The sequence below is a fragment of the Brachionichthys hirsutus genome, chromosome 10 (assembly GCF_040956055.1).
Source record: "Brachionichthys hirsutus isolate HB-005 chromosome 10, CSIRO-AGI_Bhir_v1, whole genome shotgun sequence".
NCBI classification, from domain to species: domain Eukaryota; kingdom Metazoa; phylum Chordata; class Actinopteri; order Lophiiformes; family Brachionichthyidae; genus Brachionichthys; species Brachionichthys hirsutus.
The window spans coordinates 3,200,699-3,272,787 of record NC_090906.1 but is presented as its reverse complement, the minus strand read 5'-3'; the positions used below and the strand labels follow the sequence as shown (position 1 = coordinate 3,272,787).

Genomic DNA, 72,089 nt, shown 5'->3' with positions numbered 1-72,089 from the left:
ATACAGACACAACAGTATTAAAGGCTCTTTCGCTCAGTGCTACGCTCAGGAATTTGCAAATTCCTAATGTCCGAGATTTTTACCAAACAATCTGAAAGAAAAACTCTGTTTATCTAACACATTTTGGTTGGAAGGCTCTTTTTGTGTTTAGTTTATCAAACTGATCGCATGCATTCAGAGAAGCATTAAATGGTCAGGACCTTTGTCTGAATTCTTTTAAATCAGAATAAGCATCTTCAGATCCTTGTGCTCTGCCTTAGAGGCCTGAATGCAACTCTCTCTCTCTCTCTCTCTCTCGCTCCGACAGATACTCCTGTCTCTCTCCTTGTATTGTGGAAATAAGCAAATAGCATATAGTGTTTTACCATATTTATTATAAAAAATAGCACATATTGTTTGAATGCTAATCTATTTTTATGTCATATTTGCTACGTAAATCACATTGCAACCATTAAATGCAAAATATACTGTGAATTTTCTTTCTTTTTTTTCTCTCTCCCAGCTAAACAATTGTTGTTTTGCCATTATCACAATCTTAACGTCACTGTCACTGTCGGGTACACAGATTTTAGTTCTGACCAACACCTGTAATCCCAATAAACCTCTCAATTATGCATGAATACTTACCAGCATAACCAACCAGATATGGAATACAATGAGATACAGTAAAAAGAAAGTTGACAGAAGCCCAGTCCAGGGACTCATTGTCACTGTCCATGTCAAAGTATTTAATGTACTGATGACTCGTGATGCTGAGTTCCTTCATATTGTGTTCGTTTGACCTGCTGACTGTCAACTGAACGTCTTCCTTTATTCAGTCCCTTCGACACAGCTTGTGCAAAGCCAGCCTCTAGTGGCCATCAGAGAAACTGCAGGCTGCTCCTCTTGTCTTACTATAGCCGTCATTGTTTAATTAACACACTGAATGTTTAAATATATCAGCACATTTCCTGCTTGCCTTGATGTTTCTCTTGGTTTCTCTTTCTGATGCACTTTAGTTTAGGTCCAAACTGGCTCCATTCTAAGTCACCGACTCGTGTTAGTACTCGAGATCGGTTTTGGTCTTGAGACTGGTCTTATTAGCGGTCTCGGTCTAGAAGGCATTTTTAACTAGGTCTCGGACAGGGTGGACTTGGGACACTCTGCACCTTTCAAATTCTGCGGTGCCCTGCTCACAGAAAAAGAGAGGAAGCAGATAGACAGGTAAAGTAACGTTAAAGGACACATAATATACCCCTTTTCCACAAGTTAATGCAGTTCCTGAACACTTATATGAAATATCTGTGCCAGTCTTTGGTCAAAATAGCAAACAGATCCTGCAGGACAGTGTCTGTCATTTCTGTCTCAAACCGCGCTCTGCCAGAAACGCTCTAAAGCTGGAAGCGAAAGTACGTTCATACTACCATGGTAGCGTTTTTAGCACACAATAAAACATTTTTTGGCAATTTTCGCCAGAATATTACCACAAAAACTTTCTTTAGCCACTCTGATCGTCTTCAACTTGTGCAGCTGGACGTGCGGCGCGTAAAAGGGAGGACATGGCGCGATGACGGCAATAATCTCAGGATGGAATATAAATGCTTTGAATCATCCATCCATCTTCAAACCGCTTATCCAGGGTCCGGTCACGGGAGCAGCAGCATAAGCAAGGAAGCCCAGACTTCCTCCCCGGCCACTTCTTCCAGCTCTTCTGGAGCTTCTGTTCTGTTTCGTTGTGATTTTTCTTTGATATGGTCTTGGTCTCGACCTTCAAAGGTCTTGGGCTCGTCTTGGTCTCGATGCTCTCTGGTCTCGGTAATGTCTTGGTCTCAGTTGGTGCCGTCTCTACAACACTAGCACTGACACCAAACGACGTTGGATGCAAGTAGGGTTATGATACCGTGGCAAACCTTGCCGAAGCAGAGGCGCTTTCACTTGTCTTTTTACATAACACTGATTATGACCCTGCGATTAGACGACCATGCAGCAGTTTAGTTTGGCCTGGGCATTAACATCTCATTCACCTTCTGTCCCATCCCATGGCGTGCTTCCCTTCAAATACTTTCAAATGCATTTTACAGCAAAAGCCAGTCTAGACTGACACTTGATTCTACTGAAACCCGACGGAGAGGAAAGACTTTCAATGGGCAGAAACCTCAACCCGTTAAAATGAATAAAGCGTCTCTGCCATGAATCATACTTCTATTCTGTCCTTCCTTTCCTTTCAAGTGCAGCCGAAAAGTTGGAGACGTTGATGGATGATAAACTCCCTATATGCATAATGCAGGTTAAACAGTTTAACGCTATCACTGTATCTACAGCAATTATATGTAATGAGGGTTCCTTATATTAAATGTCGCACTGATCCAAAAATAAAGACAGAGCGATTGAGGGAGTTCTCTGGTTGTTAGCACAACGTAATGAAACACTGAATAAGTGACATTGTCAACATGTGGGCTGAGATATTTCGTGAGGCTGTTGCTACCTCTATTTTTAGAGATGTAGGAGTACTTGTGTGTGTGTGTGTGTGTGTGTGTGTGTGTAAGTAAAAAAGGACAAATAAAAAAGCAGCTATTGACAGGAATCAGAGGGTAAAGGTAGATTTTTCACACATTTAACTAATGATTTGGGAATTCAACACACTCCTAGTTAATGTGTGTGGAATCCGTCATGGAAGTTTTGGTGTGTGCATTGTGTAAAACACCACAAATAACATGTTGACAAGATGCAATGACACAGGCTTGACCTTGCTTCAATTGAACTGTGATTGCAACGTTTCCTAAGGTGTTTTATTATAGTATAAATTGGAACAGCGGTTACCAAAGTGAGGGGTAAATATAAGCCCCTTTTACACACACACACACTTGTTCAAAGTAGGTATGCTGTGTTTTGATCACTGTTCTGCATAGCGGTTTAATGGTGGTAGTGACAACCCAGAATCAATACTTGCATAAATATGTATAAGTTATGCAAATTGTCACACGATTAGAGGTGTTGCTGGTGTTTATGTCACATTTATTTATTTTTTATGGAAAGTCAGCATACTGTTAAAAATCGCACACTGAGTTGGCAATTTTGCAGGTGTACTTTTATTCAATGTAAATAAACGTGGCATTGAGAGAAGGGTCTTTCCTATGTTGCTACTCTGTCGTGTACTCTGTTTGTTAATGCTAGTACTGTTACAGGTAACCAGAGAGAGAAGATGAAGCGTGAACAGAGAAGAGAAGAGAGTCACGGTAGGTCGGACCTAAAGACGCAGTGGATTCTGTCAAAGAGAATGAGTTTAGTTCCTTGATTAACAAACACTGCTGCTTTGGGTGTGGGCAGGTTTGGAAAATCCCAGCCTTTTTTTCCCCCCAAGGTCTTAAGGAATGAGAATGAAAATCAACTTCTTTCCCCACCTCACCTGCACCTTCGAGCAGCGTGACATCTTAACCGCCAGTGAAAAGATCAAGGATGCACTTGTCCTTGCTCAGAGTCTTGCAGCAGCCAGAAATGGGAAGGCTATATTTGCTTTTGCTCCCATAGCACTCATTCTGTGATAGCTACACATTAGAGGGAACAAGAGATGTGCGATGGAACTACGGAATGTGTCTTATTTGCAGTAAGAGGAAAATAAGTTTCTTCATTTATGTCTGCCTCTTTGCTGCAGCTCTACTCAACTTATTGTTTGTTCTTAAAGAATTATATTAAAACTACAGCGACAGCTTTCCATTTTAACATACCATCGTGATTTGCCTCGTGCATTTGGAAATACCACCATACTCTGCTCAGATTCAAAACAGAGACGGCTGACTGCAATGCCCTCAATAAACACATCCATACAGTATTATAGAAGTAATAAACCACACAGCAAAAAAGAAACACTGTGAACCATAATATTGAAAAGAAATTGCGACATGTAAAATTGAACGCATTTGTTTCAAATATGCTGCAGTGTTTTTAAGGTTCTAACTGTATCTGTACATGAGCAGTGCCCATTATTTTAGCTGATGTACATTCCATTTTTTTTGTTTTCTACAAATATTCATCTTTAAACCTCGTAATTGTAAAAAAAAAAAAAGCATCAATTACCAATCGTGCACTCTGATTGGATGTGATCACAACCGTTAGAGCTGGTAGTGTATGCGTGTATAGAAGTCTGTTCTCTCTTTGATAAATAATATACAGTATATATATATATATATATATATATAATATCTGAAAATCCCCATCATCCGGCCAGGACTGAAGATGTTGAATGAGACTGAGCATCTTTAGTATTTCCCTACAAGTCCAGTTGACTATTCATCAGAGAGATCTCGCAGGACCTGGATGACAGTATTGTTAATAAAATTGTCAGAGCACTACCTGAACCTTTAAATTCGTGTATTCTGTAGATAGAAGTCTCAGGTTAACATGATCGCTTTTGCCTCCTGGCAGAATGAGCAACTAATATTTAATGACGTGCCAAGCAATACAACATCTCAGACACACACCGCCTTTGGATGAGGGCCACCCTTCTCCAATGCATTATAGATTTTGATATGGTCATACAACAATTGCTAATACAAATAAGTGTGTTTGTTCTCTCTCTAATTTGAATTTGTGAGAAAGCTAGCACTGACCTGCTGCCAACTGGCAATAAAAAAAAATAAAACAATCATAAATGCTTTTACTCCTGCCAGTTGTATAGAGGAATTTAAAGCTGTTAAATAAAGAAAAACTCCTCCTAGTTGCTGCAAATAATCTCCTGATTGCAAACACACACACACAAACGATGTTTTTGTTTTTATTTTTGCTGTACCATGACAAAGATGCAAGGAATAATTTCTGCTGTGGTGGTGTAAAAATGCTGCAGAGGAAATGCTAAAAGTATCACAACGCATGGAACAAAGGCATCAAGACACTTTCATTATTCAAACACCTCTACAGTAGCACCTGCTCTCACACACACAGACACATCTTCACCAACACACACACGCACACAAGTGTAAAGTGGCTCTCTGTGCAAGGTGATAGCAGCCATGCTTCACCCATCTCATTCAACATTGAATGCTTAGCGAGGATTGAAAGCGCTGTAATGTGGACTGAGCAATGTTGCGTGTGCTTGGGTGTGATTTTGCATCCAAAAAAAATGTGCAAAATGAGAATAAAAATAAATAAATGTGTGTGAAACAGTCCTTATGAGTTTAATAAATGTGAATCCAAACAGTGCTTTCAGGCTAGTCGTTTATGCTGTGTTAGCTTGACTCAAATGCCTTTCAACGTCTACCAAGCCTAAGTACAGCTTCTATTGCCGGGTGGCTTTGATTGATGATCGGCATCAGACCATACTATACTCATACTAAGTAGAGTATGCAGTTAAAAACAATGACTGAAAAATGTATGCTTGCAAACGTCTGCAAGGAATTGACCCTTTCAGAAATCACATTGCTGGAGAAGTACTTGCCCATTTTTATCTTGGCGTATAGCTAAAGCTCTCACCCTGTGCTCTTAGAAAGGGCAGCATTGGTCCGATGTGTCGTTCAATGACAGCTTGTCAGAATGGGCACGTTCGCTGCTTGGACACATTCGGCGACGACTGAGTTGCTGTGGTCTGTTTCTCTTTAAAAAATACAGATCACTGAAGTTTTCCCAGCACAGCCTTTGCCCCAGTTCCTCTTTATTTTCCTTCAAAACAGGTTGTGAGTGGGCAGTGTGTTCACACCTGAATATTACAAACTTGATGATCTGCTGTGTGGTATTTAGTTGTGTGGTTGTAGACTACAGTTAACTGAGCACTTCTTGTCTCACCCTCCTCCTACAGTGACTGCTAAATCCACACACACACACACACACACACACACAAAAAAAACAGGACAAAAAGCTCCCCGTAGAACCAATAGTCCTGCAATATGATGAATCTTGTGGAAAAGAACCTCCTCATTGTCTTCATCAACAGGAATATAGAAAAACTACCAACCTGATTCCTACAGTACTTGTCAGGTGGCAGTAGCGTGGGCCAACGATAAAGAAGTTTCATCTTGAAGAAGAGCTGAATAAGTGGCCTTAAATGCACAATAGATCTTGTGACACTCACAGCCACAATTCTAGAGGGAGCTCAAACAACAACCTGGTTACACCCCCCTATAAGACTAACATGGGTAAATCATATTTTTACAATACTGACACCCAAGGGTGGAACTGCTTGACTCCTGCCCTCAAGACATGCACCTCTTTGGCCTCATTCAAAACAGCCCTGAAAATTCACCTTTCAGGGGGGCAGAAAGGGAGATAGTCATCACGACTCTCTCCGGATCAACCCCCCCCCCCCCCCCCCCACCACCTTGCCCCCAGTCCCCCCCCTTTTTCTCCACCTACATTGTACATAGTATGTGTCTTTTTAATTTATTGTTCAATGGAGTAATTTATTTTTAGTTTTATTGGTATTGTTACATGACGATGATCTACTTACGAAGGACTTTCAATGGAGACAGGGTGTTTGACTGGGTGTTTGACTGTACTTGTACTGTAATACATTATATTGTTTGACTGTACTTGTACTGTAATACATTATATTGTTTGACTGTGCTTGTACTAACATTCTATCTAAGAAATATATTCACCATTCATCATTATCATATGTCCACCTTTCAGACGTTTTTTAGCTTGTGGCTTGACCTCATGATCCACACATTGCTTTTTGGCCAGAGGATGTCATCCCACTACTTGAAGAGTGGTGCAGAGAAAATGAAACAATAAGACAAAGACGAGGCATGGGGGAAGACCAAGGACACGCTGGGGAGACCGTGTCTCTCGGCTGGCCTTAGGATTCTCCCGGAAGAGCTGGAGGGGGTGTCTGGGGCGAGAGAGGTCTGGGATTTTTGATGTCTTTCCATAAGGCTGTGGAAAGACGTTAGGCTGATGAACTAATATGTCCTCTGTTGGTTTTGGATGGCTGAGTGACTTTCCTCTTCATGAGGTAAGTTTTCTCTTTTAGCTTTTACAGTTATGTCCATATTCCTTCAAAAAAAAAAATTGTTCCTAAGAAATCCTACCTATAACTCAAACCTGCGTCCTTTCTGTTACCGACGAGTCTGTCTATGTGAAATTGCCAGGACGTCATGCTTTTGAAGGGTAACAGCTATGCTTCCGCTGACTACGGGAAGAGGAATGTTTAATCTTATTTGGGTTGAGTGCCAGGCCTAAAAGGATATATGCTGATGTGAAATATGTCAGCTCAACATTGGCCTGAAGGCTCTCCTTGGAGCAGTTATTTACGAGAGCAAAGTCAGCATATTGGACGAGACTGTAAATTGGTTGACGTGGAAAGTGGCTGCACAAGTCGTGATGGGTATTGTATATGAAGCAATCGCGGACAAGCAAGCTGCCCATTCCAGAGAGGCTAAAAATGCAGGGATGGGGCTTCATGAGGCACATCTTTGTCATCATCATTGGTATTGCTGGTTCACAATAAATCCTCTGCATGGCTTCTCTCATTGTTTGTCAGGCGCTCCCAAATCACGGCCTGTTCAGCTTCCATTAGTGCTTCCCCCTCCAGTCTGACTTATCTTCTTAGCACACTCACCGTGATCAGATGCTTCCCTTTTTTGTTCTTGTTTCACAACCTTCATTCTTCCATCCATAAACCCACAGGACCGTCATCCATCCATTAACTCAGTCTCTAAAGACATTCCTCGGTCCATCTGGCCAAACCGTTATCTTCCTGCTGCAGCATCTATTACATCATCCCCTTACCTTACCCTGACCTCACCTGTTCCGTTATGTGTCACTCATTCTTCTGCCTTCTATCTTTCTAAATTACTCTGGCTCTATTTGTTTCAGGTGCTCTTTTCACAATTCTTTAGTCCCTGCTTACACCCTTTAATGTAATTTCACAAGATGGTGATTTTATGACTTCACCGTTATAAAAATAACAATTTCCCTGTGTCTGTTCCCCAGTTTGTTTTTGGCTTCTTCAAGTACAATCCCCTAACTCTACTTTTGACCCTTACTCCTTTTCCTCAGATTTCTTTGCGTCAGTGCAGAAGAGATTTAGCCTTCTCCCATCTGTTCCAAGCCGATTGACCTTTATCCTTTATTTACGCTCTTCTCTTCTGCTCCTTTTGGTCTAATCCCCCCCCTCAGTCTTTATCATTCCACATCATTCTCTGTCATCATCCATCTTTTTCACGCCACTAAGATGTCCTCTTTTTTATTTTGTTAAATTCCCGGCTTTCCCCCTTCTCTGCTTTCCATTTCACTTTGATCTGACATGCCCCCTAGTGTGCACTACACAGTCTCACTTGGAAAAGTTAGATTCTGCTGAAGCATTTCAATGTAATATTGATAATGTAAGAAAGTTAAATGTGGAAGTTGAAAAGAAAAGAAAAGAGAACGGGCGTCTTCTTCTGTTTGCTCTCTATTGTAATTTTGACATGTAAATCGAAAAAAACATGATTGTCTCCCCTAAACTCCATCCATCCATCCATCCATCCACTCGACCATCCGAGTGATCTGTTATTTCATCACGTTTTTCCGTGCTTTCTTTCCGTTTTCACTTTTCACATTTATTATCTCTATTACGCCCCCTTCTTCCCTCTCCTGGTTACTTTCTCTCTCCCAAAGCATCCCCCACGGAAGGAACACTCCAGTGAGCAGTGAGCTTTTCCCCAGAAATACTTACGGAGAGAGAGAGAGAGAGAGAGAGAGAGAGAGAGAGACTCTTGGCAGATGACTTTATGTAAGAAAGTCAGAGTGGCTGCCATGGCAGGAAATTGCCCAGAAAAATATACATTTCACATATCAACTGAAAACACTCCAACCGGTTGTGTAACTGGAACTATGGTATATTTTATTTGACTGCGTAAACCAATCATTAGAGGGCAGTGATATAACATATTTTGTATCGCTGTCCTTTTAAACTGGCACATTTTACACCAGAGATGCTTTCTAAATGCAGGATTGGTAATTCCACAACAGATGGTTGCAAGCCCAAAGTACTCAACAGGCACTTGCAGCGGTAAGCAATGGAACAGCTGTGGTTGAATTATATTTATGTTGCTGGAAATGCCTGGGTTTTAGCAATGGTATAACTCTGTGTGAACTGTGGGACCACCTGCAACTTTTTATTAATACATATTATTTCACAGATAAACTCTGTTTTTTCATTATTTAACATTGCAACATTTTATTTTGCATTACTGTATTTACATGCAGGTTTAAGGATAGATATGTCTTTTTGGGCGGTATTTCTGTACATATTCCTGATGCCTTGCTTGAATTATGACTCCACCGCACTCGTCATCAGAGATTTTGCTCCCTTTCATCAGTCTCGCCTGTATTCATCATTTCTCTGAGAACTTGCCTAAATATGTGTAACATAAACCCGCAGCTTTTGCAGAATGCTGCGTTCTTGTGCATCTGTATCTCGGAGCATAACTGGGCTTGCATTCTGACTGATATCCAGGAGGGTTTACCATACATATGTTGATGCAGCAGATGAAGATTCAATGAGGGGTGTTGGATGTTTCTTACATATGACTAGTATCTTAGCATAACGCAATGGTTGAAGCCCACAACTGACAGATGTAAAGGACAGAAACAAAACTTGAATTGCCTTAGTTACAGTTTGGCTGACTGTGTGTGTGTTTGTGTGTAGGATGCTGTCAATGCAAAAGGAGTGGCACGGTTTATATAGAAAATCACAGATAATATTCAAAATTAGGGCAGGCTGGGATGACAATTCATAAAATTAATTCATAGCCAATGTCCACATTCATTCCTGTCATTAACAATCACATACTGTATTTGCTATAATGTTGTATTTATTTTATTTCTGTTTTCTGTTATATCAGTGATGCATTTTCGACCAAAGAAAACATCAAAATTGTCCTCATTTAAAAAGCCAAGGATCTTATTAAAAAGCTCTTCAATTTCACAACTAATCATTTCCTCATAGCTAAAGTTCTTCATCATGAAGCAGGAAGAGAGACTCTTGGCAGAGGACTTTGTGTAATTTCAGTTCATTGCCTTTGCGCCTCTGGACCCCCCAACAGTCATAAGAAAATTAGAGTGGATGGACAGACATCATTCTACCAGGTCGAAGGGAAGTGGAAGGCTGCCACTCTAAAGTTCTACTGGGACTTGAGCTGCCATGTGTTGTTTTCTGCTGTATTTACGCATTTCTTTTATTGCCTGGCTGCTAGGAATTCTCAGGGTGAATTTCAGTTATGTGGCGCAGTGCTTAGCGCTGTTGCCTTACACTAACAAGGTCACAGGTTCAAAGCCAACTTGGCATCTTTCTTTGAAGAGTTTGCATGCTCTCCCCGTGTCTGCATGGGTTCTTTCCGGGTTCTCCGCCACCTAAAACATGCAGGTGAATTGGTTACAGTAAATTGTCCGTAGGTGTGTGCGTGAATGAATGTGTGCCAATGTGTGGAACTGCAATGAAATGGCGACTTGTCGAGGGTGTACCCCGCCTCTCGCACCTGGACTTCTGCGATAGGCTCCAGTGGATCCAGCGACCCAGATTTCGGCTTCAGCGGCTCAGAAAATGGATGAATGAGTCCCGTAGCTGATACCCATTTGTCTGAGCTAACTTGCCGCCAAAGATGCTAATCCTTACCTCAATCTAATTGGTTGGAATGTCCTTCCTTGGATCCCAGTGAAGCTGCATAACACTGGATGAGTGAAAGCAAAGATGTAGCATGACTGCAGCAGATGGTGCGAGGTGTTGGACAACCATCTCAAAGTTAGCCGAGGGACAGATGGACCAGCTGGTCGCTTCTGCTGGGTTACCATGGAAATTTAAATGTGACCTTATTCATATACCCTGTTTCTACCCTGCAGCATCAGGAGTGGATCCACTCCTGATGCTGCTGTTTTTGTGATGTGTTCTGTATACTTGTATGTTTTTTATAACTTACCGGTAGTCATTACTGTTACATGTTGCACGACTTCACCGAGAAAAATTCCTAGTCTCTGAACCCTCATTGACAATTGCAATAAACAACTTCTGATTCTGATTCTGATTCTGATCATGGACATGTAAATATCCATTGGTTAGATATCCACCAAACACAGGGGTTCGTGTCCGGCTGCCCACATGTACACATCTGTCTCCAGCACCCACTGCTTAGAGTCGCTGCTGCCTCCTCTCAGCTAACTTTCTTTCCAGACCCAGAGCTGTTCCGTGTTCTTCTTTAGTATAGCCTCAGCGGTTTAATTTAGTCTATAAGACAATCCTTGGGCATAACCCTATCGCTCATCTCTTCTTCACCTTGCACATAATAACTATTGTACTAGGTCAAGTGAACACACATTACTTCTTCCCTTTCTCCTGTTAATGTTAGCTGACCTATCCATCGTACTCCAGCCATGTATTCTGTTCTCATGTATTTCAAACTTGTTCCACATTGATCTGCGTATTTATTTTTTTATTTTTATGAATATTATGCTCAGGTGGTTGAGCGAGTCGTCCTATGATCGAGAGGTCGGCGGTTCGATTTCCCGACTCTGGCATATGTGCGCACTGTCGTTGTGTCCTTGAGCAAGATACTTCACCCACATTGCCTGTGTGAATGTAGTGAGCGAGTGAATGTTGGTGGTGGTCAGGAGGGCCGATGGTGCAAATTGGCAGCCTCACTCCTGTCAGTTTGCTCCAGGGCAGCTGTATCTGCCCCAGGGCATCTGTGGCTACAGTACTAGCTTCACCACCACCAAGTATGGAGGGAATGAATAATACACAATGTAAAGTGTCAAGAAAAGTGCTATATAAATCCAATGTATTATTATTATTAGTATTATCTGCTAATATGTATAATATATAATATATCCTATGCATTTTTGTACTTTATTCTATGGGACTTCTTAGTCTGGTCATGTTTGTAAATGAGATTGGTTTTCAAGTATTTTACCTGGAAAAATATAGGTAATATATATATATATATATATACAGGCTCTCACGTGTCAAGTTTAAGATGTGTTGTAGAAGAGGGAAGTGCTTAATTGTGACAATAATCTCAAATGATTAAGCAATTGCATATTTTTATATGCAAGCTTCAAGTTGCATTTCCTGGCATTTTAAGCAGAAAAAGGAGTGGCGGTGTTTCAGAATAGTGTAATATTATACATATGTAAAGCCTAAAGCAAACAAGGTGGCTCCTTTTTCTGTCAGGGTTTGTGTAAACAGGATGGAAAGGTTGTCCACTTACCCAAAGCTTCATAGAAACTAAATACAAACTGCAGCAAATGTATTATTAAAGTCCATCCTTTAACTCTGACCAATTTAAACCGCCGTTTACCTTTATATAACATGTCATTTTGTAATTGTGTCATGCAGACTATGCCCATTCTACAATTTTAAACAAATAGAGGAACCTGATATTTAGTGAAATATTTAGTGAAATGAGTGAAATGAAACATGAAAGGTTTGGGAACAGAAAAGTAAAAGCCTTAATGATGGCACGCATTCTCATTCAAAGGTTGTTTGTGAACACTGCAAGACTCGAAATAAAACATTTGAATTGGTAATGACTAACTGGGAAAAAGGACTAAGGAAACAACGGTTCAAAGAACAAACATGCAGTCATGACTAATTTAAAGTGCAAGCTTGATGCAGAAGTTGGATGTGACCTTTCACCTGGCAGTGTGGGAGATCCAGGCGTTGGTGCCCTTCCATCCTCTCTGCAAGCTTCAGTTGACCTCTTGCAACAAGAAAGAGTTTGTTGCTATGGTATCAAGAGGCTTTCTAATGATGCACGGCAGAGGTGTTAAAGAGCTCACTTTAGTGCTGCTGTTGTGCGCTTTATCTCCACACCCAGAACGGAAGCAGTGTATTTAAACTGATAAACGTGATCAGAATTATGATTTCTTTAAAAGTGGCGGGGCTTTTGTCCCATTTTGAATGGATGTGGCTATTATATTGTCGTTTAGCAAAGCATAGATGCTGATAAGGTCAATGAATTTAGATAAATACTTTATGTCAAAATGACTTTTCAGTAAGATTGTTTGATGATCAGTAAGGATTAGTTCTCTAATGCATTTAGGAATCCTAATCCCATATTTAATGGCTGCACCTCGTGCTGTCAGACACAAACACAGACACATAGTTTCATGTTGTTCCATCTCAGGCGTTAACTGAAACAAGGACACACTGGCATCATTTAAATAACATGCATCCTAATTATGCAGAATATTGAATCCTTTTAATCTTGCTGAAGCTCTGTTAATATTGGAGTATAAATGAGGTTGAAATTTTAAGGAAATAGCTTGATCTGATCAATGTAAAATATATATGTCATGTGTTCAAAGAAGTTCAATTTGCACTGACTTTTTTCAACTCTCCTGCCCTTGTGTGGCGCTTTCATTCCGGGAGCATGTGGAACGATGCGTGTGTCAAAGGAGGTTGCTCATCACTGATTCCGTGGTTATTTTTAAACGTCCCCCGTGTGCGGTCTAATCAGAACAGGATGTTACTCATCAAATTAGCCATGGAATATATTTTCATGAGATTAGACTGTGCTTCACATGTAACTTGACATGATGTTGCCTGTATAATATATACGGGTAGTTTCCTGACTGTAGACCAGGGTATATTCTACTAACTGCTTGGACTAAGACAGGGCTAAGCTTATTACTTATTAACTACTTCATAAAGGGAATGATGAATTTATTTGATGTTCATGCTGTTACGACTTTCTGTCAGTGTCACGTTTTCTGTGCTATGTTCCTTGTGATGTCTCAGACATCCTAGATCAGACTCAACAAGATCATGAGAAGATCTGCTCTTTTTAAAGAGACAAGAAGAAAATAAAGTGTAGCGTTTATTTATTCTGAGTTACTCATCTCCACGTTAACCAGCGTTTATAAGACAAACATTTTTATTTGATCCTTAATCACTGTAATATTTTTTTTCTATAGCTTTTAAGACTTCAAGAATTGTTACTGGTAACTTCAGGTTAGAAAATCAATACATTTCCATATGTATCTTTCATACTGCATCAATTATCTACACTGAAGTCAGTTTGGTGTCATTTTTACTCAAAATACTTGGATTGTTTTATAGACTATATACTTTTTAAAAATGAATCTTTAGTTTTTATGAAAGTTGCAGGAACAAACCCTCGTGCTCTAAAACATCTAGATGAGTATCCTATAATGCCTGTCATGACAATTCAGTCTTGCTTCCAATGTTTAAAGCGCCGTAACGTGGTGACACAGGCGGATAAAACGACTGTAGACAAAACGATTGGAGAAATCTGATGGTGTGAGGTTTGCCTGGAGAGCGCTACGGAGGAAAACAAACAATAACTGAGCCACATAGCCCGTGTAGACCCAAGCAAATATTTATTTTTTTGTGTATATCTATGAATTATTTTCCTGTGTTTTGTGTGTTCGTGTGTGTGTGGGGGGGGGGGGGGGGGGGGGGTCACAGTTCAGCAGCTGTTCTTTATCTGCCTTCCTTTATCACCGTGTATCATTATGCTGTTCCGTCAAGAGTTGACAGAGATGACAGAGACCAATGACAGAAAGGCTTTGCTGGATGAATCAGAATCATGTTCTGATCCACGGTGTTGCTGCCACATGAGTGTGTATGTGTGTACGCACACACGCACACAAACTGATTTACCCTGTGTGCGCAAAAACCATATGGTGAGTCAGTGTGTAGGAGTTCAGCACCAGTGTGTCCGTGGGAGGAGAAATAGAGAATTTGTGGTGAAAGAGAGGACAGAGGATTCAGGCTGCAGACCAATAGGTGGCACTCTACCCTTTTATGATATGTGGTGAGGGTTACCCAGACTGAAAGAGGCCCGGAAACTCAAACATTTGAAATGGAAAAGAGCAGAGAGCTGGGAGATAAAACTTTTTTTTTTTAAATCTAGGTAAACTCTACTGCCTCTCTGCTCTTTAATGCAGATGTGTGAAAGGAGAGGAAGAGAATATATGAAAAAAGGTGGGTGGATTCCACTCTGTAAATGAATGGAGCGTTAGCACTACAGGGTTTAAAATGGGACCATCCTTTGAGATTGAATACATGTACGTGGAGGTAAATATAATACGTACAATAAAGGAAAAGGTCAGGTACCAGATTAATTTATCTAGATGGATCTCCATGAACAATGTGCCACACGCTGTGGTTCTGTGCAAGCGTGCGTGCAAGTGTTTCTTGGCAACAGCACTTTGCACAAGTGCAAAATTAGAACCAGTCACACTCCTTGATAAAAGTTGGAATGAAACTGGTAAGATTACCCAGAAATGTAAATTCATAAATCAGTTCTGATAACAGTTGTTCATCAAAGTGAAAACGTTGGCATTCACAACAAAGACTCGAGCTCCCACAATGAACATATAATAAAAGACAAAGCAAAGGAAAAAGAGCAATACACTATATATATATATCTACATAATCTGGCTTTATTGAACATATCAATTTACAATCATGTGGTAAAAGTAGGTTGTAGGGTTCATGTCTTCTGCTGTGATGAAGGCAGGAAACATGGCGACACTTAGAATGAGCAAAACTCAGGGAAAGCAAATTGTTCAAGGAGAAAATAAATAGTTAAAATACAAAACTATGGCCTGTCACTCAGACAAATGCAAATTAACGCAGTGCAGCAGATCAAACAAGCAGGGTCATACATTTGGAATACAAATAGCAAACCTACAGAATCATATTCACAAAATATACAGAGGAAATGTCTTCATTCAGTGGCTTCTAAATTGTGCTCATTATTTCTATGCAAATGACAAAAAAGAATAGCACTGACCAAATGAAACATCAATAAAGCTCATGCCTTGTAGAATGAAATACGATAACGAAAGGACTATTTCTGTTTGCAATCACCATAGCAAAATAATTCTATATTCCACAGAGTTCATAACCTTTTACATTCAGTAACCCTAACGGGCACATACAGGGTCAGAGGTCATGCAAGTGCAGGTCTCATGATGGCGCATTGGAGCTGAACAGCTATAAACATGGGGTAGAAGGGCAAATTGACTGGGTCAAAACCAATATACAAGTGCACACACACACACACATCCTCCCGTCACAACTAAAGTTTAAAATCCATAAAAAAAACTCAGCTGCCAATGGTGGAGGAAACCGGGTGGTGCTCCGAGTCTCTGTTGGTGTTGAGCCCATAGTTTAGAAGCTGGCTGGTCTGCTGCTTTTTCCACAATAGATTATGACATAGAGGACAATATGAACTGAACTGATCTGATACGCGTCTGAATCCAAGTCAGAGCGGAGGATGGAATATACAGAAGAAGGAACTTACCTTTAGCACTTTATGATTGATGACATAGGGCTGCAGTTCGGCTAATTTCAGTATAATTAGTCTCATCATAATTTCATGCAAGAGACCAGAGCTTGCATCAAAGTCCTACCATAGTGGCCATGCAGACGTAGTGCAGAGAGCAATGACTGATAATCCTTTGCATTGGATATCGTCAAAGGTTTTGTAGAACTGTTGAATACTGGCGATGTGGTTGCTGTTTGCAAGTCCATGAATGCTTTGCGATTTTTCAAGACAGGAAATGAAAATATGTCTTTCTTAGAGGTCCAACAGGCATTTAGATTGCATTTCTTTTGTTGCATTGCATATTTTCATGAAAACTGTCTTTGTGATGATAAAGATTTAATCATGTGATACATGTTATTTTTATGTTGAACTGAGCTCTACCACAGAGGTCTGTTCACAAGTTTTCTTAAAAGAAACATGACAATGAAGGATGGGCTTTTATACAGTAGTTATACCGCTTTTTTTTCCTTTTCTTTTTTTAAGAAAATGTTTGTGTGATAATCTGTCAATGTTGCATGCTATTCCCAGACTACTGTAATATTTTGGAGCGCAGAGTCAGTGTTTATAAGAGACACCTTAATAGAGAACATTCTCACAGTTGACGGATGTTATAAGGAAGCATATGACACCACCTATATATAGATACTGCATGGCATTAACATGTTACTCTATGCTGAGTTGGAAATTATTTATAATTGTATGCACATGCATTCAAGTGGATTAGTAATTAATATGTTTTTACATTTCATAAAATTGATGACAACAGGTTTCAAAATCTTTTTTTCCAACAATATTCCAGAGTCTTGTGTTTCTGTTAATTTTTCCTAGCACTGGCAACATATGGCTCACAGCTTTAGGCTATATCAAGTTATTTATGACAGTCATTAAATCATGCACTGATGTTTTCTGTTTCCTTGTGTAGGAAATCTAGGTCATATATTCCTAATAGGGATGTCCCGATCAGGATTTTTTTCTTTTTTTGCCCCCGAGTCCGAGCCATTGGATTTTGAAATGATACAGAGTCCCGATCCGATACTTCTATAATATTTTAATTTTTTTAATTAAAGAGTGAAGAAACGGATCCAGGATGTCCCTTATTTTCTCTCCTATTCATCTTATTTCAACATTTAACTCTTAAACAGAGCACTTCTGTGGCTTAATTTAAATATTCAAGTAAAAAATAAAGTACTTATCCACTTTGGATTTGGACTAGTGCAACATGAAATAAATAAATGGAATAAAGGAATAATTAAATAAACTGAACAGCACCTCAATTGGCAGGTTTTTTTCCTTCACTTCAAAACACTTCCACAGCGCAGACATCCTCGCGCGACTAGCTTCAAGCTGCTTTCGTGTTTTGCCAGCATTTAACCAATAGTGTCGCAGGAAGTGATGTCATGCCGGTGGGGCTGCTGTTTCTGTGTGGAGTAGAGAGGGCACACTCTGTTCCACCACGTAACTCCAGATCTGATAATAAGTAATGAAAATAACTATCCATAAATATCCGAGTCCTGATCGGGAGATATCCACCGATCACGGGCTTGCAGACTCGATTGGGCCCGATTTCAGATCACATGATCGGATCGGGACATCCCTAGTTCCTAACACTATGGGAAATATGGAACACAAAGTAAGTGAGTGGCACTTGTGCATGCTAGTGTTTTTCTATATTTGCATGTACATGTTTCTCCTTTTGCATGTGTATGTATCAGGGAATATTCAATTAACCCAATGGAACAGACCCTTTACAGATTTAGCTTTACATGCGCTGTAACTCCATCAGTGGAGGGAAATGAAGCCAATGAACCAAAGATTTTTGCAAATGAGTATTGTGGGGAAAACAATATCAAGTGGAAGCAGGATCTGGCAGAGAAAGAGTTCATGCATGTCAGTCGGTCACAATATTTTGAAATGTCTTGTTGCAAAGACACTCCACGCTCATGTGTGGAAATACATGCATGCAGAGTTAAACACATCAAGCCAAGGAGTGTCTCTCTCTTCTGAGTGTGTACATGTTCCCCCATCTGCTTTGTTATATAACACAGGATAGATCCTAAAAAAGTGTCCTCGTGTGTACTTTTTAAAATATTTGGGAGGAGAAACAAAGGAATGACAGACATCGAGGGATATACCTGTTTAAAATGGTGCCAGAGCCTGCAGCCCACAGGCTGTGAGCTCGGCTGTCAAGTTAGCAATAGAAGCTGGTTCATCACACTCATATTCCAAAGGGGTGCTTGAAAAGAAATACAATGCTCTGAGGTGACATAAAGGGGTGCTTGGAAATTTTTTGTCATCTATTTATTGTATCTGTATGTGTGTGTGTGTGTGTGTGTGTGTGTGGATCTTCAGGAACTCTTGGCTAGATGGTATCCCTGTAAGAGAGGAAGAAGAGAAATAGAAATACAATTAGTGGGCTGTGTACATTATGAGTTGTTAAAGATCACCTTGATACACTGCTTAGGGTGAAGGCTTTCTCTTTAAATTATGAGAATGGTATCTGTATTATATATATATGCATTATATATACATACAGATACCTACACAAACACTTATTACATTTCTCATTTGGCTGCACCAGCCCGAACAAAGCCACAAATGCACATTGGTATAAATTAACTTCATCCTCTGGCTCAGTATTGCTGTGAGAGATTTGCATCCTTCCCAGGCTGTATTCAACCCTTTGCTGCCAAAGTCGTTTGCAAAGACCTTGTGAAACTCGTGTTGCAACCGCTGCCAGATAGTTCGCACCTCCGCTTCCTCCACCTCGCGAGTTGAAGGAGACACTTTTGACAGCATAAAGCCATTTCCAGACAGAGAACTGACATTTACTGCTGGCACCACCTCACCCTTTCAAAAAATAAAACCCACAGCTTTCTGTTTGGGTTTAGCTTGAAGATGGCCGAGGAAAACTATTGAGGTATTGCTATGTCATGTCATCAATTCATTAATTTTTTTAGTTAAAATAATTCTGTTATGCTTACACCAAAGATGTGTAATGGGACATTTAAACTTTATCTTTCAGTCCAATTCAAGCATTTAACACATCCATATGCTTGTATTCAATTTATGGTATTCACTTTATAGTCTGTCTTCTGTTTCACTTGCAGAGCTGATCCTGCCAGTAACACATGCTTGTCTCAAAGACTAGATCATGCAAGTATAAGTACACATGACTGGTACAGTGAATCTGCTATTGGCTATTTAAATGTGCTATGTTATGCTCCTTTGATTGCGCTATCATGACTTGGATAGCTGTGAAATTTCTAGTATTACATGCTGACCTCCAAGAATGTGTGCATGTATCAGACTCTGGGATAGATGGGGACTAGAGTGTCGTCCACCTGTTGGAAGCTTGGGGATTTGAGCCCCAGTTCGCCCCCCCAGTCTACATTGACATTAGTCCCCGCTGCTCCTCAGAGATGGGACAAATGTAGAGAACACGTTAATATATAATTCTATGTGATGATAAAGCTTCTCCTTATAGTTATTATGGATTATTATTACTCCAACGCCACACTTACAGCTGCCCGGAAACAGCACCTTTTCAAGTATTTGTAATGTATAATTTTATTGGAAAAAAAAAATATTTGAAAGTAATGACGTAGAAGTTTATCCAGTGTGACCGAAAATGAACAAATAGTGTATGATGTCTCAAAAAGGTTATTTATTTGCATTTTTAAAATGGTAAATGCTGTTGGGGTTTTTTAAACGTTGAACTAGACCTTTTTACTGACTGTCATTGGTTTCCTCCGCTTTAGCTGTATGTACTCCAGCAAAAAAGAAGTTCAAATTGCATTAGCGAGATCGTTTAAGATTCTTCTCTGCTCTGAAACGACTAGGAGATTGATGATATGTAGACGAAGAAGAGGTGTACCGCTCTGCTTATCGTGTCGGGCTGCCCTGTTTCATCAAAGGGAAAGCAGCGAACAAGCGGTTCACCGTGGGAGAGGGCATGATGGAGGGAGGAGAGAATGGTAGAAAGATAAAGCGAAAAACAGGAGCAAGCAACTGAGTTTGAGTCAAAGCATATATTTCAAGAGAAAGTCAAGGACAAAGAGCAGATATCTCGTGTGAAAACAATTTATCTCTTCGTAAGCGTTCGTAAATGCTCACGTATTTATGCGGCCAGACACGCATGCAAACGTGTGTGAGGCTAGTATTAGAACAAGCACACACAGACGAGGTGACTAAGGCAGATGTAGCTATTCCCACGGGGCTACAGAGGGCAGTTTGATCGCTAGTGCATTGCAGTTTATAGTGGCCTTCCTCACTCCGAGTCTGAGGGACCTGTAATTGAATGATCATCACATCAGAGTTAGGGCTGTGCCCTGCGTATAAGAATTGAGTTGGAAACAGCATTTAGTGCTTTTGATTTATGACAAGCGATGGGCAAGTCACTTTTTTTTTTTTTCAAATCTGGCAATGAAGACCAGCAGCTTTTACCCACTCTGACACACACGCACCAGTCAGTCAGCCCGCCAGCCAGCCACAAACCAGCCAGCCAACCAGCTGGGGCCCCTCGTGGAAGGAAGTGTTTTCAGCCAATTTGTTTCCTTCATGTCACGCAATGAATGGTGCTATTCATTAGAATAGCCTCCAGTCAGTAGGCACTGCTGCCATGGCACACTTATACACTTGTTCGCTTGTAATCTCAGAGAAGTAGCATGCACGACATGCACACACTTGCGCGCACACGCACACGCACACACACACATTCACACAAATTGTTTTCTTCTGGTCCACTTCATCTTTGCGGGAGAAACTTAAATTAAAAGCATAGATGTTAACAAAAAGGGGGCAGGGGTCTGTCATCCACTCACAGTTAGGGTGAAGGGAGCTATTTATTTATTTCTTAAAGGCCGCCCACTTTTCTTTAATGGTTATGACATTTGGATCATTGTGGGTCCCATTCAAGGAGCCATATGTTGGCGATGCTGTAGGAGGAGAAGATGTGATGCATTGTACAGTAGATTTGGATCCAGCTGTGGCTCACATCACATAGTAAGACGGCTTTTATTGTCACCACAGCTGGTGTCCACAGTGGTTCATTTCAGAATTTGAATTTTTGTTAATGTAAATTGTAATTTACTCCAAATCATGTGCAGCTCCACTAGCAGCATCTGAACTGAAGATATGCAGTAAATAATGGTTTAAAACACGCCATCTGTTTACCTGGACATCTCCATCGTGTCCTTGGTTAGATAGACAATCCAGTAAACCAGGTTGAAGGCGCCAAAGGAAAGCGGGAAGAGAATGCGAGAGTATTTGTCAATGATGCTGGTGCCGGTCAGAACACTGTTGGCTGGCATAGCTGAATCCTGCTGCTGGAAGGCGTTGGCATTGACGGGTGGGTTGGGGAATGTTTTTGCGGGTCGGTCGAACAGCGGAGCAGAGTTCAACCTTTTCTTCAGCATACTACTGGTATCCGCCTGGAAGAGGAACAGAGGGAAGAAACACAGTCTGCAAGATGGGAATATTGGATCGTGTATGGGGTGGTATGTAATTTGCTAAAAATGCCATTAAAGTAGTTGAAACTGAGTCTGACTAAGCTGTTGCAACTTTGACTGTATCGAAGAACAATAAAACATAGAGGCAGAAGAAAAAGCTAAGAAAGCAAAGAAAATCAAACCTGATACAGAGTCACATTAGCACAGCTGCGGGTCTACCTGGTTATTTTTCTGGACCGTTTGGTGGGGGATTTCTGCTGAAACAATTGTCTAGCGAGCCAGTGAGAACCATTTTAATTAAACTCGACAAAGAAAATCAATGATGCCACCCTGTTAAGATTAATGTGGGATCCAAACAAACATACGAGACAAAAGAGGCGTTGACATGTGGTTATTGCTACGGCTCAGCAACTTCTAGTAGACCATGAAATGAGGAGAGGGTTTCGGGGCAATTCCTTAGAGAGCACCCTATTGCCAATAGATAAAGTCACATATATATATACAGTATGTCATCGGTCGCTGTAATTGTAAAGAGGCGGAGCTAGAAGTGGTGGCGATGAAGATGCTGAGGTTCTCCTTGGTTGGATAGGATTAGAAATGAGGCAATAAGAGGGACAGTGAAGGTTAGACGTGTTGGAGACAAGGTCAGAGAGAGCAGACTTCAATGGTTTGGACATGTCCAGAGGAGAGACAGGGACTATATCTGTAGAAGGATGCTGAGGATGGAACTGCCAGGGAACAGGGCTAGAGGTCGACCCAGGAGAAGATACATGGACGTAGTGAGGGAGGACATGAGAGTGGCTGGTGTTGGGGAGGACGATGCAAAGGACAGGGTGAAGTGATCAAGACAGATGGCCATCCACTATGAGTCAGGTTCTGTCCAAGGTTTCTGCCTGTTAAAGGGAAGTTTTTCCTTGCCTCTGTCGCCAAAGTGCTTGCTCTTGTGGGTCAAGTCGGGTTCTGTCTTTCCCTGCTACGCCTGTAAAGTGCCTTGAGATAAATGTCTGTTACGATCCGGCGCTATAGAAATACAAATTCATGAATTTAATTGAACTGGAGGAAGGTGATGGCTGTGGCGACTCCTGACAGGACAAGCTGAAAGAAGGAGAATAATTGCTCGAGGAATCTCTGTGCTTTAGAATTTGATAGTGTGCAACTCAACTGAATCCTCTGTTGAGGAGCTTGAGGCCTTGAAAGAAAATGCTCAGGGGGATATTTCTTTGAAGAACAGGAATGTGGTTCTGAGGCATCCAGGCAATTTGCAAATATAAGATTAAGATTGCTAAAATACAACTGGCTGATGGCCAGATTACATCGGTTCAATAGAAATCTTTCAGATATTTGTAACACATGTGGAAAATATAAATGCACACTCGTTGAGTGTGTTTGGGATTGCGTAGTGAATCGGACCCTCTGGCATAAAATTGAACAGATAGCAGACAAAATGATGGATGAAAAGCTTCCCCTTGATGCTAAAATGTTTACCAGGGGATTGTATACTCCCTTCTCAGTCAGATCAAAAAATAAATATCTCCTTGGGAAATAATGAATTTAATAATTTAAATTTAAATTAATAAAAAATAACTTGCTCAATCCAAAATGTTCATCGAAATTTGTAAAAACAGACTTCCTGAGTCTGTTGTGGTACAAAATCTGAGTCACATGTTCAATATCACAAACATACAAAAAATAAAAACAGTAATCAATGTTCATCAAGATGCAATCATTTTTGGAAATTCGCCTGTATTTACAAATCTATTTATAAGCATTAATGGTAATTAAGTGGTATGAAATAGACCTATTAGCATTAACACACCACAGAAATAAGAATACATATTGGCACATAGCTGATGAGGATTCTGGTTCATGTCATCTAACTTTACTTAAGTTACGCTCTTCCTCCTGTTTTGTTTGTTTTGTTTCACGTTATTTTGTTGGTGTCCAATTCCCCAATGAACATTCATTAAAGGAAATACTATTGCAGTGTGTTTTGCACACCTTGTAGTGTGTGTGTGTGTGTGTGTGTGTGTGTGTGTACTGTATATTATGCAGCTGATATGATACATGAGTTACTGTTGTTAATGAAAGCAGGCCTGCTTGACACACCTGGTGGTCAAACTCCAGAGGGATCAGCTCCTGTTCTATTGTTCTATTGATCCACCATTAGCCCCATGTTGACACACACACAGAGAGAGAGAGCGAGAGAGAGAGAGAGGGTACTGACTGTTGGGTGCAGGCATTCATGTATGGAGGCAGCTGGATAAGCGTGTTTCAGTGTGTGTGTTTGTGTAAAACAACATTACTCGGTGTGCTCGCAATATGGCAGTAAGTGCACGTAGGTCGTGTGTGTGGGTGTTGAGTGGGTGTGTGGATCATTAATAGGAGGTAGCAAAGATGGAATGTATGTAAATTTGCTTTCTACATGAATACTCCTGAAACAAGGCAGAGTGTGTAGCATCTATGACGCAACACAGATGCTACACAGACTTTGTGTTTTGGTGTCCTGCTCTGTACTAATCACAGGTAGTACAGTAATAAAAATCGAGTCAGTGATGGACAGACAAGTTCCAACAGATTATCTACCATTCCATCCATCCATCCATCTTCTTGTAGACAAGACAACATCAACGTCTTGTCTAACGCCGCTTTATCCACCTTGTAGGTCTCTGGTGTTGCTGGAGTCTTCCCAGGTGACTACAGGCAAGAAGCAGGGTACACCCCAGATGTGTCGCCAGTGCATTGCGTGGCTCTACCACCCTGTAAATGCTACATACAGTATATCCCCCCACGATATTAACATCCACTGTGGAAATATACAGTCGAACTGACGTGGAAGAAAACATCTGATTCTGGCAGATAGTTCTCTTCTTTTTTCTTATCTACACAAGTTCACACTTATTCTTCTTGAGCCCCGGTTTATTATTGGCCACTTGCTATGCTGCCTTTTTTCCATAGCGAAACCCCCCAACAAAGAAAGTCATATGACTTTAAGTAATAGAAATGGGCCATATGTGACCCATTCGTTCAACACAAACCTAAAAAAACTTTAAAAAACTTTAAAAGATGAATTCTCCCACTCTGTAATGATGTTTTCTCGTTTGCACATTTCTACAGATTGCAGGCTGAGGCTAATCCATTATTTCCGCTTGGCAAATGTTAAATTATTCATTGATGTTGTGTTTAAACCTTGGTTTGATTAAACTCTTCATGATTTCATAAGGACAACTGTGTAACTGAGTTGCAAAGGGTGCTGAAGTAATGAATGAGGCTACTGAAAGCGGAATCCACAATGCGAATACGGGCGTGCAGGTCATTTAAACATTCTTAGAGTTGTATGAAAATGAAAGACACAACTTTGAACGACTATTCCATTGATTTCGAAAAATAAGGCTGAAATGGTGAACCGACCACAATCATTCTGACGTTTAGCGCATCAAAGTGCTCGCAGCACCCGGCACAGAGAGTTCGCATTTGCAGCTGAAGGTCCTTTGCGTGAATCGTTAGTAGATGAACCACGTCTCTTTATTAGCTGTGAGTATTCCAGTCCTGTAAACGCCTTTACCTCACGGTCAATACCAGTTGTGGTGTTTTTGAAATCGTGACCAGTGGATGGCTTGTTCTATTCCCAATGAGAAACCATTGTTGGATTTGTTCATTCCCCTGTGTAACGAGTCTTCTCTCCCACATATTTGTTGAGAGCAATCTTTTTACATGATGCATCCCTCCCTCCCACTCTCACACACACACACACACACACACACACACACACACACACACATGCAGAGACACAAATAAGACAAAAACAAACTGGTCCCTCATAACTCCATTTTGCCTCACAAAAATGGGCTGGTCCAGATTTCTAAGCCCCTGCTAGCCTTCATTGTGGTGGCTGCCCTCCTTCTTGTTAGCCTGCAGTGAGCTGCTGTATATTCCCTTCATCTACGTCTCTTATATAACCTACAACAACATCCTTCACAGAGCCATCGCCCGTCTCCTCATCCCATTCTCCATGGTTATGACATAGTTATAACCAGGGATGGATGAATGATAAATATAATGAAAATGGATGGATGGACAGATATTGTATAGATGAGTGGACAGTAGTGACGAGGAAGCCAGTGAGCGTATGCAGCTCTATGGGACTGTGGATATGTTTAATTGTGAGGATGGGTGTAATTGTGGGGGGCCAGATGGTACAAGCACGAGCATTGATAAAGTGCTTGTTTGTGTGTGCATGTGTAGATGTGGGCAGCACATTCAAGCAAAAAGAGAGAAAGAGAAACAAAAGAGAGATGGTTAAGAGATGTCTTTTTTTAGCATCAGACGACCCAGAGAGAGAGAATGAAGGGCTCATATAAAGAGAGGGCACAGCAGCTATATGCTATAGCTGCTTGTGACAAATATGTGTTTATTACACACAAATAAAGTGAATCAATTTGAAAAAGCGTAGACAGTTTCATCATTTCATCAGCCACCATCACCAGCAGAGTCTGGATTCAAACAGGACATTTCTGTTCCTGCTGCTCTGAGCCGACGCCTCTCATAAATGTCTGTGATAAACAATTATCCTCATTCATGTCCTCAATGGATCAATACAGTCCACACCAAACCAGTGGTGTGTGTGTGTCTGTGTGTGTGTGTGTGTGTGTGCGTGTGAATGCTGTAATGTGAAAAGTGGAAGGTAACTGTACAAGTCAAAACTGATTTGTCAAGGAGTAAAATCCAGCGTGTTTCGTGCGGCACAGAAGGAACAACTTACTGCGGAAACCTCGCCATCGTTCCCTGCAGTTGCAGCCGCAGCTGCAGCTGCTGCCTCTTGGGCGGCCACCTTCATGGCCGCTGCCTTCCTCAGCTCCCGATTGGCCTGCAAGGTGGAGAAGTAGTTGACGGCTGCAAACTCAATCAAAGCGGAGAAGACAAAGGCAAAGCAGACAGCGATGAACCAGTCCATGGCTGTGGCATAAGAAACTTTGGGGAGGGAGTGGCGGGCACTGATGCTGAGTGTTGTCATGGTCAGGACGGTTGTGATACCTGCAGACGGGGAAAAGAAAGATGTTAGCAACATGCTATCATATTTTTTGTTTGTTTGTTTATTAACCACTTTGTGAAGGGTAGGAAAATATCCTCTGGCCGTGATTTTAAATGTCTTAGGATGAACATTCTTCAGGAACAAGACAGATTTCGCAAGTTTATATGATCCGTAGATGGAAAAGGGCTGTTTTACAGGAAATGGCGTGAAGCATGAGAGCTATAGTTCAGGCAGACAGATTGAGCTGAACTCCATACACACACACACACACTCAAATGATACTCCTGATTCTGCTCTATTCGTATGAAACACACCCTCCCGATTGGCAAACTATTTGAGCTGCAAACAACTTCCCATCTGCCAATGTTGCTGCTGTGCGGGAAGGAGGGCAGAGACGATGATGGGCAAACACGTTTTAGTTTACAACATCTAGACCACTTGGGGCTAGGTGTACATTTTTGAATATGCAATACCAAGGATTTAAGAACAAAGTGTTACATACAATGCATACAGTAATTATTTATATTTATATATATATGATTAGAGATTCTGAGCTATACAAATAAAGATAAAACAATATATTAAAAAGCATTCATGCATATAAAAAGAATGGAGATATCAGAAGATCATGAAGTTTCAATAATTGATCTTTAGAGAGGGATATCTTTGAAAAAAGTAGAATGCCATCATACCATGTGGCGTTCCAGCTAAGTATGGTCTGGATTCTAATCTGTCTGTAAGAAGACTAACCCACGCCCCCACACTGGCACACCAATAAAGACACCAGACATCTGCAAAGATTCTTGAAGAAGCCACCCTCAAAGGATAAACAGGAGGAATGATGAATGTGGGGAAAGATGAGGCAATATACTGTAAGGAAAGATGGAAGATGTAAATTGATAGGTTTCTTCCTGGCTGAAGTCTTTATCAGCGTATTACCTCCGCCAAGGAGGTTATATCTGTCTGTCTGTGTGTCTGTCTGTTTTTCTGTGTGTCTGTCTGTTTGTGTGTTAACATCAGTATAACTGATCGGTATTGTTATTACCTCCGCCGAGGCAGAAGTTGTGTAATTACAAGTGTTGTTTTGCTTGTTTGTTTGTCTGTTAGCAACATAACTCAAAAGGTCAGGGATGGATCTTGATCAAATTTCCAGGATCCAAAAGGGACCACGAAATACTGTTGGCCATGCTTTTTTACCAAATGTGTAGTATAGCCATGCACAATTAGCAATGTAAGACTTATTGGCACTTTGATGCACCTAAAGAATTCTCAAATGCATTTTTTTGCACACCATTTTAGCATTGAATGCTAACAACTGTCAAATGTAACCTCTGCAGGCTGTCAGCCAACGCTGACTGTCTCAAGCTCGGGCAGAAATTAAATGAATGCAAAAAGGGGAGGAGGAACATGTGAAGAAAGGCCTGTCAGGGTAAGAGGGAGAGGAAGGAGAAAGAGAAAGAACGAGTGTAGGAGGGAGGGGGTGAAGCATAAAGACAGGATAGAAATAAATTGCTCGCGGGCAGTTTTTTGCTTTTACAGGGAAAAAAAAGCAAGGACAAATTAGGCCACACTCAATTAAGTCTTTGAGACTTGTGCTCAAGGGAATTTCAGCTTTTAGGTTGTTGACAATCCTGTGAACAACTTCCCCTGACTTGAGTGGACCGCATACATATAAGCAATATGCCTTCTTTTCTCTTCTTCCTCATTTCAACTTTCTATCTCACATGCACAACCAGCAGCATCAATGAAACTTTGCGCTGATGAATTATTTTAGGGCTGAAAGTGTATGGAGACTTTAATGCAATAGGCACACTTTTTCTCAGTTAGAGGATAAAATCAGACGTCATAAAAATCTGATCTGATTTATATATAACTTCTAAAAATAGTTTAGAAGTTTTCCTTTTTTTTTCTTTATCCTATATACAATATTGATTGAAATGAAACCAGCAGACGAGGTGAGGTTTATGAGTTTCCAAGGATGGGCTTTCCATGAACACTAATGATTGGGATACATTCTTGGAAGAAGTGTGCAGGCTGGGAGTTCTGGCTCACAGTGTACCTAGTAGTTCGAGTCGGGTTAGTCTACTCAGTGTCTGCTTGCTGAACATGAATCAATGGATACATTATCAAAAATATATACTGGGAATTTATCAAATGTCGTCGTAATTTATTCCACTTTGTCCGTGCCCGTCTTTTTGTCATCTCCGTCAATCTCTCTCTCTTTGTTCAGTGTCTCTCGCCCTTTAATCCTCAGGCTAAGGGTTGATGGCAACTGTAGCGTAATGTAATGTGAGAAAGCGGAACCTGTGAGTGCTCGGACAAGAGCCAAATAAACATCCTCCCTCGCTCTCTTGCATGACCAATTTCAAAAAAGGACATTTATTCCCAATTAATTCAGCTCCAACATAGGAGGAGGAGGAATAGCGGTGATGAAGAGAGGTCAAAACAAGCAACAATGAGTGCTTTTTATTCTACTTCCACCAAATATTGTATTTTAAATAATGCTCACAGCCGCTCAGTCTAAAGTGCAGAAAATTGATTAAAAAAATATGCTGGCTGGAAGTTTGCAGAGCTGCTGGGGTCAGGTAGTGGGCGGTGAGTCAATACATTCAAGTTTCAATGTCTCAGGGGGAAAAAGTTTAGTTGTTTTAAAGCTTACGTAAAACAAAAAACTTGATAAATAAAAATATAATGGACTTGATATTTTATGGAACTAAGGCACTGTAGAAAATGAACAATATACCAAACAATATTATGCCTCAATGCCCCAGAGGCAACCCTTTCCTGACTTCTTGACTTACCAGTGTGATCTACATTTCCCCCCACAATAGTCATCTAAGTAATTACAGTTCTGCAAAAGAAAGAACCCACATAGACGCGGAGATAAAAATACAAACTCCACACGGAATGGAATCCAACCCGGGTTAGGGTTAGGGTGCTGTGAAGCACCAACGCTACCCACTGTGCCACCGTGCTGCCATAAAAGCTCTACCGTGTTAAGCATAGGTGGTGTGTTGGTTTGTGTAAGTTTGCACAACTGTTGCTTTGCACGTATAAGAGAACTTACCAAATACAGTCCGAGCTGGTACCGATTCCTTATTAATCCAGAAAGAGACTTGGGCCAGAATGACTGTCATAATGCAGGGAATGTAAGTCTGAATCAGGAAGAAGCCCATTTTCCTTTGCAGATGGAAGTGGACCGTCATGATGACATATTCACCTGAGTAAAATTCAGAAAATTGTTCTGCAAGTCAGCATTTCAACACATAAAGAGCACCTAATGTGAACAATAATAGTGCAGTCAACGGCAGATTGGACTGGACTCATTTCTAGGCACTGAGGTCCTCACCTGTATTGGACTTGAGTCTCTCACTTGACACTGTCTGACCTATGAGGTCATACTGCAGCAAGCTGGATGATTCTTGTGGCACCTCAACGGATGACAGAGGACCCTTTTTCCATGTGTACACAATCTCACTGATGGGGTAAGCATCTGGACAGAACAGGCAAAGATGTGTAAGGAAACTTAGATCCAGAATTACATACCTCATTGCCTCATTTCATACTATTATTTACTGTTATTATTATTATTGTTTTGGGAGGTAGGAGGGGGGGCAAGAAATCTACATCCTCTAAGAGGGCAATAGAATAAAGACTCATGTTTTTTCAAATAAATCGGGAAAAAATATGTAGAATATGAAAAATAAAGAATAGATTCATGCTTTTAAATTGTTCTTTACACCTGGCACGTTAAAGAAATGTGGCATTCTGTCTTGAAAGTGAAAGTGTTCAGTTGCAAGGCGATGATTCGAGAATGACACCATCAGTCACATCAGTAAGGCTTGCCAACCAAATAAATACATAAATAAATAATCAGACTCACAACTCCCGAACTTGAGTGGGCAGGCGTGGCCATCCATCGGGAAGTTCATGAGACGCATGGGGCACTCCGCATTTATAGTCAATCTGTCGGAATAGAGACGAGATAAATCGAGTGTTTGACTTATTTAAATAGACGTTTACTGGCTAAGCAGAAACCACTGCTGGAAACTGAATACACTAAATTCCATATTATATTATATAATGTCCTGCACCTCCCTTAACAATACGGGTGAAATCAACCCCAATCACTAAAATATTTAAAAAAAATTGTTTTTCATGCTGAATATCTCCTCCTGGAAAAAAGCTGGTGCTGTTACTATTTAAATGGCTTTCAAGGCAGGCTTTCAGTATCAGATGGCACATATCTTGCTTTTGGAATGGGGCTCCTCATTTCTTCTCATGTCTGTGCATATTCTTGGATGCCTGTTTGCTTTATTTGCTTTCCAGGTCTGTGCTCTATTCCACTCTTGGCTGCGTTTGGACATTGCTGTCCGGCCCTGTTTACCTCATCGTGTAGAGGATAGTTCCGTTCTGCATGATGCGGAACAGCTTGTTGGGGGTGGTCATGTTGTGAGAGATCGATCTCTTGCCATTCCGGAAGAAGGTGTCTGGCGTCCAGATCTTGCTGACCATAAGGTTGTTGAGCCGCAGGATCTCTATGGGGCCCTCAAATTTCAGCCGTTCGTCAATCCATGTTTGACGGAAGAACACATCCATGGTGTATTCCTTGATGATAAATATAGTGTAGATTTACAAACTGTACTTTTTTTTAATCTGACTTCATCAGGCATTCTTCAGAATGCAATGCACGTCAGTCAGATTAGTCTTTTTTATTATGGTGAATTTCTTGAAGTTGCAATCAAGTTTCTGAGTCTGTCAGGGATGTTTTTAGATGAAACAGATGGTTTTGCTTCCTACTCTACATTCCCTTTACGATGCACATCTCATGGCACTCGCGTCGGCTTTAAATACAGTGAAACAATCTCAAGGATAAGGCTTATGAGTACAAGAGAAACACAGCGCTTAGCCTATCCCATGTCAGGACATGCAAACCAGCTACATCTCTCTCTCTCTCTGTTTCTCTCGCTCTCTGGGCCAGGGATTGTCAACCAGATTAAAATCCTAAAGCGCACTAATGACATCCAGCCCAACGCTGGAATACTGAAGACCCTAGAGACCCATGACTTCATGTGGAATGAGTTACTGGAAAAGTCTTATATTTTTTTTTTAAATCTTCATGCATTGGTGCTGTGTTAATGAGGGGTGAAACATGTCTTGATGGCAGCCAGTGAAGCAGACGTTCCATCCTGTGTGCCTGTCTCGGGAGTCCGTATAGGTTACATACCATCTCAACGTCTGAAACAGGTCCAAAGCTGGTGACAAAGATGTCAGTTTTGACCTCCGTAACTGGACCTACAGCAGAACGACAAGTAGAAGCTCTAAAGCAGTAACTTTGACATGCCAAATGTCTTTCACAGTAAATCTATATGGACTTACTGCATATTTAATTTACAACCATTACAAACTGCATAATGACAAACACAATTGTGTTTTGTTGGAAAATATTAATAATCTCCTTTTTGTCTGGTCTGTAATTTATAAAATTGATGAATAGTCAAGAACATAAAGTGAAAGTTTTGTTTCCAACGAAAAGAGCATCGATCAAATCCCTCATTAGCGTACCTCCAAATCCAGGTCTCAGTCTGTTATCATATCCATCCAATAATCTGTCCAATATGCGCGTGATGTTATCCAAATAGATGCTCGTCTCAGTGTACTGATTTCCCCAAACGCTGCTCACACTGTAACTAAAGTACACACGCATCAATAAAAAAAAACCTTTCACAGGTAATAAAACAGCTGAAAATACATGACATTTCTCAGACGCACGTCTATCCACAGAATCTGACTCGTGCGTAAAAGTGCGAGAGCATGCGGAGAAAAGAGTTGACATACTCACCAAGACAGAAATAACCAAGTTAAAATCAAAGCCATCCCTCGCAAACACCCCACAACTAAAAATCCCTGGTCAACTTTTAAAATCAGCATCGTCCATCATTTAAAAAAAAAACACGACGCGGCTCAGGTCTTTCTCTGGTTATTAACCGAGCGACGATCTCGCGCCAATCCCGCACGACATGACATCCTTTCTAGTGCGGTTGCGCCTGCCTCAGCCTGAATCGCTCAGCTGGAAAAAAACTGAAGAGTTTCCAAGAGTGAGGAGGAGGAGGAGGAGGGAGGAGGAGGGGTGGGGGGCTTTGGCAAGTCGAACAAAGCATCTTAACAGAGAAGCACCGGTCCGATATATAAAATAATAAAATAACTGTCGTTTGCTGTGACAATTTGATTGGAGTTTTGAAGTAAAAGATGGAGACGATCAGAAAGGAGGGGCGCAGTGGAGGAAGTGTGCACATACTGTTCTGACATCATCATATCAGTCACTAACTGAATGCAATATGATTTTCAACATCAAACAACCTCTTCGTTTTTGTTCTGTGTGTGTGTGGGGGGGGGGGGGGGGTAAAATATGATGAGCTGTGATTCATATAGTGGATAGTGGTTGGATGGTTGAGTGCAGTAGGTGGTCGATGCATTTAGTGCTTCGAAGCTCAGCTTCAAATTCCCATCATTCATAGGACAGCAGGATGGGGGTAAATAGCACAGAGTCAAAGTTAGTTATTCCAGCCGGGGCACTGTTCTGTTGCACAAGCTGCACAACTGGTGCCAAAGCAAACGCAGTGTTCACTGCATAAGGTTTCAAAAGCTAATTATGTCCTTTGAACTGAGCATAAATTACATTCCTGTAACATGAGCCTTAAACAGAAGAAATACATGGAATATGAGTTCTAATTTAAGTTAGTGTCTTGTTTTATGTCCCCATTGATCAGTGAGCTAGAAAAAGTTATTTCAGTACAGTATTACTTTTTTTTATCATAAGTGCTATCATAGTTTAGCTATCAATAATTAATTGAGGAGTAAAATATATATACTGTATAAACTACTGCTCTGATAGCATTCAAATGTGGAGGCTGATTATGCAACATAATATTTAACTTTCGTCTATTTGTATGCAAAAAAAAATATGATGATCTCAAAAATCTGCGATAATTTACACAGAATCAACAAATAGGTCAATTTCAGATAAAGTGCATTCATACTGTGCGTTTTAGTGGAGACAGTATCAGTCTGGGCTTCAACAAAACACTGAGTTAATGCTGACGGACTGATCTCCATGGTTGTAATAAAAATCAATCATCCTGATTAGAAGCATACACAAACTGTGGCTTCCACAGAGGAGTCACATTGAAGGCTACGGTGGCGCAACACGATATCATTGTTGGATGTATTGCCAAGGGAGATGCCACCTTGCTAGATGAATTAAGAACAAAGGAGAGAAAAAAACCTAGTAACTGCCACCGCCATCGAAATGTTGTAATGAGAAGTGATCGACTCAATAATTTATGTAATAGATGTAGCATTTGCAGGAATCGAACAAAAAGATGCGAGCAAGTGAGAGAACCGGCAGAAGAAGGATTCAACTATGTATTTCAGTAGTAGTACTTATAGCAACAAATGCAAATTCATCTTGGCAATGACAGATGTGACAAAATTGTTTCTGTGACCTCTCTCACTTTATTGATACTACAAAAATATAGTGGATTTCCTCAATCCCTCATTGGCGTGAATGTGCTTGGCATGCTATGGGATGTAATCCCACACAACAAGCAAGCAGCGGCCCACCAAGCATCCGCATTCACGCCTATCGATGAGAGCTTTAAGCGCCATGTGTTGGACACACCTGACTAGACATCGTTGATCTCCAAGCATGTCACCTATTTTGAGCCAATTTAGAGTTGACACAATCTTAGTCTGATTTAATACATGATCCTCAGAGGAGTATGCAGACACTTTGAGTTAGAGCTGTGGTTCAAATCAAGATTCTTCGAGAAGCTTTTAATGATGTTGGTTCGTGTTCTCATACCAAGCTGAAGTTGGCTTAAGGTGACAGAAAGTACATTGCAAAATAAAAATAAATAAAGATTTGAAAGAGAGTGGTCAGATTGGAACTTGTTTTTAAACAGATGCACGGATGCATGAGCTGAGGAATGTCAGCGTCAGTCAGAAGCTGCAGAATGATAAAATGATCAGAGCGGAGAGATGAGAACTACGCAGCAGAAGATCGGCTGCTCATGAGCAGATTGTGAGCAGCTGATAGAACAAAAGGAAAAGCACAACCATTTTGGTTTGAATCCAATGCATTGTCTCACAGAGGCAGATATTTTCATCCTGGTGAAGCATATCACTTGTGCAAAAAGTGACAAGCCTGTGAAACGCCTGCCAATTCCGAGGACAGATGCAAGACGTACAATAGGCAAAATCATTTTTACCAACACATTGCATTTTTACGCCCAAATCAAGTGAACCTTGTTAAATAATAATAATAATAAAGCTTTTATATTAAATTTGCAGAAAATCTAAATTCTAGAAACATTCATTAGATTTAAGATCCTAATTGTGTTGATGAAGCCAAAGTGATTACATTGGATTGAATTAAGTTATTCCAGTTTCAGAACTATAATTATTTTTGGGAATAGGGCATGCCACAAAATCCGACTTGTTTTGATAAGCGGAAAAGAGCCTTAAGTAGGAGTTTCTTTATTAGTTCATTCTTAAATACATTCTTAAATGTGCTCTGCATTTGATTGAATTCCTAACTTTAATCACTGGAAGAAACTTTCCAAAAACTCACTGACCTTTAGAAGGAAGATTTTCTAACCTTTTTAAATGACTGAAACACAATGTTTTTCAAGTTGTTTGCTCTTGCTAGACATTCATGTTTTTTAGCCTTTGGACAGACTGAAAAGAATTGTGCTGCAAGGAGGAGAAAAAAGGAAAAAAGAGAGAAAGAGCATAAACGCCACTCTTGTCAGTTTTGTTTGGTTTTTTTTGCATTTTGACACCTTAAAGTAGAATTAACAATCAGCTCCATGTGCAGTTCCAACGTCTGAGACATTGGTATCACCCTGAATGTATGATGGACAATAGCCATCACTGCTAGCACACTGGTACACAGTAGTGCACAGTGTCTCTCACATGCTAAGGAACCTCATTGCTTCTCATTACCAAACATTAAAATTTAAATAAATTCCATCATCTAAATTCATTTTCTGACCACACCAGAAGGCTTCTATAAATAAATATTCCCCACATGAGATGGACCCACTGTACTTTATAAACCTCGCCGTGTGGTAGCTATGGTAACCACTTACAGTAGGAGAAACTCAGCATGTGTGGCTGAATGTCTGTGTGAGTGTATTTCTAGACTATAAGGGAGCAAATGTGTTAGAAGAAGTGATAATGTTGTTTTTGTCTGTTCTTCTGAAAGTGGGCTTGAATCATTTCCTAGTGTAAAGTAAAGTTAGGTTTAAACCATGGTTTGTGGTCATGTTAAATTTCTACCCACTTAATAATTCGCATTGTATTATCTCCAGCCTTAGATGCAAATACATTTGTTTGTTGCCTCGATGTTAGTACATTCATTTCTTCTTCATACTTTCTTAAAGTCTTAAAGCAATGAGTTCCCACAAACTTTGGGACCAGATATACAGTATACCCTTTATTTTCTTTCTCAGCCCCCGTAGCTGTACATCCTACATGAACTGTAGTTCTTTACCAATCCGTGCTCCTCAGACATGATGCGCCGCACCGCCTCCACTGGATTTGATGTCAGGAAACATTTCTACTGCAGTTTCCATGGAGACTGAACCATATTATTGTAAGATAAAAATAAATGTTGATTTGGAGAAAACAGTTGTTCTCAGTGCCATGATTGACCTCAATGTACTGTACTGGACAGCCCCCAACAGCTGGCAGTAAAGATAAGAGGAGTAAAGGCAGTAACATAAAAAAAACAATAACGTCAATTCAGTAACTTTAGCCTGAAAGTTGGCTCAAGGTTGGCACTCTTATATGTAAATATTATGTATCTAATAATTTATCCAAATGACAAACCTTTCAACCCAACAGTCGGTGTCCATCTTCCTTTGAATATTGACCGAAAATATGCACATAGCCAACTGATGCAGGCAACCAGTTTGTATATTTACAATAATGAGAAGACATAAGAACACTTTATATATCATTATGCAAAGCAGGGTTTATCTGTAAGGCAGCTTGTTCATGAAACTTAATTTATTTACTACTTCAGCTGACCTGAATCACAGATGATAAAAGACTTCTGTTTTTTTTTAATTTTTATCATCATAAATTTATCATCATAAATTTTCATCATCATTTTAACTTCAACAGAACAAAAAAGTGTGAAAAACAAATACAAAGACGTGTTTCAATAATTCATACACTCGCCTAAATAATGGGTATCAATAGAAATCGTGTTCTGAGGCATGTTTTACATTAGTTTCTGCAAGCCATTAGCCATTGCCAGTGTCAAAGTTCAGTGTATTTGTTTATAACAATCTCATTTTCATTTGCGTTAGAATGAAAAACACATTTGCACTTTTCAGACATAGTTGCAGTTCATTACCATCATTTCAACAAACACGTCATACTGCCAGGCACAGAATCTTGTCTTGAAAAGAGAGATGCAGCAGACGAGAGACCTTGACGCACTGCAGCTAAAGCGGACACATGCAAATTAAGAAAACACCTTGCAATTTTAAAACACATGAAGAGCATTCAGGTAATGTGGAGCAAATAAACAAGTATATTACTGAGGAACGCGTTACTACATTGATCACAAAGATTACACTGCTATCCGTCATCATTAAAGTGGAGGCAGGGATATGTCTATGAAAATGTATTCATGATGTATCATACGTGAAACTTTTCCTACATAGATTTTGAAGGGCTCTTTAGAGTTATAAATGTATTCTCAAAGCAAATGACGATGAGAAAAAGTATGCTGAGACACACAAAACACACACACAAAATACATGCAGTACTGCATATAGCAAACAATGGCCGACTTGAGATGGTCGGTTCGTTCAGCACGTGTTTCATTTTCATCGTTAAGCTGTGCTCAGACTATTAAACAACACAACTAACAAACGTTCAGCAGATGCAGGAGTCAAGAGACATTATTCAGTCTCTATGGTTACCACTTGTAGTTATGGAGAAAGATTCAATGTCAAGTTACAGTCAGTGAGCATGCAGAGGTGGTACTTTGCCCACTTTCTGTGGGGCTGTGGATCTCCAAACAATGTTCCAAATGTGATCCGGTCAAAAAAAAAAAAGCAAGATGTCATGCAATTCATGTATTTCAATAATTATATGATCAATAATATTAACTGTGACCAGGATGAATGAATGAATAGAATTAATTGGAAAATAAATAATTCAAGTTTTTTTTTTGTTCCACATGAAATAAAAGTCATTCATTAAATGCCTTGCAAAAGGCCACGGGTCCCAGCTCATATATAGTACCTAATCTGTAACGAAAAGCTTGCATGTTATGTCAAAACTGAAATGTCCTTTTGAATATCAAGGTCAGGCCTCACTGTGGAAGAGTAGCTCTTGATCTTTGTCATCTGCAGGCGGCATGGTGAACAGGTGATGCCAGGGACTACCTGCTGAGTCATCATCCTGTTTCACCATCTAAATAATCATTTCTCATGCCAAAGTACCAAATGTGGATCTCTTGGCATGAGGCCCTCGAATATTCCCCCCTGTCCATCCCTCCTTCCATCACCATCCACATTCTGAACAGTTCCAACTGTGGGTAAAGCTGCCACTTAGCCTGGATTCCTATCGGCATGTACAATTTGGTGGTACCTTTAGTAGGAAATGACACGGCTGCCTCGCCATGGTAACAGGTGCCACCTCACAGAGCTAGAGGGAGACCAGTAATGCACAGCATCAGCAAGTTCGGCTGATGGATTTTATTTTGCCCACTTCCGAGATCAAAACTACACCAGCGTGACATTTTTCTTGGGGCAGATATGCCTTGTATGGACCAGAATTTCACTAGAAATTAAATATTTCTATATGCTTGTAATGTGAGGGGAAAAAAGAATTTGATCCATCACAGAAAAGCTGCAAGTGTATAGTCAGATATTTGTCCTGACCAGAAAAATAAAACAAAACAAAAATAAATAAATAATAGAGTTTTTGTTTTTGTAATAATTTCCCTTCAAACTTCATTGCAGGTAAACCTAGCCGATTTTGCATTCTGAAATATTTGTCTTAAGTCATAATTTAAGGCAACCATCATATAAATGTGTGGCCAACAGAGCTCTCCTGCTGCGTTTCCACAATGACCTCACTCCATTAATGACACGACACGCAAGAGAATTACAGAAATACAAGGAACGGGGGAACGCAGTTGCAAGTCTGTTTGAAATATTGTGAACGTAAATTTTAACTGTAAAAAAACAACAACACACATGTTGTATAAGCTGACATCCAGTTTGTAATACACCTCTCAAAGTAGATAGCACTATATACATTTATAAACACGCACACACAGTAATGGCAGTCAGTGGCTGAGATGAGTGTCACTGCCACTTTGAACCATGTGCTTTGGCTTACTGCCCCATCGCTGTGAAGCTGGATGGATATCAGCGAGTGAATCCATGCGAGGTCGTGCCCACTGAGTAAAGACCAGGTGCAAACTCCCCAGTCCGACGACAAGCTGGAGCGATAGGTTTAGGACTGATCCACAACCTTTTCTTTGAACATGACTGGAATGTGTAAATAAATAAATTTTTCTTGCAATGCCTTCAATTACTGATATATTTTGAAATTAAATTAAATTAATGAATTAATATGACATATAATGTTAAATAGTTCAAAACTCTATTCAAATCCATAAAGAGAATATGAAGCTTTAATACAATTGAATTATTATTTTTTTAGGATTTATTAATAACATTTTGAATTATGCTTCCTTTTCTCTCATATAGGCACGTTTTCAATTAAATTGCCAAGATACTTACAACCAAACCCCAATTTGCTAACATGAAACAGCATGAAGTCCTTTTTTCATCCACTGAGGACATCTCATTTTTGTTCATAAAGACAGAACAACCTGGAAGGAATATATTATTGTTTTAGTGAGTGGCTCAGAAAAGCTGAGTGCAAAGATGCAGAAAGATGCAGCGAGAGAGGAAATAAAAGAGCCAAATCCCTCTTGGGAATATTTAACAATTCACTAAATCAAGCATTAAGAACATCAGGGCGGGTCAAACTACTCGCCTGCTTGCTTCAGTGCACGTTTCATAGGGATATGAACATTCACCCACGGATATCAAAAGGTTGCCATACAACTCAGTTCATTTTAGACTCAGGCCAACTTGTGCTCATGTTATCTGTTGGTTCCAGTGTATATTAGTGGGATACAAAACAAAGTCACAAATAGGCTTATTTTTCTGTTTGTGTCACACACCTCCACCTCATCCTCTGAAGGTGTCTCCCCTTCCACAGAAGAGGAAGCATCATTCCTGTCCTCGTCATCGTTTCCCTCAGGTCGCTCAAGACACTGCATGGGGAAGTGGAGTCCTTCCCTCAGCGCCCTTCCTTCCGTCCGGGACGGTTGGTCGGGGTGGCGGCAACGGAAAGCCATAACAAGATCCTTGTCCAGGATGCGCCGTAGAGAGTTCCCCAGGGCCGTATCCCTCTCTGTTGATGAGATATACTGGGGGCCCACTCCCTTGACGACGGGACCTCATGAGTCGATGAGCATTGTCGGTGGGACGTCATTTTTACCTCCTCAGCATCAAGGACACCAAATTAAATGATGATATTCAATCATTATAACCTGAGAGGAGTGAGAATAATAATCCTAAATTCTATACAGTTTAAAACATCACTTATTTACATGGAGACAAAGTAAAGTTGCAGTATTAAAAGTACTTCAGCTCTTAAATAATTTATTTAGAATAAAATGTCCAAACACAGCCACAGAGGTCTAATTATTCATTCATTCATTCATTCATTCATGCATCCATTCATTCATTCATTCATTCATTCCCATATCTGCTTTATCTGCTTTACATGATGCCTATCCAAGCCGGGCGAGAGGCGGGTTACACCCCGAAAGCTTCGCCAGCATATTGTGGAGCCCGGTTACTTATATTTAATCAAATTTAGCAGCTACAAAACAGACTGGACAAATCTTTTCAGACCTGTAAAATCAATCAGTGTTGAAATGGTTTATTTGGAAAAATAAATATTTTTTTTGCAATTGTTAATCACAAATGATGTAAATAAATGTCTCTCCAATGATGCAACACATTTCCGGGCCATGAGATCGAAGGTACCGTCTGTGGAGCTTTAAGGTTAATTAAAGTGTCTCTCAGGAATTTCGCAGTTCTGCCCTTTCAGATAAATGGTCCATTTATTTAATTCACAAAACCCCCTCAGCTCAGACAAAGTCCTGCGTTCTGTTTTCAGATTCCAATATCTAATAAAAGCGAGTCGAGAAACTTTTAAAATGTATAGAATAATCTTAGACCCATAGACTCGCTGACGTAGCGTCCGCGAATGATCCCAATTCCACGACGATTCGTGTGTAAGTTCGCCCAGTGGCGCACGTCCTGCTTATACCACGCAGTGCGTGCGTGGGGCCACAAGCGCGTACACACACACACACACACACACAGGGACTCGAGAGCCGTGCCGCCTGAACGCAGCCTCCCGGAGTATTAATAAGAAGCCACGCGTGGAGATCGATGCAGTATGTGCATAGCGCGGTACCTCTGGGGTTTATGTTTGGACACAACGGTAGTGATCGGGGAGCCCATTCAGCACCACGGACAGAGCCAGAGGGGGGGGGGGGGGGGGGGGTGAGGTTATAACACGAGTCTCCAGAAGTGACACACATTTATTTACACGAGCAGCTGTCCAGTCCAGACGAAAAGCGCTGCGGGGGCTGCGGGGGCTGCGGGGGCTGCGGGCGTGTGCGTCTCGCTGATGGGTGTCTAAAGAGGAGGGGAAAGAACGAAACAACCCCACCCACACTTCCCACCTTGCCCACGGGGACCCGAACCGCAAAGCCCCCCCTCCCCCTCCCGCGTCACATTCCCCGCGTCCACATCAGCCCACTTTGCGTGAAAAGAACTCCGGGAAACTCCCGCACGCTTCCCGTGTTCCCCTTTAAATCCATCCAAGGCTCGAGTCCCGACATCTGCCGCGAACCGACGGCAGCAGCGGCGGTGCTGCCTCTTTCTTAATGTTGCGCCCGGGAATACGCATGCGCTCCGCATTGGAATGACCGCCCTGACGAGAATAAGTTGGAGCTTCCGTCTGTCTTCGCTGAAGCTCGAAGAGAGACAAATATGAGAGTGTTTAGTAAAAGAAGGATGAGATGCTTCTGCTACTGGCTGTTCCTCCCCATGATGGCCGCGGTGAGCGTCCAAAGGTAAGAGGACGGATGCTGCGCTCGTTCCTCCAGTGTGACAGGCTGCATGGAGAATACTTGCACTTTACGGTTCAATAATGTCTCGTATTTAAATCGGCTTAGCACCCTCTCTCTCTCTCTCTCTATCTCTCTCTGCCTCGCTGTCACAGTGCCAGTGACCCGAGCAATATGTCTTTGGTTAAAGAGACGGTGGATAAACTGTTGGACGGATATGATATCCGATTGAGGCCAGATTTCGGAGGTAAATGAGCTCGTTTTTTGTTTTGTTTTTTATTCCTAACTCCGTTTCAGTCCACGCCTTGTCAGCCTGGGTAACGCCGCAGCGTTTAAAAAAAATGCGTTTCCGTAAGCATTTAACATTTAAAAAAAATCTAGTTTCGCACAGTCGAGACAAGAATGTGTCAAAACAAGCTCGAGTGCTGATAAAACGGGAGAACACATGGATGAAGGGGTGGAGGGTGAAATATATACCAGCACATCCGTGCGAAAAAGACAATTCAGCTTCCCGTGTCCTCTGCACGGTCGATCATATTTATCGTTGTGTAAACACCATTTGGGGAACCCCTCCACATGTAAACATGTCAACAACTTTTCCAAAAATTACCAACACACCCTTTGCTTGGAACATCGATCAATTATCGGGCTGACAACAGCACAAAACTGTTTCCCTATTATTAATAATTAGCGTATTATTATTATCATCATTATTATTATTATTATGTATTGCACCTGACGGCATCTTTTCCCTGTCGCTCTGTGGCAGGTGCCCCTGTCGGAGTGGGAATGAACATAGACATTGCCAGCATAGACATGGTATCAGAAGTCAACATGGTAAGTAGGTCATTATCGCCTCTCGTCTGACGACGGACCTGCAGCAACCGGGGGAAATGCGCTCCCTTATCGGGGAACCCCTCCGCAGCCACAGCGCTATGTGCTCCCCAATACTGACATTGACTTGCATCTAAAAGCATTATTCTCTTTGTGTTGAAGGTTGATTTCATTTAACCTTTCTCATCGCGTTTAGATTGATTGACATGCTGGGGAGTGTTTGGTTCAATTTAAGATCCGTTATTTGCTGATTCAAAGCATCTGAGTCAGAATGAATAATTCCAGGATTTTTTTTATTTATTTATTTTTGCTTTGGGATGTTTTATAGGGGCTGTTGGTAGAACGTGCCCTCATTAAACACACGACTTTATGTTCAGTGTTTAGGTTGGTGACGTAAAAGCTGGTCTGTGGCTGTTCTGCACGCTAGAAGGAGCGTCAGTGGAGGAACTTGAGAGCTGTGGGCAATGAGTCGTGGAAAGCAAGCTTTGCCTCGTGCAAGTGCGCCTCCTAGTGATGAGATGGTAGAACTGCAGCTGAGTTTTTGGAAGGTCACTCGTCGTGACTCTTGTAAAACTTGACAAGGCGAGCAAAATGGATACTTACGGCAATTTACATGCATTTTCTTTACAGATTTACAGATATATATATTTTTATAGCACTTTTCTTCAACAGAGATGTTTGCAGTTGTTTTGGAGGTTCTGGCTGTGAGTCATATTGCGATGACAAGGAATAACACATGAGAATATTTTTTGCAGCAGCTCTCAAAGGCTGTTCCTGGTGTTCTTGATGGGCTTTTATATTCTACGTAAATGTGTAAAGATGAGACGAGAAACCAGGATGATGATGATGCTGGCAATACTGTAAAGATGAAGAGGAGATATTGTTAATGTCTATTTATGGAAGGCACACACAATCACAGGCACACACACGCAAATCTATATATATATATCATGCATGTATATATCCCTAGCTGTCCCTAATCTATTTATCTGTTAATCGATTAAATCCATTTCTGATATGACACTCTAAACATAAAAATAGCAGCGGCGACCCATTAGATCCTCATGAAAGAACATCACATGTGTGCATGATGATTTTGGCATATTTGATCTGCCCCTTGTTTTCTATAAATGTAACCAATTTTCAGGGCAGCAGCTGGTGCGGAAACATTTTCCTTTCGTATATTCATGCTCACTCCCATCTGCCCGCCTGTCTGCTGGCTACTTTGGTCCCGGGATAGAACTGCCCTGTGCACATTCTTTTACTGAGGGATGCAGCCAAATGTATCTCATAAGCATTCATGTTGAAAGCCCTACATTAGCATTGGAGCGCTAAACAGATGACAACAAAATGTGTGTGTTTTTATATATATATTTTTTTTTTTACCAAAGGACCATTTGAATATGGAACGGTAAAAAAGGTTTATTTTAATCCCGGTCTGGTACTTGGTCTAAGCAAACACTCAACAACGAGACAGGCCTTGAGCTCATTTTAGATGAGTCACCAAACCAGATAGGCCTTCAAATATGCATGGCCCATAAAACATGACGTCCTCACCAGTTGTCACTGAAACAGTTCTGAAGCTCAAATGCACAACCTGATCTTTAGAAATCAGCTTGGTCTAAACCCGAATCTACCTTTGGTCACATTTCTAGAAAGAGGACTCGAAGACTGTGCACCGATTCAATTGCTGACTTTACTGAGTCACACACCATATAAATAAACCGCATTAAGAATGCTGCGACTGTGGCTGGTGTTCATTACGCAACGGTGAAAACTTGCTGGTTTCCAACCCTGAGGGTGAGAATGGATAGGATATGTTACCTTTGGGGGTCAAACCTTTCACCCTTTATTACATGGCAGTTGCGAGATAGACACAGATGTGGACGCGAGAGCTGACATTAGTGTGTTACCATTAGAGCAAGACGCAGTTCTGCTATTAGAAGGGAAGGTCGTGCACCTACGGCTGTTGTGGGTTCATTCTGCATGACTCAGAAGTGGACATATAGGGAGGGACACACATTGAATAGGCCACAATTCAGGCACTGGTCAAATGAGGGAAGGAGATTACATGCACACAACAGTTATGCAGAGGGATTGGTTGCTTTCTTTTTGCTTTCTTTTTCTCGAAATTATCTATTGGGAACTTTTGCCATTTAATCTCCATGTTTGTTTCCGGCTGAGCCCCCGAGCGCTTGAATCCTAATCCAACAGCTTTCACTGCGGAAGAAATACTTTTTTCTGAGCATGTGTCCTTCTCCAAAAGGCAGATATACTGTTATTGTGCACATAAAGGTCAGGAGGAGCTCATTGATTGCTGGAGTGGGACTGAGAAATTCAGAAGCCCCAATTTAAATGCCGAGCTATTTTTTTTTTATCTCACAACAGAAGATATTTCCAATGGGAATATTACCAAAGACAGTTTTATATATACAGTACATATAGGGAACATGCATCCACATTATGCTCTTCAACTGGCACAAAAAGAGTTGCATACTCTTTTTTAAATATATGGTGTGCACTTTTGCCACTGCATACACTGTCAGTTTGTCTGACTTGAATTCATCAAAATCTTACTCGAGAGATGATCGCCACAGTCTTTGTCTGCATTGAACATATTTGCAGGATTCGACTCTATGATGGCTGCATAGAAACTAATAAAAGTGTAGAAGCTGTGTGGTGACATGCAATAGGAAATGCAACTCCTATTGTGGTGAGGAAATTGAGAGAAATGTGCTAAACTCAATTAAATGTGAGAATTCTTGAAGCACGCCAATATTTATTTTCTCCAATTAAGTGCATCTCCACGCTATCGTCAAAACCAAAAAAAAGTAACTTATCTAATAAGCAAACAGGGATTGGCTTTAGTTCATAGTGATTGTGAGTGATGTGGTTCATCTATACAACAGACCAGTCACTGCAGCTCTATAGGCCTGTTAGACAGTAGCGTCTTATTGTCTTGACACTGGGCTCACTGCAGGCAGTTGACTGCATGTTGTCATCGTGCCATTTTCTCATTGTAAGGCCATAATTCCCACATCTGTCCTACATCAAGCTGATGTTTCTGAATTAATTAATCCTGCTGTTTGTCTCTTGGCCAGCCGTTATTTCTACCAGAAAGTCCTGTAATAAAGAAATGTTGATAAACTACAGCTTTAAAGTTTGTTTCTGGGAAATTCTGTATCGTCAACCCCTTTTTAAGGTCAGTGAAGGGAGTCAACTTGTGTTTCTGCCAAATGTTTCCAATAATCAATTTAACTTTTAAGGTCAGATTTCCAAGGCAATCAAACGCACCATTTCCAGCACGTATAAGCATCCTACCACTTCTGCCTTGTGTGTATGATTCTCTGCTCTGTGTTGTGCTATGAGGATAATGGTGATCAATGGGTGGGGCCTATTGTTAGTTTGTTAATCAAGATAACATGTTCAGACTGACTCACGCAACATGATACCCCACAAAGTGTAAGTGGTGTGAGATTGTTTTACTTCAGCTCATCCATCTGCACTGAACAGACAGAGGTCTGTGTGTGAGTGTGTGCCTGCATGTATCTGTACTGAATACGTCTAAGAGTGAAGCTAAAAAAATAGCCTCTTCATGGGTTTCTCCATGTGTTGAGACACATTTAGAATGGGCACTACACTCACTGTACTTGATCACTTTTCCAATCCAGTGATTGATCTAGCACAGCATGTCCTGTTTTGTCCGATTTTCTCTTGTTCTTGACCTCCAAGGTCATCCTGCAGAACGCCTTCTGATGTCGCCCATCCCCACTCTCCCCAACAACCATTTGGCAGTCACTGATCTCTTTCCGATTGCACCTACACAAGATAATACTACTAATAATAATAATAGTTATAATCGCAACAACAAGATAATAATAATAGTTATAATAATTAGATACATTTTTGGGTGATCCCAATCGGAATGAAAAGTCAAAGCAAATTTACAACAGTGCATTATGGAAAAATCTTAAAATTAAACAAACTCAAATCTATCTTGTCTTAAATGAAGGCTTTGCTGACCCCAAAGATGTCTGTGGTTTGTCACCATTTCATCTGGAATCATAAGATTTCATCTGTGTCTGTGTTCATCTTTACATTAAACATACAAAAATGAACGATTTTGCATTCAGTATAATGATTTTAGCATCTTTCAATTATTCATAGATTAACCCATGAGGTTCTGCTGCTTTGCGTTGCCATCAAAGCTTTGTAATTTAACTTCATTTGATTCACGTTAGACAGGAACACACAGATGCCACACAGTGTGGAAACGCACGCCGCTTGCATTCAGTTGGATACAACACAAGATCCTGCTTCATCACAGGTTGTCAAAATCCAAGCTGATGATGGCCAAAAGAGATGACAGGTTGAGATTGGTTTTCACAGCAGCTGAACATAACACTGAAAACTGATAATGGGATAATGCCAAGAGGAATAATGAAGCACTTCACTCTCTTTGACTATGTGCCTGCATTTTAAATATATATACCACCGATTCAAGTGGTATATATGACAGTATGACACATCTCCCCCCCCCCCCCCCCCCCCCTCCGCAAGGAGGTTATATTTTTGACACTGTTTGTTTGTCTGTTAGCAGGATTATGGAATATCGCTGGCTGCATCCTGATGAGAAAAAAAATCTGAAGATGGGTCTTTGTCTAAGATCCCATTAAATTTTGAGAGCGATCCGGATACCCGTCCGGATACAAATAACAACAAATAACAAAAAGTGTCCAATCACAGCTGTCCAATCACCGGGTTATCATTATCAACTCAACTTTATTTCTAAAGCACTCTCTCATGTATAACCGTATACTTTTCTCACGTGTGCTTCCTGGTGGTTGTTGTTACACACTACAACTACTGCTGGAAAATCAATTTCCTCCGGCCCCACCACTTTGCTACAGGGAAATTTGTAAATTAAAGTAGCTACAACTGTATGTCTGGGTTTGTGTGACACGCATGTCATCATACAGTACAATTTGAATTTGAATAAAAATGTGAAAGAGGTTCAACAATCAGTCGTCACAGAATAATGTAACTTTTTACATTGCTCCATCTTTACCATTATCCTTGTGTCATAATGCCAACCTCTGTACATTCTGTATTTTCTGACATGGAATGAGCCCAACATACAAACGGATTTCTTCACTCAATGCTTATATTTGTATCAGTTGAAATGCAAAAGCCAACAATTTAATTGTAAATGATGGACTTATTAAAAAGTAATTAAAATGCAATTGCAGGGACATCCTATTAAAGGGGACATTATAAACCTTTTCCACAAGTTAATGCAGTTCCCAGACACATGAAATATCTGTGCCAGTCTTTGGTCAAAATAGCAAACAGATGCTTGATTACAGAACTACGCAAACTAGGCAGGATTGTCTTGATGGTTTAATTTCACAGTTTTTGGGTTGGTAATGACCCGAAACCACCAAAATACGAGCACAGAAACATGGGAAAGGTGATTTTAAAATTTAAAAGACGTACTTCTCTGGGGGTAGATAGGTAGACCTCCGTGAAGGTGGCCCCCCTCGATTGTGTTGCTGCAGCTATTAAGTAATTAAGAAATTACTCAGCACCCCCCTCCATATCCAAATCTCTCCAAACAAGTCGCAAACGTCTGTGCTACGTTTGTGCTAATATGGATTTAATTTTTGTTTACGTTTTATTATTAAATCAGGTGCCATCACCGCCTGCATCCGTAAAACACATGTACAAACACAAAGGTTAATACAAATACTTTGATTAAGATAGAGACGATTGTTTTCACACTCACATTATTAGACCTGACTCATAACCCTTTCAGTTTGTCAGCTAATTAATAAAGAGCAAAATGAACTGACTGTTCAGTTTCAGGGCTGCAGCAGTGGTGTGTAACACAAGATCAATTGTCTAATGCCTTAACTTAATGACTGCAATGATGACCAACAGCATGCTTCCTAAATGCCCCCTGTTGTTTTACCACTCTGTAATTATTAGGTCTATTGTTGGATTTGGTTGGAAATGCACACGCATGCAGGCACACACACACACACACACACACAGATGATGTCTTCATAAAACAGTGCTTGTAAATTATTTTCTGTTGAGGCCCCCCCTCGAGAGAAGAAAGCATTTTGTGCCCCCCCACCCTCCGCCAAGGCTATAAATAGTATAATTTGTCTACAAAGTTATGTTGCACGTACTCGTCCTCTGCATAATATTGTATCATTATTAACATTACAACAAAGAATAATTGTATTAATCTTGTTTTTTTAGTCTGAATCAAACATGATTGAAAGTGCATCAATTTGCCTCAAATCCAACAAAATGTAATCCATGTTTAAGTGTAAATGGTAGCGGAAGCAGCACAGCGAGGGCGGACCGCTCAACCGAGACCTGCGGAGGTAGGCTGTCATGGTTTTGAGGCAAAATCTATTATTGCGCTACTGTCAGAGTTGGGTATTTGTGGACGGAGCTTGAAGCATGTAGTTAGGAACAGTCTGGCGAATGGCTGTGGGTACGGAGTAGCGTGTTTCCTGGGGTGCTGCTAGTTAAGGAAACTGCATTTGGCTTGTCAACCCCCTGTTAGAAGAAGCTTTATTTTGTCAATAAACAATTTGTGCAACAAAACTCCAAGGTCAGAAATGGAGAGTTAGTCCTGAGCTGCCGCGACCTGAGCGGCGCCGCCACTATGGGCTAACATAACCTAATAACCTAATGGATGTTTTTATTCGAACTATGGCAACCCCCATAGGAGGGGTTGCCATCGCCACGGCAACACCGTAAAAACAACAAGCTCGAGCTGCGCTCGTCAACTTGTCGTCTTCTGCGTTGCAAAAGCAATAGCCCCTTACGCCTAGGATAGGCGCTCGGGCCTAATAAAGCAGCCATCTCTCTGAATTGTGTCCTTGGGTGAGACCACGTTGACTCGTGTCTCACACTGGGGTATCAATGTGAATGCATGAATATCAGGTCGTCATTGCAAGTTCTGGTTCTCAGCTGACCTACCTTGTTAAATAAAGGTTGTTGTTGTTGTTGTTGTTGTTTTTATCAGCAGACATATGAAATGTATGTGTGTAATATCTTTAAGAAGAAGCTGACCAATGACATCAATTGATTTTCTCCCTCATGTCACTCTGGTCAACCTTCATACAGGGTAAATGACAGCTGAAAATTAAACCTCCATCAACTTCCCTTTGGCCTTCCAGCATGATTTAGAGACTGACCCCCCCCCCCCCCCCACACACACACACACACACACACACACACATCTGCTGCTCGCCAGGGACAAAGAAGCACCTGCAGATGCTCTAATCAGCTCAGACGAGTTGTATGTCATCATTTACGCTGCACGATTGCCAACTGAGACCCGCAGAACTGCGGGTCTCAGCTTTTGTTTAGGCTGTCTGACTGGCAATAGCATCCATCTTGGAACAAACAGGCCACACAACTCCCCTTCACCATATCCTGTATGCTCCCCTGTTGCAGCTTTACTACATGCAGCGCACAAGCTGTTCCAGATACCAAGCTGAAACCTCGGATCTTCAGAGACTCGGCTATATACGTCACTCAGCTCTGTGGGTATCGGCATGTTTATTATTAGGCCTCTTTGAAAATGCTGTGCCCTATGCCAGCCTCCTCATACCCTGTTCGTGAGATAGGAAATTGCAAGCCACTTGTATTTTGGAGGGCTTTTGGCAGGAAGTGGAGTAGATAGATGATAGACTGCAATATAGACATAGAGCTAAGTGGGGGGAGGGATTGCATTTCCTTCCCACTAAAGGTGCTTCCAAGAGAGACAGAGAGATACAGAAAGAGAGGATGCAGAGGCAGATTGCATTAGGATTCAGTCCCACAATTCAAGGTCACTGCACTATAATAATTGAAAGCACTGTGTACCTCTTTCTGCCCCTCCCCTACTGATTTGAAGATAATCTTTTATGGGACCATCTAGCACCTCAAAGGCTGATTCAACACCTTATCTGTCCTCTGGATAGCTCCATGTGCAGCATTTCTTTAGTGGTAATGATGTAATTCTAAGCCACTCACACTCACCTCCAATGTGTTCTCACTTTGCACCCCCCTCCCCCCCCCCCCCATTACACGCGCATGATGCAACAGGAATGCCACTGAGACTGAGGTAGACAGATGAGAGGGAATTTAAGAGGGAGAGGCAGAGGTGTAGGGAGAAGAAGATGGAATGGATCTTTGTGTAAAGGCATGAAGGGGAAAGGGTGATGGAGTTGGAAAGAATAGCAAGAGAGAAAAAGAAAGCCAAGAGATTAGACAGGAGGAAGATAGAGAGAGGGGGGGGCAATGAAAGTAGTCAACGCAGGTGCTGAAATCAGAGAATGGGTATGAAGAGCTTTGATAATAAAAGTGCATCGCTGCTCGACTGAGCTTTCCAGTGCATTTTATTAAACCCCCCCCCCGATGGCTTTAAGCAAACTCACCACACCATTCCAGAACTCCACAAAAGGAAACTGCCTTTGAGGGTAACTGGGGGGGTCTGATTCATTTCTAATTCTGTTCCATTTCTTTTCTTCTTGCCCGTCCTTTATCTTCATCATATCCCATCCCACCGTGTCACTCCCCGAACGCTTATCAATATTCTTGCTACGTTTGAGGTAGAGCAGTGGTCTACTCCATCAGAGAGTTGATGCTTCAATCAGTCCCTGCATCTGTATGCTGAAGTCTCCTTCAGTGAGACACTGAGCCCCAATTTGGTCCCAATGGCTGTTCCATCAGTGTGTGATTAGTGAGAGATTGTGTGAATGGTTACGGCCTCTGATTGCAGGTACGCTCTCTGATAGTGTTGTAGTACTCGAGACCGGTCTCGAGACCACTTTTTAACGGTCTCGGTCTCAAAGGCATTTTTACTCTGTCTCGTCTCGGTCTCGGACAGGGTTGACTCTGGAGTTTTGTATGAGACCAGGTCAGCACTACTGTGATAAGTGATAAACGCAGAATGCAGCAGCTGCGTTGCCTCACCGGTGTCACCTGGAGGGACACGCCCCCTGCACGCAGAGAGTGGATGAAGGCGAGTGGAGACGCAGCGCTCCGGAAAATCATCCAATAAAAATGTCGGCAAACTCTTCAAACATGAAGTTTGGTTTCCAAAGCCAGCGAGGACACACAAAGCTGACTTAAAGCGGCTGGAGACGAGACGAAAGCTCTGACACGCTCTACTAGGTACACATAATTACCTGTCAATCACAGTCTAATGTTAACACAATCAAGATGTTAATGTAATAAATAGGGAGACATAATGTTAACATATTTGTCTGTGGAGTTGTCATACACTGTCTGCAAGTAATGTATGTATGCATACAGTGCACATCATTTTGATTATGGTCTAACCTGAGAAGAATGCAGAATATCCAGCCGATATTGAAAAATAGGATTCTGCCAGTGAGTAAAGGGGATGTGCTTTTTTTTTTTTACCCCATACCAGCCTAATTCTATCATGGCAAGAAACATAACCCAGTGCATCGGTTAGCAAGTGTCGAAGCCGATTTAAAGTGAGATGGCCAAACAGCCTTAAACTGGCCTAAACCAACATTGTTATCTTGTTAACTAGCAAATAGCATACGCTATTGACTAACTAAGTAACTGGTTGACAAACAAAGGACTAAAATCAACATTGTCCAATAAAGTTATTCTTTTCAACTTTCAACGAGATTAACAGGAGCAGAATATTGTTGAGAGCCAGTGTAAGAATAAACAGCTTGAGAGCAGATTTCATTTTTCATTTTGTCTAAGGCACAATCAATCACATATTAACACTAGCCAGGATAAGGAAACACGCCAGGGGTCTCAGGCAGACTTAGAACTTCCTGTGTGAGTGACAGCTCCGTTATAAGATGAAATGAGTGTGTGTGTAAGTTGTGTCTGCAGGGTGACACTGCACATCCAACATGGTTCTAGTCGGACTACTGTAGAAAGATGGTGTTATCGTTGCACAGATAAAATCCCATCTTTCATTTGGGCTGATTCTGGGCCAATGTTGGGAAAAAAAGAATAATAGAAATGTGTTCAAAACCTATGCTTCATGGCGGAGATAGAATTAGAAACCACAAGACGTAAATGAGAGTTGTAACAATTAGTTGGAGTGCCTGTGACAATATCAGCATCAGGGCTTAGTGTCCAGCGCAGCGTGGAGGATGAATGGGGTTGACGAGGTCAGACTGCAGCTGCTGCATTTTATTTCATTTTATTTCTTTTTTGCTCCAATTGGCTTTTTCATCCTCAAATTAATGCAAATTGCTGCTGAACTATTGAGGCAAAAATCCTGAAGATAGATTGTTTTTTTATATATATATATATAGTATTTGGCGAATGCTGATGCGCTGAACTACAAATCAATGTTGCATTATAATATCCATAATACCACGACGAGTGCAAAGTTTATGATTTGTTATGCATTTAAGCAATAAGATTCCTTACGTGTCCGACATTCACGAGTCACCCCACCATTCAAATGATCTGTGACTCAAAGTGTATTAGGCCCATCCACGTCATAAAATGGCAGTTTAAGGTTCTGCTCAATTTGCTCGCCTGAAGGCTTGACTGACCCTGAATACACTGTAGAGTCTGGAACTCATGTTGGAGAAATCTCACACAGTCAGTGTTGACACAGCCTTTAATGCAGCAGCAACTTGCATATGTGCAGAACTGCTGTACAGCTCGTGGGCTGGGGCACAGATTCTGTTTTCAGCATGTGTTTTAATCAGAAGCACAAATCAGAAGCACAATCAACCAGAAAGGACCCAGATTCAACCCATGCATGATTACCAAAAATGAGTTTTTTTCTTTTCCATTCTTAATAATGTAGTTTTATTTATGTTGCTCTTATTGTTATGAGTCAAAAATCAATTTTGTGAAATGTGATGGAAATCTTTATTTAAATTTTTCGAAGAGCTTGCTTGGGCACGAAAGAAGCGAGAATGAATATAGAACAGAAATGAGTCACATCTCAGTTTTTATCCACACGTCAAGAACATAATACAGAATGTTCCTCATCATTTTTCCCACAAGCCAGCACAGAGTCCCGTTTACAAGCTTCTATTAATAGGATCGACAACTTAAATGCTCTGTTTTGTGCACTTACTAAAAAGAATCTCACTCAGCTACAGCTGGTGTTTTGCAGTTCATGCTTTTAAAAGCCATGTCAAGACCCAACTTTTCAGTCTGGCATTTAATCCGATCTTATCATTGTTATTATTATATATATTTACTTGTTTGCTTTTAATATCCAACTGTTATGTGTCTATACATAAAAAGGAATAAGGGGGGGGGGGCTGTTTTTGATTATGTTGTCTGTTAGACTATGTTACACTATGTCTGAAAAGCGCTGTACAAATAAATCATGGATGATTGACTGATTACAATTTTCTTCACAGAAAATGAACAACCCCCCCAGGTTGAAAAATGAATAATGACATAATTTTAGTAACCATCAACATTTATTTTCATTTTAATTAAATGAATACAAACACTGTTGGATGCCAGCTGTGGGAGTGGGTGTTAATTACATAAGGGCTTATAATTAATGGCAATAATGATTTTCACATTCTGTAGTGGACTAGTTTAACCACATAATAAGCATTTTCTTGTGTATCATTTTCTTCTTCTTGGCATCTTGGCAACAATATATAAATTCAACATAATCCTTCCTCGCTGGCTCTCTATAACTCATCTTATGACCCAATGCTCATTGCGGCTGTTATAACAGCCTCTCTTGCACATAGGAGCACACAGTCATTGTAGTTATTCTGATGACTTATAACCTCCTCCTCCCACAAATAAAGACAGAGGCAGACTTTAGCTGTCTCTGAGGAGAGCTTTAGTTTCACAGTGAACTGGGCCATAGTGGCACCTTGTCCCACAAAGCAAACCACAAGTAGGGCTGCAGTAACAGGCTCTCAGGAATGACAATGCAAATGTTCACTCATTTTAATTATTACAGTACAGACATAGCAGCTTAAGAATGGCTAAACAATTAGCCAACCAATTCAACATTACTTTTTTTGTTGTCACCTTTGCACTGAAATTGATGAGAATCGACATTGCAAAATGCATGTTGCACATTGAAATCACTCCATGCCAAAACCATGAAGCAGACGATAAATAGCAAGAAATTTTTGGCGGTAACTATATGCACAATAAATGTAATGATTAAATGTTTTACAAATATCAGTAAACAATGACAGTGCACTGAAACAAGGCAACAGTTCTCGTGCAAAAGTGTTGCAGTCATTGGATTATTATCATCATCATCATCATCATCACCATCCTGTCTTGTCATAGGGTAATCATGAAATGCTTCTGTTTCTGAAGAATCTGCTCACTCTGCTTGTCCAGGAATTTGTATAGTGTGGCAGAAGTGACATTTCTGGATTCTGAATTTGAAGTCAGTCTGATACCGATAAACGAGCACCGTGTGTAGCGAAATTGAGACAAAGTGTCTCAAGAATGGCTTGTAATTGAGCCAAGCGCACCGTACAGCAGGTAGCTTCAGAGCACTCCTTTCATGATCCTTTTGAGTGTAGTTGAAGTTCTGTTCAAGCCAACGCTAAGACTCCTTGAACCAATCAAAGCTTGTGAGGCTGCATTTAAGGGTCCACTTTCAACTGCTTACAAACACCATTGTCATCTAAGGCAGAGAATGCAGCTGAACTAGCGTGAGGTTCATGCATATATCAGAAATGGTTGGAAGATGATGATCATCTCCTTCACTCTGTTCATTATAACAACGGAAATCCACACAAAACTAGAGAACTACAACAGGAAGTCAGCCTACCGTAATTCCCGGTGTACAAGCCGCTACTTTTTTCCAATATTTTGAACCTTGCGGTTTATGCAACGACGCGGCAAATTTACGTATATTTTCCCACTTTCTTTACGAGCCGTGTTTCGTTAAAGCCTATTTATTTTTGTTACAAAATTAACGCCCGCCCGCCCGGAGGGAATGCCCCGCTTGCGCGTAGCTGGGGAGATCCGCGAGAAGCGCCCGGCGCTCGTCCAGAGTCGCCGCCGCCGGACCGCCGTACCCGGTCCCCGCCGCCTGTCCGCCATCCGCTACGCGGCGTCGGACGCGCCGCGTAGCGGGGAAGGAACCCACCCCCTCGACCTCCCGGGCGTCCCCACCCCTGCCGCACCACGCTCCCGCGGACGGAGGATGAGGGGCACGGGGGCAAGGGGGACGGGGACACCCGGCCAGGCGGGCGCGCGCGCCGCGCAGCCTCCGACGGGCGGAGAGGGGAGGGCGACGGGGCGACTGCTCCCCCAGCCGCGGCTCGAGCCCAGCCCGACCGACCCAGCCCCTAGAGCCAATCCTTATCCCGAAGTTACGGATCTGATTGCACTTGTGGCTTACGAATATGTGCGGCTTATTTTAGTACAAAATATATATTTTTTTTAATTCAGTGGGTGCGGCTTTTTCACAGGTGCGCATAATAGTTCAGCAATTACGGTAATACTCTATAGGAGCATATCATTATTCTTTTGCTTGACAATGTAAATTTTTTAGGATGAATAAATCAGGACATTGGGAAATCAGTGAATCATTTGCATGCAACACGTAAAGCTTGTGTTGAAAAAAAAATTCATGCAATCTATTTAAAAGGGGTCGTAGTGTTAAAATACATCAGGAACTAGAAAAGCACTCCGACAGCACAGACCTCAGCCAAGGCACAATAAATAAATCTATAAATAAATAAATACAGATGCATGATAGTGCATATAAGACTCCTTTATGGCATACAACAGACAGTCAGACTATTGAAAGCAATTAAAGCTATAAAAAAATTAAATGCTGAGACAACAGATTAACGTAATCTAATTGGACAAGAAGATATATTGTGTGTGTATAATTTCTACAAGAAAGGCATTTCTTATTATTTTGCAAATAGCAAATAGCAACAGACATCTCCTCAAAAAACCCATAAGATCACAGTCGTCTTCTATTTGTGAGAATAAAAACAACCCCCCCCCCACACACACACACACTCACAAATGTCCCTGCATGTACTTGGCACCTGTGTTTATATTTACTGTATAGAATATTTCTCCTTTTTCCTTTTTAATTCCTCTATGTTGTTGTTTTCAGCTGTAGGTTATTCTATTCCTTAGTGATTAGGCTAACACACAATGCTGATATGTCTTCTTATTGTCCTACGCATTACAACAAAATAAGTCAATTTAAATTGCTTTTTTTCTCACATTGTAAACCCATTGTAACACCTGTATTGTCATTCGTCTAACTGTTACATACCCCTTTAGTATTATCTTCAAAGGCATTGCAAAATGTCTGTAAAACCTGAAAAGGAGGCTGTTCCACAAAATGTAACCTGGATTTTTTCCAAAAGTCATTCTTATTCAATTTCAAGGCTGAACACTAGAATTTCAATAGAATTGTATACATTTCATGCATTTTGAGAAACGCGGTTCTGCAACTTGTGGTTGTCAGCACACCGAGTCGCAGAAGGGAGGAACAACAACAACAGCTCGACATGCAGGATCCTATTTAAGTCAAACAGCACGGAGGAAAGCTGCTCTTGTTTCCATGGATCTATGCAGTCAGTATCCGGGCCGCTTTTATCAAATTGATGAGGCGTGTCAGATCTGCAGCTGAAGGGCATATTCAAAAATGCATGTTCAGCCTCTTTGCCAGGAGGTGGCTGTGACAGTCATGACAAAAAAAAGTTCCCTGTGACAGCAGGAATATTTAACTTGTTTTTCCAGGATTGTTGGGAAGCTTCTTGTTTCCCTCAGCTACATGAGCGTCTGGCTGCTGACTTGACTGTTTCTTCACATCCTAGATTTACCAACAGAACATTTTCCCTCGCATTATTGACTCTGATTTACACTTTGTTTCATAAAGTCACCTGCTTCACGATTTGTGAATGCTATCACAGAATGCTGTTCAGAGGTCTGGAGGCAGCATTTTGAGCATTTTACAGCATTTTTGAGCATTTTGAGCATTTTACAGCAGTCTTTTTCTCAGGGTTGTTTTACATACAGCTTTGTCACAAACAACACTTAATCCCAAAAATGCAGAAAGTGTCAAAGCAAAAAAAAAAAAAAAAGAATATCCATCATTACATCCCCGATGGATGGATCGCAATCGCCTTGTCTAAAGTCGCTTATCCGCCTTGAGGGTCACCGGCCCGCTGGAGCCTATCTCACCTTGCTATGGGCTTGAGCTGGGGTACATTCGGGATGAGGCGCCAGCTAATCACGGGGCCATGTCAAACACAAACAAACACATACACTCACAGCTGCACACAACTTGGTGTGACCAGTTCACCTAAATTGCTTGTTTTTGGAGGTGGGAATAAGCCAAATAACTTTTTTTTGTTCTGACAGACATATATTCTTTCATGACTTCCTTAACCTCTATGTAAAGAAGTAATTCCCATTTTCTCTTTTTTTCTACTGCAACTTTATTGTCCTGCGCTACTGATCCATTTGCTTTTAAGTCGGTTCATCCAATATTGAAGAGTCTAATCTGAGAAATATGACAGCAACTGTGCAGCTGTGGTCGCTTTTTTGGTACAACACTAGTCTCTCTCTTTTCTCTCTCTCGCTCAAACACTTTTCCTCACCCTTCATTTATCTCCTCTTTTTCTGGCACTTTCTCTCAATTCTATTATCTGTCCTCATTTGCTCCCCCCCCCCCCCCCTCCCACTGCTGTATTTTCAGGACTACACGTTGACAATGTACTTCCAGCAAGCCTGGCAAGACAAGCGGCTGTCCTATTCTGCGATCCCTCTCAACCTGACCTTAGATAACCGGGTGGCGGACCAACTCTGGGTTCCTGACACGTACTTCCTCAACGACAAGAAATCCTTTGTCCACGGTGTCACGGTGAAAAATCGAATGATTCGACTACATCCGGACGGAACGGTTCTGTACAGTCTAAGGTGAGATTTTGATTTCTTACAAAAGCATTTTTGAACACAGGATAAATCCAAAGTGATGGACATTTAAGCGTGCAAATAATAATAATCTACTGTATGATTATTATGAGCTCTCAGATACAATGGAGTCTGACCATGAAGAGCTTTGTCCGTTAGCAGGAATATTTTAAATTCCTTTCTGGATTTTACAAGGAACCAATGTTACGTATGTTAAAATGGAAGAAATAGCATCTCAACCTGCTTTTTGTCAGTTCCTGCCAGAATTCTGGATCAACTGCAGAGTCCCATGGGAATTGCTGGGGCCTGATAATGAGGCATTGCAATAATACAGCCTAGAAGTAACAAATGCATGGACTACTTTTTCTTCATCTGTGTGAGACAGGATGTTTCTGATTTGTGCAACGTTATATTGGTGGAGAAAAAAAAAGGAGTCCTTGAAGAAAATCTTTGGTGGGAGATCAAGGACATATTCTGATATTAGATGACTCTGAGATTCCTGATGATGATGATGGAGCTGGAGGCCAGAGTGATCCCGTCTAGAGTAACTATATCTTTAGAGTTTTGGAGTTATTGGGAAACAATTACAAGAACCTCGGTTTTCCGCAAGTTTATATAAAAAAAAATTAATATATATAAAATATAAATATATTTTAAAAAGTGTTGCCCCTCAGAGAAAATTGTGTGTTTTTCATTCAGTAAGTACTTCCACAATGCCGGGGTGGAAAGTGGATGGATGGATGCTTGTAATTTGTAGCACATTCTCAAACACACTTGCAGTTTTGCCGACGATGACAGCTATTTAAATCTGAGTTTGTTTTCTACCATAAAGATGCCCACCATATCTCCAAGCAACTTTATCTTCTTTGGAAACATTCCTCTGGAGGCTTATTAATGATCCTCAAGTTGACACTTCTGCATGTTTGATATGTTAACACGACACGTCCCTTCTGCTTTACAGCTGCAGAAGTCAAGCCTCGGTTCAACAATATAAACTGATTGATCCATTCCACTGAGTTTCAACCGCTCAGAGTTAATTTGATTACTGTGCACTTCTCACTGACCTCACTGATGTCTCATCAGTCCATTTTCCAAATTGGCCTCTGATGCCCAAACCCTATAAAAAGTTATTGAAAACCATCGCATCTTTATGGCTGTCGTGGCAGTGCGCTGCTGTGTGAGACCAAAATCAAGGAGAGAGAGAGAGCGAGAGAGCACAAGAGACAAAGAAAGAATGAGAGAAATCATTGAGAGGATTTGAAGGAAACCTCATTGATTTGTAGATTTTTTTAAAAACTTGTTTTATTTATGTAGCTCAAATCTCAATGAGAGTTTCTCAAGGTGCGTTCCTGGAAGAAGAGCTCTGGACCATATTCTTTATTCTACAGACACCCGACAGTCCTCCATGAGCCAGTGCTGAGCGGCAATGGTGCTTTTAATGGACAAAAACCACGAGCAGAACCCAACACAGGTTGGGTATCTTCTTTCCTCTGGAGAACAATGAAGAGCAATCATGATCTTCAATTAGGAAATTAAAATGTCTCAGGATTATAAAGAAAAAATTAGCTTTCACAATTAAACTGACCAGGCTGCAGAGACAAGGAGAATAAAATGCCCCCCCTCTCCATGAATGGAACTATGGAGGAGAGAGTCAACTTCAGGTTCCTTGGAGTCCACATCTGTGTAGGACCTGACTTGGAGTCATCACACAGACTCCCTTATAAAGTCCACCAGACAATGGCTGTTCTCTTGCTGCTGACTGTGGGTGTTCAACATGGAATCCAGGATACGCTGTAGATGCTACAGGTGCACCGTGGAGAATGCAGTGAGTGGCTGGATCACAGCCTAGTTTGTCAGCTGCAGGTGAATTGGACAGAAACTGTCCAGAGGTAGATCAGCAAAGCTCAGTTTCAGACCGCAAATTTGTCTCAGTTCAGTCACCGGCTCCTGCGAAGCCATTGCCCTTTTCCAACTCCAACTGAGCTGTATGGGTTCCTAAACCCAGTCAAGGCAATCAGTGGAAAGTGAATGGAAATGACAAGACAACTTCTTCTAGAGCCTTTGCAGAGTGTGGAGCTATAACACTTTGTGTTGTCATCCGATTTCCTCTCAGAGTGATTGGAAACAAGCGGCATTTTACAAATCTCATCTGCACAAAGTTTACCAATGCGAACAACATTTTCAGCCACCAGGTGTTTCCGGCAATGTTTTGGCAATGAGTGCTTCCTGGTGCAGAATGCAATGCGTGGCAATGATCTGGCTGGATGTTGCTCTTTCACTCTGTTTGCAGATCCTTTGCTGTGCCCGAGTATGGCAGCTGTCAAGCACTTTAGGCCTCCTTGTTCAAGGCACTCTGACACAACTCGAAAAATTGCCCCTTGTGATATCATGAGCAGACAAATATATTGCATGTCATGGTGATACGACATGAAAGTATCGGTGAGCCGTTACTATCACCACTGTCACACAGCATTTGATCCCTGCTGTGACTCGTAGCTCAGGTTTGGGCTCCCTGAGGACCCCGCAGGATTATCCAAATAATGCTAAAACTGGGACATAAGGATTAGCTTTAGCCCTTTAATCACCAATGGAGTTCCCACCATTGGTGTGAACCCCCCCCCCCCCCCCACACACACACACACACACACACACACTCACAAATGTCCCTGCATGTACTTGGCACCTGTGTTTATATTTACTGTATAGAATATGTTGTTGTTTTCAGCTGTAGGTTATTCTATTCCTTAGTGATTAGGCTAACACACAATGCTGATATGTCTTCTTATTGTCCTACGCATTACAACACATTTTTTGTCATCTGTCAATTTGATTCAAGACTCAAGACGCTTCACAATGTTTTGAATGAAACAATTATTCCATCTGTTATCAGAATCACTACCACTGCGGCTTGCATGATGGACCTGAGACGGTATCCGCTGGACGAGCAAAACTGCACACTGGAGATAGAAAGCTGTGAGTAATTTCTTCTTTCCTTGATCTACTCTGTTTGTTTTAACTGAGCTGTTAATGGCTGCCACCTTACACAATGATTTATCCTCAACTTCCCACATTCAGCTGATCGGAGCCGAACTGGGTCTGCAGTGGGCACCAACAATTTGTCTACAGTAATACAAGGATTTTCTTTGCATTTTAATAGTTTCAGCATAAGCCTTCCCATCCAATTGATTGTATTTTACATTGGTTGCAGCAAAAGCATTAAGTTTCTCTGAGATACACTCTCGGCTGATTCTTGCTCTTGGAGAATGAGAGAAGAATGATCAAATGTTGTTTTGGCTCAGATAGATTCTGTAGAACTATTTGTTCTACATGTCTACACGACATGCGACGTTTTAGAAAAATGTTGGAATTTTAGATAAAATATATATATTTTTATATATTATGACATGAATGATTTATGATCAAGAATATAATTGTTAGTAGTTTGTCTGTGGTGCTGAAGTGATAGCATTATCCTTAAGATGTCAAGAAGAAAGAGTGTAATTTAAATCCTTAAATAGCAGTATTAGTGAAACTAAAACTACTGGGTTCTCATTTCTTAAATAAATGTCTTCTTATCTTTGCGGGGACCCGACACAGCGGAGAGCCCCGATGGATCCTGCTCAAATCTAATAAAAGCCGACGGTCCACGTTACCTCACATGAAAACGGTTTGACGGTGGTGATGACCTAGTTATTAAACTTCCATCGTGGGGAAAATCACATTTATTTGGAGGCTAAGATAGTTTCTACTTGCAGTAGCTGCTTCGTGACTCAAATATAAATTGTGCAAGTGAGCTGGAAGCTCCACAGCTGGTGATGGTGTACAAAGGGAAATAGAACACAAGAAGGAAGTTTGTGCAATTTTTCTGATCGTGTAATGCAGTTCATTGTCATAAAAGAAACATCACTCCCATTGTTGATACATGCTCTGCTAAAATAGAAGTCAGGCGCTGATTATGAAAGAGTTAATAATTCCTTGACGATATATCAAGTCACTCGAGACAGTAGTCGAAAAAATCTTCTAATTCAAGCCTAAAATCCTATATAATATTAATATTTAATGTTATCTCTGATAATTCTTCCATCTTGCATTAGTCACTCCCTCTGCTCTCAATTTATTGTTTGCAGGACAATCTGTCCATATCAAATAATGTCATGTAATAACATTATTATGAAAGCGAGGTGAAACAGTCAGCCTCATTGATGTAGAAATAAAAATATGAAGACCAGATCAAGCCACCGACTTCTTGCACAAGAGTCACTTTCTTCTGGAAGTAACACACAAGTCTGAGTAGATGTGTGTGAAATGTGCACAACATTCCATGACGCTGACTAAAGTGAAAAGATCTTACCCTGGCACATGTGTACACTGTTGTTGTGTCCTTGGGCAAGACACTTCACCCACATTGCCTGTGTGAATATTGTGAGCGAGTGAATGTTGGTGGTGGTCAGGAGGGCCGATGGTGCAAATTGGCAGCCTCGCTCCTGTCAGTCTGCCCCAGGGCAGCTGTGGCTACAATAGTAGCTTCACCACCACCAAGTATGGAGTGAATGAATAATGCACAATGTGAAGCATCTTTGAGTGTCCAGAAAAAGCGCTATATAAAACTAACACATTATTATTATTATTATTATGAAGCATTACTAAAGGAAAAAGAAAACGCATGGGGCTCATTTTATCCTCTGGCATAGATCTGTTTGGTTTGGAATTTGGCATGTCAAGCAGAAGAGGATCTTCACTTGCTGTTTGATCACTTATGATTTAATCAGAAATGTATCCAAAATTAAGTTATTTATGTCTGCCCATGACCCGACCTACATTCATGTCATTCAGTCTGAGCTAATTAATTTTGTGATATTCTGTCCTTTGCAGAGAGGCACTTAATCATCTACAGTTGCCGTTGTCATGCTTTTAACTGGAATGGAGAGATGAGAACACATTAATCTCATTTCACCATGTCCCTTTCGCGACTCATTGCATGTGGCTGCATATTAAGATGTTTTTGGTTATGCCTCATGTTAAGCGCAGGGAAGCCGGTACGGCCTCTGTTGTAGTGACGCAATGAAGGACTTCCCTCTGAATGACTCTGTCAAGCATGTTGTCATTTTATCAAGTCCAGCCTTGTTGTCTCGGTTTTTACTAAACACTCTTGAAACACACTGAAATAAAACAGGTACATTCTCTATCTGGCTGCTAAATATGTCAATCGTTAGAATTCAAAAGAAAGAAAAGAAAAAACGTTTTCCCCCATATGCTAGCATACGTGGCACACACACAAAATGTGTATACACAGGGGCCCCCATTAGTATGCAAAGAGGCCATAGGGTAAGGGGTGCCGCCTTGGTCGGCACGGCCGGAGCGGTTGAGGGGGGTCGGTGCCGACGTTTATTAATAGCAGTCCACTCAAATCTAACTTTGATGGAAGCAAACAATCATTTTCTCTGTGCTTTATTTCAGATGGTTACACAACAGATGACATTGAGTTCTACTGGCGAGGAGGAAAGAAAGCTGTGACGGGAGTGGACAAGATTGAATTGCCTCAGTTTTCCATCGTGGATCACAAGCTTATTTCCAAGAATGTTGTCTTCTCCACAGGTAATGGCAATAAGGGTGTGACAATTAATATTGGGCGTGATTTAGTTGAATATACACAGCGGAACACATGAACAACTAGAAGAAGCACTCAGAGAGCACAGACCTCCGCCGAGCAGCTCATTCCCCTCCTAATTACACCGTCCACATGGTGATCTGGATCATCACCAAAAGGTTCTAAATTGTTCTTGGTATCTTTATACACCAACAATGAAAAGTAAATCAGAGTTGATGTGTATTTTTAACTGCCTTTTCAATCTGTAAATGGGGTTTTCAAAGTTAAAATGTTATATTTTTTTCCTGACATCATTCTGCATCAGATCCAGATGAAATTCGTGTGGGTGAGATACACTCTTTCCCTTTTTAAAAAATAAATTATTGGCAGTACGAGTGAACCAGTTGGTAGGGTAGTGGTTAGAGATCCCCCCTATATGACTGTGTAAAATTCCATAAACATCGGTCAAAAATCAACCGAGATATTGAGGAACAAATGTTGAAACTCCATTGACTGTAATGTTAATGAACTTTTTGAACTGATCCATAATCCAGGATCTCTGCTGGATCATAAACAAAATGTAATCATCTGTTCCTGTTAACATTCCCAACATTTCCTGAAATCTGTGACCTTTTGAGTTATGTTGCTAATAGACAAACAAACAAAGGCTGGCGATTACCACATAAATTCCGCCTAGGCGGAGGCAATAACATTACAGATCAGTTATGCAGATGTTAACGGCTCCGGAATGAACGTGAAACTGTACATTTTGTCGATAAAAACTGAGATGTTATTTAATTTGTTCCTTTTAAAAATCCCGATCCAGTTGTGTTTCTCATGGGTTTATTGTTATTATTGTGCTGAAATAGGGGGGCAAATGACAGTTCAGAAATATTGTCTAAATTCATTGTGTTTACATATTGATGTGAAATTACATTCAGCCGTTCCCAGAAATGGAAACTGTTATTTAAATGTGAAATAAACCACACGTATAAACCTTCTAATGAAATTTTCTCTGGGCGACAGAAGAGAGCGATAACTTATTTAACAGCAATAAACACAAACAATGCTGTCTGATACAATAAAATGTTAGTGCCTCCTGCACTTCACTGAAGTTGCCATGCAAGCAGGAGTGTGTAAGTGGCTCAGTGGTTCTGCTGAATATAGATTATAGTCTCATAATGAAGGAGAACAGTCTGTTTGTCTGCAAGGGCCACACCACACCAAACCCTACTAATGATAAAAGCACCATGTTTGCTGGCATACCTGCATTTGTGTCTGTTCTTGTTGTTCATTAACATCCATGAAAGTAAGTCTTCACAAGTGTGTCCTTGGTTTGTTAGGTTTTATAACACCCAATCCCAATTCCTCTTTTTACTAACCCTACCCCTCGCTTTTTGACTTGCTGCTCGTTTCCGTTATGAGGGGTAGTGGTGGAAATCATTATGCAGGAATTGGGGCGCGACTCTTCGTGGTAACAACAGGTAAGTTACATTATGGATAAGATAATTATCAGAGACATTTATACAATGGCAAATGAACACAAATGAACAATGGCTGTATATTTCTTTTCTCCTAGATTAAAGATGAGACGTGTGGTTTGCTCAGGCTTCCCCTGAAAACATGAAAGCTTTACAGTATCATAAAAGCCTGTTGCTCTTTACCACTATCTATTAGTGGCCCAGTTTGCAGATTTATTCTCTAAAACTGCATGGGAATAGCATGGATAAATAAAGCAACAATATATATTTTTTCTTCTAAACAATCTAATTACAATCTGCGTGAGCATTAATCTGATGTCGCTATTATTTATGAATGGATCATTTTTGCATAAATATTAGCGAATATAATATTTATGCACTCATTTTACTGGGACATAAACTAGATATAGCAGATCTAAATGGTTGAAAATTCATGTTGATAATATTTTTTGTTTCTCCCTTGCTCCTATATTATTTTCAATGAATTGTGCATAGCAGTGTATTTTGATCATTGTGATCCCCCGTGTAGTTGTAATAGAACTCAAACCAAATACAGCCGATTACCAGAGTAGAGGAAAGTGTTGGGATACAATTCGCACCATCAAACATTTTTCACAGACAGCGAGGAACAGGTAATCTAAGAATGGGACCACTGATGGCAACCCTGGGAAGAGAGATCATACCCAGGGTGAGTCTGAATTATGCACATGCTAGGCGCCATCTGTTGTTGCGATTTAAAGTACATTTACTCTATGTATCACAGATATCTTAATACTACAGCAGAGGAACAAAAAAGACTGTTGTTGGGAACTGGTTGGAGTACGTTTTAATTTTTGCAGTGTATTAGTTCAATTGTAAGACCACAAAAAAAATTGAATGAATCTATAATCATGGGGCAAAAACAATTGATGCTAACACGAAGCCTTCATGTTATGGTTATGTAACATTAAAAAAAAGGGAACACATAAGGAGTGAATCTTAATGGTGGCCGCTCTCAACTGCTGCCACTACTCAACAGGTCGGTGCAAATAATCACAGACAACATCTCTTCCAATAGAATTTTACCTGGATAATCAATCACAACAGGTTCCAGCTCTGATAGGATTTTCATTGTTTCCAGTTGTTTTTGGTGTGTAGAAGTTCAGGGCTTACACATCTACAATGCCATCAAAGGTTTTAGTCATTTGTTTTTCATATAAAATGAAAAACATAAACGTATTACAATATTTCAAATGTAAAGATTTGCTGATTTAAATATATATATATATATATTTTTATTTACAGATTTCTAGAGCACATCCCATGTAACCTTTATATTTAGTTTGTGGGATTTTATTATTGTTATTGTTATAGTTACAAAATGACATGGCTTTTGTAACTTTTACCCGCAAGAGAAAAAAAAAGAAAGTTTTTCACCTTTAAACAAATCAGACTTTGCTCTTAGGAAATCCTTTACTTTTGAAGTGGTAGAGACAAATACTGTCTTCTCAATAATGACCTTTCTTGTTTGGGCCGTGAATGCCAATGTGCTGCAATCTGAGGACTTTTCAAAATCTACAGCAAATGGGAGAGTTATCCCCTTATAGCACAATCAAATTTTACATCTTGCAAATATTGTGGAAAATATAACAACTAACGTTGACCCTCCTTGCTGTCCCATCTGCAGGTTCTTACCCTCGCCTGTCACTCAGTTTCAAGCTGAAGAGAAACATTGGCTACTTCATCTTGCAAACGTACATGCCTTCTATACTCATCACCATCCTCTCCTGGGTCTCCTTTTGGATCAACTACGATGCCTCTGCAGCCAGAGTGGCTCTAGGTGAGGTGGTCAATGGAAACAAGAAAACAATTCAGGATTGAACTTTTAAAAAGCTTATTAGAGAGAGGAAACACAGAGAGCGAATTTGTGGTCAAGAGGAAAATGAATTTCACAAAGTGCCTGTCCCCTGAACTTTGAATATACTCTCTCTCACTTACTTATTTTACATTTTCTAAGTCTTCCATCCCAGTAGAACAAATGTTGCAGTGTCACATAAAGCAATCGCGTCAAATTGTGATTTGAAGGCCTCTCCAGGAAGTCACAACTTAACCATGTCATTGTCGATTATTCAAGCTCATTCTGAGTTCATCGGAAGCTCCCTGCCTTCTTTTCACAGCGTCATCCTTCCTTCTACTCATCCCTCACCTTTATAGACAAAGCAATTTCACTGGTTTGAGCACTGAGCTGAATGTATTCATCCAGGTGGGAAGACATGCGTGTGATTTAATACGCTTAAATCCCAGGGAAAGCAGAGTTGAGAAAAATGTCCAGTAACCCCACAGTTTACAGAAGATTTAGGAAGCAATGTACTCTGACCTCGTTTCAGGCATTAAATTGGACACGTTACGGCTGAATCACATGGTCGCTATGCTGCATAAATCCTTTGTTGTTGTTGTTGTTGTTGTTGTTAAGCTCTTGCAGCAACAGTTTGGGAAAATTCCCTGAACCCTATTGGTCACCTGAGAGCTTGTATAATAATGTTGTAATAGTTAACAGAGAAACTCAAGAGAAGTTGTCTTAAAATAATCATTCTGTGTGCGTGTGATTGTGTGTGTGTGTGTGTAGGTGTGTGTGTGTGTGCCCGTGCATGAACATCGTGTTGGTGGGACGTCTAATACACTTTCTATTAATTACTCAGCCCAAGCTGATTGTAATTCTTTTTTCAAAGAATCGTAATGTTGTGATTCCTTCCAGACTTGCTTTATAATGTAACAAATTGCGATCTTTCTTTCACCAGGAATTACCACGGTGCTCACCATGACCACCATTAACACCCACTTGAGAGAAACACTCCCCAAAATCCCGTATGTGAAGGCCATAGACATGTACCTCATGGGCTGCTTCGTCATGGTCTTCTTGGCCCTTTTGGAGTACGCACTGGTGAACTACATTTTCTTTGGCCGGGGCCCTCAGCGTCAGAAGAGGGCAGCGGAGAAGACGGCGACAGCCAACAATGAGCGGATGAGGATGGATCCGAACAGGGTGAGAGTCACATTGCGATTCTGTTGATGCGGTAGGGAAAGATATGATGGAAATGGAATTTGATATTTTTATTACTTTTGACGAAGCTCGTATTTTTTTTACGAGAGAACATATTCATAAGTTGTACTTCTGATTTTCATTGTGGAGTGGAGGCAGGGATACGGGAATCCTGATGAGTAGACGGAGAAAGAAGTGAAGTTTACAACACACCAGTAGTGTTGATCTATTGATACCTTACTGGTGTATTACCGAGCTGCCCTCATTTGAATGTGACATATTCCATGCTGTAAAAGTCTTAAAGCATATGAGTCTTTGTTTTGAAAGAACTCTCCTATTTTCTAGCTGATGTGCCCCAAATGTTTATGACTGGGATGCAAAACGGCCACTGCAGTATGACTACAGGCTTATCTTATCGGAACACAAAATGTGTTTTTTAGACTGAATGGGGAATGGCTTTAGGAGCACTGCAAGGCGTCAGAGGAGAGTGAAATGATAGGCACTAAAATCAGCCGACTGCAAGCTGTTTTTAAAGTTTAACAGTTACTTTTCAGGAACAGATGATGAACATTTTGATGGCGATCCAGGAGAGATCCTGGATTGTACATCGGTTTGAAATCTTCTGTAACACTGCAGTCAATGGAGCTTCGAAATGTGTTCCTCAATCGCTCGGTTGATTATTGATTGATGTTTATGGAATTGGACAGAGACATGTAGGGTGGGGGCCTCTATCTCACCACCAAATTTCATCTGGATCGGATCCAGAATGAGGTTAGGAAACATATATTACATTTTAAAATTGAAAACCCCATTTATGGTTTCAAGAATCAGTTAAAAATTCGGATTCACTTTTACTTTTCATAGTTGGTGTGTAAAGATACCAAGTACAATTTAGAACCTTTTGATGATGATCCAGATCACCATGTGGACGGTGTAAATCCAATCAGGAGGTGAATGAGCTGCTTGACGGAGGTCTGCGCTCTCTGAGTGCTGTTCTTGTTTTTACTAAAGTATCCATGTCAATTTTACTTGCTTGCAGTGGCTGGCGGGAAACGTTGTTGGCAGAGACGATACACTGTATGCAAGAATGAAGCAAAGGGATCTCGATGGTCACGACACAATGTGGGAACCGATCTTTGTGGACGATGCAGCGATTGGACTTGGTGATCAAAAGAACAAGGTAGGGCAAAGATCAAAATGGATCGACAGCATTAATAAAGTGTCACATTTACATAGTTCCTGTTTTTTGTTTTGGATTGTCCACAATAGTTTCGGTCACACTAGATGAACTTGACTCTTTCCTTTACAGATGGACCCACATGAAAACATTCTTTTGGGCACGCTGGACATTAAGAATGACATGGGCATTTCAGAGCTGGCGTTAGGTCTAAATGACCCCCGAAATACCATGCTGACGTACGACAGCTCGACGTTACAGTATCGCAAAACAGGACTGGCTCGGCACAACTATGGCCGAAACACACTGGAGTGCCACATGACCCAAAAGAAGAGCCGACTACGGAGACGCGCATCGCAGCTAAAGGTCACCATCCCAGACTTGACTGACGTTAACTCTATTGACAAATGGTCAAGGGTGATCTTCCCAACTGTCTTTTCCTTCTTTAACATTGTTTACTGGCTTTACTATGTCAATTAAAATAAACAAGACATATATTGGTGGGGGGGGATAAACAGCAAAACAGGTTCATTTCTGGTTTTGTTTCATTTCTAAAGGGATTTTCACTGGACTAAATTATTACTTCTACTTCTTGGAATGCAAGTTTCAGATGGTTAACACTTGTAAACTTTATAGAGGAGAGATTACAAACATCAGGTGCCTGTTTCTGAGTAATGGTCAGATTGGATACATGCTGTCAACTGTGTATCTTAACATTTTTGTAATGGTTACTTTCACTTGTTTTGTTTTTTTAATCATGGTACATTTACAGCAAATATGATTAATTGACAAAGTAACATACCAGTTATTTATTGAAATGTTTGACAAGCATTTCAGTCTTTTCTATAAGTGATCATGTCAAAGAAACAATAAAACAAAATGTATTATTGTATTTAATTATATGACATTCAACCAGGATCTTCCAGGTTTTAACTCGGGTTGCACTAAAGAAACCTATAAAAAAGGTAATAAAATGCATAATATATAGCCAGATATATCAAATACAGCCAGTATTGTCATTACTGTGTTATTTCCCTAGTGTCAAAGTGTTCAAAGAGAATAAAAAATAAGAGCAGTGGGACAGAAATGTGTAAGGGATAAAATATACAAATATTTTTCTGCCAAATTACATTATTGTAATTGTTATCAATGTTTTTAACCCAAGAGTGCAAATATGTGGAATGGAAATCTTTGGTAGGCCTGTATCAAAAGAAAAAAGACATTAAGCAAATAGGTATCAGTCATTTGTCGTCATCTTAATTTTAACTGTATAGCCTAAATATATTATATAGATAATATGACTGGTGATTTCCTCTACTAAGTTTTTGGGTTATTTTCATATCTGTGGTGAATGTGTTTCATTGTTTCTCGGCTAAAAACCTATTCACATTTGATTTCCCTGCCGGGTTGACGTGACATTACATATGTAATGAATGCTTTATGATCATTTTCCACAAAGGCTGCCATCATTCTTCTAATGCCTGCTGCTTAAGAGGGCTGTGGCTACAATCAGGCTTTAGGTTCCGGCTACATCAAAGAAAAGGTTGGAAAATAGGAATTAGGTCTGAAAATGCTGAATCCCTTTTATAAATGTACAATATTGCCTGTATGAATGAACTGTGGCGATGCCTTCTCTTTTGCAAACATGTAGTATCAAATTGATCAAGAGTGAATCATGGGATTCAAGTTAAAGGATTCAACAACAACAATAAAAAAAAAAACTGATATAGAAAGTAAGAAAGGGTACATGAAAATGTGTTTTCTACAAAGATCGAATTATTTTTTACTGGTCTTTCACTTATTTTGATTCTGCAGGTGTAAATTAATAATTTAACCTTAATCGTGCTTATTTAAACCGTAGCCACATTGAGTTATGTCTCACTGCATGCTCTGTACGACAGTAGTCTCTAAATATTGGATTTGTGAACACTTTGTCCTTCCTCAATGAATTTTTTTATTTCTTGTGTCTATTTCACCTCACATGAGAATACACAACATACGGGGTCGTGCATTTACAGGGCAGGTCTGATTGGTATTGCATTGCAGCTGCTGAAGGACACAATGATGCATTTTCTCAAGCACTGCCCAACAAATGAAACTGAA

The 72,089-nt window shown here is 40.7% G+C and overlaps 2 protein-coding genes across 2 annotated transcripts; one reads left to right on the top strand and one right to left on the bottom strand.

The window, feature by feature from the left end:
* Nucleotides 1-21,415: 21,415 nt before the first annotated feature.
* Nucleotides 21,416-32,654, bottom strand: gabra6b (gamma-aminobutyric acid type A receptor subunit alpha6b). The gene is made up of 9 exons (XM_068744209.1): nt 32,566-32,654; nt 32,289-32,407; nt 31,951-32,018; nt 31,111-31,331; nt 30,607-30,689; nt 30,073-30,216; nt 29,791-29,943; nt 26,454-26,725; nt 21,416-21,676 (listed from the first exon to the last, which is right to left on the bottom strand). The coding sequence occupies exons 1-9, from the start codon at nt 32,652-32,654 to the stop codon at nt 21,416-21,418; spliced, it is 1,410 nt and encodes a 469-aa protein (XP_068600310.1).
* Nucleotides 32,655-41,899: 9,245 nt separating this feature from the next.
* LOC137900042 (gamma-aminobutyric acid receptor subunit beta-2-like) lies at nt 41,900-70,466 on the top strand. The gene is given in 11 exon segments (XM_068744087.1): nt 41,900-41,982; nt 42,132-42,223; nt 42,746-42,813; nt 58,508-58,728; nt 61,613-61,695; nt 64,180-64,317; nt 67,457-67,609; nt 68,568-68,812; nt 69,849-69,989; nt 70,094-70,113; nt 70,115-70,466. Coding segments are annotated over 11 exon segments (1,596 nt in total).
* Nucleotides 70,467-72,089: the final 1,623 nt, after the last annotated feature.

Excerpts from the sequence above, each read along its gene's own strand:
- gabra6b (XM_068744209.1), bottom strand. The coding sequence starts at position 32,654 with ATGCTGATTTTAAAAGTTGACCAGGGATTTTTAGTTGTGGGGTGTTTG. Across the intron at positions 32,408-32,565 it reads ACTTGGTTATTTCTGTCTTG|TGTGAGCAGCGTTTGGGGAA; the intron begins GTGAGTATGTCA and ends CTTTAGTTACAG. Across the intron at positions 26,726-29,790 it reads ACCAGCTCGGACTGTATTTG|GTATCACAACCGTCCTGACC; the intron begins GTAAGTTCTCTT and ends CCCCGTCTGCAG.